The sequence below is a fragment of the Magnolia sinica genome, chromosome 2, assembly GCF_029962835.1.
Source record: "Magnolia sinica isolate HGM2019 chromosome 2, MsV1, whole genome shotgun sequence".
NCBI lineage: Eukaryota > Viridiplantae > Streptophyta > Magnoliopsida > Magnoliales > Magnoliaceae > Magnolia > Magnolia sinica.
In genome coordinates, this window is record NC_080574.1 from 55,180,879 (window position 1) to 55,252,967 (window position 72,089).

The 72,089-nt window shown below is 39.4% G+C and overlaps 1 protein-coding gene across 3 annotated transcripts; it reads left to right on the forward strand.

Annotated features, from left to right (window-relative positions):
- The first annotated feature begins 5,286 nt into the window (after window positions 1-5,286).
- On the forward strand, window positions 5,287-54,837 carry LOC131237121 (uncharacterized). 3 transcript variants are annotated; one of them, XM_058234780.1, is made up of 8 exons: window positions 5,287-5,357; window positions 8,762-8,953; window positions 9,624-9,798; window positions 44,162-44,345; window positions 49,124-49,204; window positions 51,844-51,951; window positions 52,432-52,701; window positions 54,416-54,837. In XM_058234780.1, exons 2-8 carry the CDS (start codon window positions 8,803-8,805, stop codon window positions 54,512-54,514), a joined length of 1,068 nt encoding a protein of 355 aa, XP_058090763.1. In that variant the 5' UTR covers window positions 5,287-5,357; window positions 8,762-8,802; the 3' UTR covers window positions 54,515-54,837. The 3 variants fall into 3 exon arrangements, with proteins under 3 accessions (XP_058090763.1, XP_058090761.1, XP_058090762.1); XM_058234778.1 differs by having other exon boundaries at window positions 5,288-5,357; window positions 8,762-9,124; XM_058234779.1 differs by lacking the exon at window positions 5,287-5,357 and adding an exon at window positions 6,494-7,420 and having other exon boundaries at window positions 8,762-9,124.
- The last annotated feature ends 17,252 nt before the right edge of the window (window positions 54,838-72,089 follow it).

A 72,089-nucleotide genomic window follows, 5' to 3' on the forward strand; every position in this document is an offset into this window, starting at 1 on the left:
TTTCTTATACAACGCATACCTCTCTTACACAAGCTACCCCCAAAATCAACATTTCTCTTACACAACTCATACCTCTCTTACACAACCATCTCTCTCATCCTATCCTTCTTACACATTACCCCTCTCATTTCACTCCATCCCATCTCATTCTCTACCATTTCCAACCAACTAAGGAGAGGAAGAACCCAAGATCAAGGCCCACTTCCTACCCCAAGATCCCTCATCCTACACCTTCAATCCTCATCATTTTTCATCAAAGAGAGAGCCAAGGAGTTTGGCATTCCATCAGACCAAGAAGATTAAATGGTGAGTGTTCTTATAGGTTTAGATTTTTATTTTTGATGATAGGCCAAGTGGGGCCTACCGATTGATGGTACGAATCTCACTTTGGACCCTAGGTGTGGCCGATGGCTCACCATGATTCATATATTCATCCCATGATGGGGCCATTCTCCATGGACCCCATCATGAGGTTTATTTTCCTAGTATGAAAAGGTCATCAAGACCTTACATTTTGGCGGAGAAGGGATCTCCATTGTTGATTTTGATTGGTGGGCCCACATGTAATGGGACCCACTTGATGTATGTTGTAATGCATGGAAGGGAGGGCCCCATAGTGCCGGGGTCCCTCCATCTCACCGTTCTCTCTCTCTCTCCCCCCTATTTGCAGCTCACCATGATGCATGAATTTTATCTACGCCATCCACCAAGCAGGTCCACCCTGCTGGCCATCTAGCAACAACACCTTGCTATTGTCCTTGAGCGGACCTTGGATGGAGGGAAAACACGAATATCAGCTTCATCCTAATGCAGGTGGGCCACACGTGTGGGACCCACTTGATATATATGTTATATCCATGCCACCATCCAGGGACATGGACCCCACAAGGATGCATGCATTGTATATCCCTACCGTCCATCTGTTTGGCTGACGAATGTCAGCAAGTTCCATGGGCCCAGCATGATATATGTGTTTTATTCACACCATCCTTCTCAGGACGTGGGACCCACCCACAAGTGCCACATGTGTGGGGTGGGCCCACCCTGATGTATGTAGTCTATATCCACACCGTTCACACCACAAGACGGTGGGACCCCACTGTAAATATATATGTTTCATCCCTGCTGTCCACGTGTGGACCCAGCAGTGATGTATTTGTTTTCATCCACGCTGTCCGTTCATGTGGGACCCATCCCATACGTGCTGCACGTGTGGAGGTGGGGCCCACCAGATGATGTGTTGTATATTCATCGGTCCATCTAGACGGTGATTTGGGTAGGAACCCACCTTGACGTATGCAGTTTGTATCCACACCGTCCATCTGGATGGTGCGGTGTTGTGGGACCCACCTTGATATATATTTTGTATCCATATTGTCCATCTGGACAGGGAGGTGAAGGCCACCGTGATGTATTTATTTTATCCCCACCATCCATCTATCCAGGACGGTGGGCTTGATCATGAGATATATGTTATATCAAAACCGTCCGTCCATCGGATGTGGACCCCACCATGGCAGCATGTGGGGCCCACCTTGACTTGATGTGTTATGATCCACACCGTCCACGCATGTGGGATCCACCTGATGTGTGGGTTTTATTCACACCAACCATCTAGCGTCTAGGGCCTGGACGCTGGAGTTCTTTCAAAATAAAAAATATATATTATAATATATATATATATATATATATATATATATATATATATATATATATATATATATTACATATAATGGTGGGCCCCACGCGGGACTGACCTAGATTGGAAGCAGATTGGCGCGTCTCACACCAGCTTTACAGCTGCTATAGTGACGTCACCAAATTCAGTGGGACCCATTTGGTGCGTGGATTCCATCCACATCATCCGTCCATTTGGATGGAGCCCACTGTGATGTATGTGATGGTCCACACCGTCCAGATGGCTGGATGGTAGGCCACGCCATGATGTATGTTTTATACCCATGCCGTCCATCTGTTTTATATCCAAACTGTCCGTTTGATAGACGGTGGGCTTGCACACCAGCTATATAGCTGCTGTATTTACGGCAACAAGTTTTGTGGGCCACGCCATAATGTATATGTTGTAGCCCACACCGTCCAGATGGCTGGATGGTGGGCCACACCATGATGTATATGTTATTTCCAGCCGTCTATCAGGTAGACCACACTCCAAAATCAGTGGAGATTGAACGTCCGCCATTGAGGCTGTTTGGGGTCATAGAAGTTCTAGATCAATATGAAACTATCTTCCCTCTTAATTCAGACCTTTGTGGCCTTATGAACAGACTGGATGGAAAATAAACGTTATGGTGGGCCTTGTGGATTGTTAACAGTGGAAGTCATTATCTCCACTGTTATTTGTGGTATGGTCCAGATGATCTTTCGATATGATTCATTTTTGGGAAATGCTCTAAAATAACCTCTTAAAATAGATGAATGGTGTAGATGGCGCGGCTCGTGGATGCGACCCACTTGATGTATATGAGGCCCATCGGTGCGGTCCATTGATGCGGCCCACTTGATGTATATGAGGCCCATTGGTGCGGCCCGTGGATGCGGCCCACTTGATACATATGAGGCCCATTGTGAAGTATTTGAGGCCCATGGGTTGAGGCCCAATGTGATGTATATAAGGACCATAAGCGAGGCCAATGAGATGTATGTAAGGCCTTTGTGTGGGGGCCGAATGTGATGTATATGAGGTCCATTGCGATGTGTGATTCCACCATGATGTATGTAATGATGTTTATGGTGGGCCATGCCTTAGGAGCAATGATGGTTTGACATACACATTGTAAAAGTAACGATGGTTAAATGTCCACATTATAACTCTCCCTAGGGCCCATTGTTAGGCACATACTTGTGTGTAGGTTGTCTAGGCCCATTTTCGTTATGAAGATAGTTCATCACCTTATAACATGCTTAGTATCTCCATGATTCATGCCCATATGCATCATATGTATACTTCATATGAGGAGTGACTGATCATAACATATGCCATTGGGCAGATTGTTTATGAGACTCACTGACAGGAGTTGCCCACATGAGCGTGTGGTACGTGCAGGATTGCCACATGACTGGATAGTGTGATTCATGCATCTCGCATCTGTGTGACATGATCACTGTACGCCCTAGCGACATCAAGGTCGTGACCTCCACTGGCACATCGTGGATGGCCAGATTGAATACCAGAAATCTTTTCTCTATATGGGGTGCTATAGATGCCCCTGATTGAAATTTTCTAAACCCTTATGGTACCAAGAGGTTGCTCCAATGTCTAGACTGAGTGGATGCATGAGTGCTAAGTGCTGATACCAGGAGGCCGCGCTTCCCACTATGTCATGGTTGGTTGGAAAGGGGTGCGACCTTACCTGCTCGAGAGGAGGGGGCAAAGTTAGGCTAAGTTTGACCAGCTCGAAGAATGGTTCCGCTATCGATGAACCGAGCCCAATATTGGCAAGCAGATAATGAGGTCTCTTCCACTCACCTTGTTGCGCACGATGTGACAACGATCTGGTTTAGAGTGTACTAGACCTCGGTGATTATCTAAAGAGAATTGCACTGATATATGATGCTCCATGGATGAGCTGGTTTGATATGTGGATTGGTATACTTGAGTTGTATCTTGCACATGACATTGGCTATATACGCCTTGCATTGCATCGCATGACCTTGGTATGGCCGACAGCATTCATGTCTTACATCACATAGCCTTGGTACGGCCGATAGTATTCATACTTATATTGTTACCTTGTGCATACACTTTCACCACCCTCTAAGCTTTCTATAAGCTTATGTATGATTGATGCGTGCAGGTGACGCTAGGTTATAGCTGATCAGGAGCAGGAGTGTGTCGCAGAGCTTCTGGAGTTTTTAGCATTATTATTTTGGTATTTCCCTTTATGCATATTGTACATAAACTTTTGATTATAGTAGATATGTAGTGATGTTTCTGGTTGTTGTTGTTTGTGGGTTATGCTTATCGTTATGCTTCTTGCGAGATAAATGTACGTAAAAAATCCTCCCTGTAGGATCCCAGCATCGGAATCTGGCGTATGGGCGCTGAGAGCTGAGAATGTGGTACTACGGAGGCTGTCGGTGCCGGATTTGGCGATCAAAAATTTTGTGAGCCCGATTTTCGAGTTTGGGGCGTGACATATTGCGCATACTTGTCCTGAAGGATACTCCCTGCGCCACTTCGTGTGGGGTTTTGTCCTGAGAGAACTCCCTGCGCTACTTTGTTTGGAGTTCTGTCCTGAAGCTAGGCTCTCTGCGCCACTTTGTATGGAGCATGGTCCTAATGCAAGGCTTTTACATGCACTTGTCTTAAGGAGAAGCCCTTCTGCGCCACTTCTCATGGAATATGTCTTAATGCCTTCCTCTTGCACCACTTTGTGTGGCTAATTGTCTTAAAGGATGCCTTATGCGCCCCTTTGCATGGGACATTGTCTTAATGCATGGCTCTTTCGCCATTATCCATGGATTCCTGTCCTAACGCACGGCTTTTGTTTTAATATAAGCCTTGCGCGATCCATATTCCTTGTCTAAGCCTGTACACTTTTACCTTCAAGCAGATGACCTCCACACCTATTGAGTCTATCCATGTGATTGGAAGAATGAATGAAAGGACGATCAATGCCTATTGCACGACCAAATCAAGGGTACTAAGGCTTCAGACCCGCACAACTCATCTCCTCTGGAGATATGATAAAAAAGCGTTGAAATGCTGCTAAAATTTCCATTAGACTTCTTTCTCTTATTCATTATATTCATGTATTGTACTTTGTTTTTAGAATCAAGGGAAATATAAGGATATAAAAGAACTCAGATTGAATAAAATATTCTGTGATATCTGTTCTCTCATACTTTCTTTGTTATCATTGAATGAATTCTCTTAGATCAAATGATTTTCGTTTCTGGTCGAAACAAATGTCTAACGTCTAATTTGCTGAACTGCATGTTATAGTCTACCTAAGGATGCCTTCTAACTTATAAAGGTCATGGAACATCTAAGCCGTTCAGTAAATTCAATACATCATAAGGATATGAATAATCATCCTATCCACTACTCAAATGGATGACACTTGAAATTCTCTTTATCAATTGGTACTAAAAAATTTCTATGGTGTGGCTCATTTGAAGAGTGGATATGTCTGATTTTTGCGTAAGATTATCCTCATGGTGGGGAAAATATATTAGGAGGATTGGATTTTACAATAAATTCACGGGATAAAATTTATCAACTGGTTGGACCGTAAACTGTGGTCCAACCAGTTGGACCTGGCATCTTCTCGATTCGTTTTTCCTTCTTCATTTGAACCCTCGTACGAGCTCTGTCTCTCTTTCCGATAAGCAGGGTGCGTATTCTCTTAACCTTCACCTCCTTTTAAGTTCCGTTGCAAACTCTCTTAATGTTATTTATTTCTCTCTTTTTTAAATTTCTTCATGCATCTGATCATCTGAAATTGTGAAATAATTCATTTGAGTTATTTATTTTTCTTGAATTCTGTTTGCTCGTAGAAATAACAAACTCCAAATGATAGTAATCCAGGCCGTTCAAAATTTAGAGCCCAGCTTAGAGCATGTTCTACAAATCACATGAAAAGGAGTTCTCATAAGAGGAAATTGAAATCTTCGGAATTGGATAAAATTCTGTTTTCCTTTTAGATTTTTTCCTCTTTCAATTCTCTTTCTCGATTCTTTAGATCTTTCGCCGAAATGGAGAGGATGATTGTAAAATCAAAATCCGATTTTGTGAAACCCAATGATCGTAAAATCAATAGACGGACCGACCTTTGGGGAATTTTACAACCCTATAGAAGGGCTTTCCGTTTTGACAAGTGGGCTCTTGTATGGCAATCCAGACCGTTGATCTGTTTGGCACTGATGTAGATTGACCTTGTCACAAAATCTCCATGTCGGAAACAACCAATAACTCGGACCTTTTTTGGGTTAAATGTGGACCGTTGCTGTATTCCTCTTCTTAGCCATCTATTTTTAGACCAAAAATTGAGATCTTAGGGGTCGTTTGGATGCCTGTAAAGTCATTAAGTTGTAATCCGATTACAGGTAATCTGATTACAGGTGTAAAGTGTTCACACATGATCCTGTTTGGCTTTAAGTTGTAATTTGATGATAGGGAAACAATTGCCTGTGTTTGGATAACTTGAAATCTATTTACAACCTGTGATTAGGTATTCACTCACAACAGAGCTTGGAGTGATAAATCCTTTAAAAATAATCAAACGACATATAAAGTTTTTATGTAAGATAGATAATTAGGATAAGCCTAACTCAATAAAGCCTGTGGCTAATTTTTACGGTAAACAACTCATTTGGTGGGCCACAAAAGTGGGCCCACTAATTCAAACACGGCACTAAGGTTTGATAACATCCCAATGTATGAGAAGTTTCAACCTTAGCAACAGTAACAAAGGGTTCCTTATTCATCTTCTTCTTTCGTTTTGGGTCCTTGTAGCCGTCGGAAGATGATCCGCAACTCTCCGTGCTTTGAATTTTTTCAAAAATTATATTTGCTGCCTGAAATCCCTTTACCTGTAATATGAAACATGACTTTTTCTCATGCTTCAAATTATAGCTAAAAGCTATAATCGGATTACAGCCTAAAATCTGATTACAGGCAGATATACCCATCCAAATACCCCCTGTAATCTGATTACCCGTAAACAGATTCCTACTTAAGGATTTTGCAGGCATCCAAACGACCCCTTAGGATTGTCTAATGGATGAGATTTTTTTCTTAGGCATGGTCTATCCATGGGGTAATGCAAAAAGGCAAGTGACCAGGAGTAACCGAACCATGGGCCCCACTTTTCTGAACTGAAAACTCAAATATACTGTAGGAAGACCTTTTTGATAATTAAAAGAGATGTTCATGAATTAACAAAGAAATTCAAGAATACCTAACTTTACAAATGTGGTATTTTTAATTCTTAATTTTTATTTTTGAGTGATAACTGATTTTTGTGCTTGTATTGGATGAACCCTTAGTGTGGGATTGGAAATCTCAACCATTATGTAATGATTACTTCCTAGGGCACTGCACAAATTTGGATTCCACTTTTAGGGATATTGTTTGGATAGCTAGTGAAAATCTGGTATTCCTCCCAACAATGTATCTTGTGCTTGAGAATTCAAACTGTGGAAAAGGCTAATGATTGCCTGGTGGAACCGACTATTTTCTTTGCTATCCAAACAACACAAAAGGTCAATGGAAAACCTTTTCCATTTCCATGGTTTTCCTCCTATCCAAACATGCCTTAAAGACCAAAGCTGCGACTCAAGGAAAAAGGCTGATGATGAGGTGTCCTCAAGACCCGAACATGGGGGCATCCTCCATCCAAATTTCCCTATTTGATCATGATTACACCCAACAATGACCTTTAATCCCAAGATCCAAGTAAGAACTTTCCTCTTGGCCTTTTGAAATACATTTGATCTCAGTTTGGATTTGTTATTGAACAACCTATTATTTCTTTCCCTCGTGGCATCACCCAAGATATTCCAAAAAGATCAATGCATCTCTACCAAACTTCCCCTGAAAATACAGTGCATAAATAAGTGCTACATCGATTCCTCAATTCAAGGGCATGATATATGCATGTTTGTTATAATCATCTTTCTGCTTCTCAAATGACTGATGGGAAGCACCTTACCCTTCCCAGCATGCCAGCTCCTGAGGAAGCACCGGGTAGTGAAATAGGAAAACTTTGCTGAAAAAAGTTCCTGCTCAACTAAACCTAGAAACCTGACTCACACTTGAATCTCAGCCATTCTTTTTTCTTTTTTAGCCATTCTGTTTAATTAGGAGGAAATGAAAAAATAAAAATAAAAAGTAAAATAATGATGATTACTAGTACTAGTACTGAGGAAGTGACCGTTGTATTCCAGCTGCTTTTCTTTCCAGTCCAACTTGAAACTGATATAGTTGAAATTTAGATCCAATCATCCAAAATCCTCAACTAAGGAATTCTCAATACAATTATCCACTTCAATAAACAGACAATTGCAATTCAAAGTGAGATGCATCCAAATGCACCTTAAGTACCGTCTGGTTTTATTTATTTTTTTGGGTTATCTCCTTGGATGATCAAATTGATTTTTTTAATTTTTTTAATTAATTAATTAATTCATTTTTTGGCGTTTTAAGAAACCAAAGTGTTTGTTTGACAAATGGTGATAGATTATCCTATATTCCTAATTTTCTTGCAAGATCTGTTGATATCTGTGAGACCCCTTTTCTACTATCCCCTTTAGGTTATGTTTGGATGCACCATTGAATTGAATTGCAATTATTAGTTCAGTATGTGGAAATTGCTATATTACAAATACAGATCACCTCCCTTTGTTTCCAAATTGCAATTATACTACTTTTGAGTTGGACTGGAAAGAAATGTAGCTGCAATTTGAGGGCTATGTCCTCATTGTGAATACTAAGGAAGGTAATTACGTTATTGTTGTTTCCTCTCTATTCTAATAATTGCAATTTGCTCATCTAGATGCAACCTTAATTTAACTAGTTCTAGCTGTGTTATCGTTGGTGACTGTGGTGAATAGCTTGCACTGATCAGTCAACTTGTAACCTTTTAATCTTCTTGTTAGTTTGATGTGCCAACTTGCTTATGCTTATGTGCCAAAATTAACAACTCTCTCTCTCTCTCTCTCTCTCTCTCAGCATTTATTCCTTTTCATTGCATGTTTAGAGCTGCTTTTTCTATTGATGTATTCAACCTCATGTCAGGTAGCAGATATTAAAGTCTTTTTAGCATCTGATATATCCTCATGGCATATATCCCTCCACACAAGAGGCATTCAAAGGACACGGAGAAGCCAACACCCACTCCCTCTTTGCTCATTCCTAAATTCCAGAAAAAATTAAATATAGGGCCAAAGTCTAATTTGCAAAGAAGGAAAGACCAGGATGCTTTGCAAGGTGGAAAGATCATTTATGGAAAGTACTCTATTTCTAGGTGGTGGGCAGTTGGTTTGATGGATGATGGTCATTTGCCCCCTTCGGTTCGGCTGGAGCCCATTTCTTGTGACCCTGTCGAGAAAAAATGGGGTGAAAAACCACTGGCTTTAGTGCGGGAACTTCCATCAAGAGGTTTCATCTTGACAGTTAATAAATTGTTTAGCAGGGAAAGGATCTGGTGCTAAATGCTATACATAATTTATCTATCAATAACTCCATGTACATGCCAAATGCATACACAAGATCTTGACCGTTCACTGACTTTGGATGCCATAAAAAATTCATAATGGTCGGATGATTGTAGGTGCCAGTTGGGAGGATTTTCGCTCATGTATTGTCAACATCAGCTGGAATCTTTTTTGAACCATCCTTTACCAAATCCCAATCATTAGAAGTAATCCAATGAGTGTCTAGGTCCTCTAGGATCATCCGACCATTTTGATTTTGGTGGCAGGCCCAATATATCTAAGTAGTCTAGATCCGAACCACAATGTACACATGAAATGTTTGATAACTAATTCAGATGTAAGTGATAGCATTGGATACTTATCCTTCTTAGTTTTTGGTTGATTTCTCTTCATTCCATTGAGAAGTATGTAATTAGGGGGTAATTATTGTCTTGGTTACCTAGATGTGAACAATATTGCACAAAGCTTTGAAAAGAGCCCTTGCGTGTATATTACTGAGAAGATACAATTAGACCTGCACAATTCTTTCCAAAACGTGAGGAACGAGATGGAATTCGAAAAGTCTGAAGAAGTGAAGCCTTCCTTTGTAGCGCGGTTTGGCAAAATTTTCTTTCATGGGTAAGAATGACATTTCTTTTGCATTAAATTTAGATGATATCATTCTTACAACTCTCATTTGGATAATTATGGAGTATGTAGGATTTTCTTGAAGACCTTGTTTGTTTGGTCGGTGGTCTTAAGTTCTCTGGATCTAAAATGTTGTGATTTTATAATACCTAGATTTCTTAACACCGGACTCAAGTACTAAGCATGTCCTCATATAAAAGTAAGGGATGGGTGTTAACTAGTCATGCCAGCTGTTGGCTCTTCTGGCCTGGCCTGTCGTGAGCCAGGCCCTAAACAGCCAATTGAGTCAGGTCAGATCCTAAAGTTCGAGCCCGGTTAGTAATTGGTCTAGGTGCGGGTTAAGGAAACAGTACAATGGGTCTAGTCTATGCTTTGGTCAAGGTCGCTAGTTTATTGCGTTTGGTTCAAGTCCGTTCCAGCCATATGTCAGATGTTACTAATAATGCATATTGGTCATGTTATATATACACATATATAGTATCTTTAACGCTTCCTGGTAGCAATTGGTCCCTAACTTGGGTAGTAGTGGAGGATTGATCCAATGTTGTTATAATCATTATCGTATCATAAATCGTAAATGGGTCTGAATTATATCGTAAATTATAAGATGATTTTTTTATTTTTTATTTATTTATTTTTTTTTTTTTTTCAGATTTTCATAAAATATCATAAAAAACATGAAAATTGTAAATAAATTAGAAAAACTAAAAAACACATCAATCATCCATTTTATCATGAATATGCACAAAAAAAAAAAAAAAAAAAAACCCATGATGACCTTAATCTAAAATTGCGATCAATTGCATACTATGTATAAATGATCATTGTGAATGTGTTGTATCATGTCATAATCAAATTTAAAAAAAAAAAACCCTTTGCCCATCCCATGTACATGTAAGTTTCTATATGATTCAAAAAATAACCTTTTCCCCATCCCCATTTACATGTGTAATGTATTCACTGATCACTTGTTTCTATAAATCAAAAAGGAAACAAAAAGTCCAAACAAATCTGTTTTTCATCGACCGCAGCGGCGCCATCCTCCTCCTCATTATCAATGATATCAACATTATCAACATCATCTTCATCTTCAGAATTTGATGTCAAAATAAACTCCTCTTCCTCCTTTTCTACCACCTTCACTTTCCCTTTTGCTTTACTTCTAATTGTAAGTTTTCTAGTATTTACAAAATAGTTTATGCATAATGCATTATGCTTATTAGTTTAGCATAAGTGCATAACTAAATGAAAGTAAAACTATTAGTTAATAATTATAAGACTACAAAACTAGACAACAAGTATACAACATGCAGCCATACCAAGTTGCCCATTTGGTTGTGTGAGGTAGATCTGCCCACACCTTGCACATCTTCCAATTCCTCAGCAAAGCATTCACTTATGTCCATCCAGGTCTTATCTGTAGGAAATGCAGTATCCTCCTTCTTGATGATCCATTCATCGTCGGATTCCATATTTGATAAATATATAGGATCAATCCCTTGGTCCTCTCTCTTTGCACAACAGACTTTGAGCTGGAGATTGTATTTTACGAAGACGAGCGCATTAAATCTCTTCTGCTTGAGTCTATTCCTCTTTTTCAAATGCATCTACAATGAATGTAATATTCCATGGGGACCAATAGCACTACATGGTGAATTCATAAGATTAGTAATGAATTCAATAATGTCTCACTTGCTCAAAAGTGCTCAGTTGCGCTCACATCCAGTAGCACTACATGTCAAACTCAAAATACGGATAGCCATCTTTTGCAATTCTGGATACTCGCCTTCGTAACATTTTCCACTATAAACCTATAAATCAATCATATATAATTATATAAATAAACAAAATAACCTAAAAAGTAAAAACATTCATGATCATGCATGATATATCATATATTTATGATTTTACTACTTAAAGAAGTCAAACTCAAAGAAGCAAAAAATTTGCAAAATTACCCAGTTGCTTTGTCGTTCTAGTTCATTTTGCAACCTCTCTTCCAAATAAACCATGGGCCCTTTTGAACTTATCCATATGTTCATTAATGATGACCTATTGCCTTGCATCTGGGATAATTCTTTTCATATAGGCTGATTATGATCTCTAAATCCGATGGAAACTCTCATCATACTGAAATCTAGGATTTAAAACATAATCCACCGCATGTAAGGGCCTATGTTAGTGAAGGTTCCACTGTTGGTCAATGATTTCCTATATGGCCAAATATGGCTTCTTCAGCTATCCCAGGTTCTTTGCAATCGCCTTTTTGGCATGATCCATTGCTTCATAAATATATCCCATGGCTGGTCTCGCGTCTGAATCAACTAGCCATAAAACCTTAAGCAATGGGCAAGTGGTCTTCAAGCAAATGGCCAAAAATCTACATCGGCCAAAACTATATCTTGAACATGCTTTCCCTTTGCTGTCTTGGAGAAACTGCCATCTATTTTCGTGGATGCTTTTCAAAGTCAAGCAACACGTAGCAAATCATGTTATGGTTGGTCAATGATTTCCTATATGGCCAAATATGGCTTCTTCGCCTCTCCCAGGTTCTTTGCAATTGCCTTTTTTGCATGATCCATTGCTTCATAAATATATCCCATGGCCGGCCTCCCATCTGAATCAACTAGCCGTAAAACTTTAAGCAATGGGAAAGTGGTCTTCCAGCAAATGGCCAAAAATCTACATTGGCCAAAACTATATCTTGAACATGCTTTCCCTTTGCTGTCTTGGAGAAACTGCTATCTATTTTTGTGGATGCTTTTCGAAGTCAAGTAACAAGTAGCAAATCGTGTTATGGTTGGTCTTGTCAACTCCCCCTTTGTGTTCTTCTTTATTAAATTCAAGACCCAACAATGTTTGTAAATATAGATTATTATAGCCCTTCCCTACACCACAGTCTCTGAATGAATTCGCAACGTTCTAATGTCTGCAAGTATAAGGTGCAGTGGGCTACACATGAAGACCAAAACAACGCCTTTCTCTTCTCCATTAACATTTGACCCGCTTTGACATAAGCGGATGCACTGTTCATAACGATCTATACTACATTCTCTTTGCCCACCTCATCAATAATCGACTCAGGTAAACCCAATAAATTGTCTGTATTCTTTGAAATATTGGACATATCAACAGATGAAAAAAGATAGTACCGTTCGGACTATTAACCAAAAAAAATTGTAATAGACCGATTCACTCTATCAGTCCACCCATCCAACATTATTGTGCATCCAGTCTTTGCCCATTTCTTCTTATAAACCTCAACCTCCATCTTCAAATATTTATTCTTTCATAATATGATGAAATTTTTAACTTCGGCCTAAATGCAGGAACTGCTTTCATCATAGGTGCGAAGAAGGGGCACTCTACAGGATTAAACGGCAAAGCGTTCGCATATAGGAATTGAGAAATGAAAAGGCACACGTTGTTTCTATTTCCCTTATTCCAAATTTCGTTTACAGTGGCTTGTTGTTTTTCTTTCGGCCCATTATTTTTTCTCATAAATTCATCCATAGTTATTTTCTCCACCCATTTCTTCTACATCATCAATAATGTGAACTCTTCCAACATCGTTCGCCATTTCTTCCTGTTGCTTCTTCTCATTCACATTACCATCCAACAACTTTCTGAATTATTCCATGACATCATCACCCTCTTAGGAATATGTTGCTACATTTTTCCCGGTTCGGGCAAGGTGATGTTTCATTCGAAACACACTTCCCCAACATGCCTTACTACAAAAATTACATTTTAGATGGAGATTATTGTTCTCATCCATCTTCGAACAATATTCCCACATATTGATTTTTTTTTTTCCCATCTCCAAGGTTTCAATAAGAATTCATACACAAGCTTACACATTAAGGAAAAATAACTATGTAGGCTAACACAAAGATAAAAGATTATAAATAATTAAGAAAATGATAAAACTTTTGAAATAAATGAAAACAAATGGAAAAGACAAAAAATACATATTTTACCCAAAATATAGAACAAATGAAATAGAAAAGATTAAATAACTATTTTGTACTTTCTCATACTTATTTTGATGTAGAAATCAAATGAAACAAGCGGCGTTAAATTCCATTAACTGACGAAAAATATATGACAATTTCTTTCTCTAAGTTTTTTGTGGGCCACAAACTCCAAGTCTCTCCACTCTCTCGCAAAAGAAGGAAAACATGTGATATTCTAAAGTGGGTGGGTTCTGGATGAGTTTTAAAAACAAAAGCTCGAAAAAAATTCACAAAAATCAACGAAAAGAATATATGATTTTTTTTTTTCCTCCAAAAAATGCTTATTTTAACCCTATAAATGAAAGAAATGAAATAGAAAATATTAAAGGATTATTTTATATGTATTCATACCTATTTTGATGTAGAAATCGAATGAAACAAGCAGTGTTCGATTCCGTTGAGCGACAAAAAAGATATGTCAACTTCTTTCTCTAAGTTTTCTATGGTCTACAATCTCCAAAAGTCTCCAAACTCTCTCAAAAGAAGCAAAGGAAGTGATATTCTAATGTGTGTGGGCCCTAAATAGCTTCTACAAACAAAAGCCCTAACAAAATTGGAAAAAAACTGAAAAATTATATTTAAAAAAAATGATTTTTTACTGGAAATTTTCGGTTTTTCTGCACGGAAATTGAATCACACAATTCGATCTGAATCGTATGATTCACGATTAATCGTATGATTCATCCCAATATATGATTCAATCGCACGACCATATGATATGATTCAAATCATACGCTTTGAATCGTATATTGTATGATCATAACAACATTGGATTGATCTTATGTAGGGAGTTGTATATCGAGATTTTATCAACCAGTCATGAAAATTCTTGTTTCAAATTTAGTGATTGACAAAAGTTGATCGATAAAGCCAGCCAAAATAAGATGGTCATTGAGCTTTTCTCAAGTAATCATGAAAATTGTTGTTTTGAATTTTTTGATTAGTTAGCGTACACCGACTTGTGAGTGAGTGTGAGAGTGCACATGTGAGATTGCATAGTCTCTTCATGCTCTGTAATGCACTATATATTAGTGTAAATCTTTTAAGATTGGTAGCATCTTTGATTGTTAACATCTTTTAAGATTTGGCGGTGTAGAATTATGTAGAAGTGAAAAGAAATAGGAAAGAGAACAAAAAAGAGACGGAGAAAGAGAATGGACAGAGAATGAATTAGGGCTACATGTTGATGTAGTACCAAAAATGCAATAAAGAGAATGAAAGAAAAAGAACTCGTTACTCATCACTCATAAAGGCATGTGGTTACTTTAATGGATATTAGTATCTAACAAGTGCTTTTAAGAATGTCATTAAAGTAACCAACTCAAATTTTCCATGTGTTTGGGTAAAATACTATGAGCAATAAGAGCATAGGCATTGTTACTTTCTTTATGTCTCTTCAAAATGTCTTAGAGACCAAAAATTGGCATGCTCTTCCTTACAGACACCAGAGGAATTTCTTTCAAAGGGGTCAATACATATTTTGTACCATTATGGAAAAGTGAATAAACATTCTTTCTTCCATCATGGTGAACTTTTTAGTCATATTGCCATGGTTGTCCAAGCAATATGTGGCATGCATCTCTAGGCAACACTTCCAACCCAAGCTATCACAATATTTGCCGATGGAAAATTTTACTAAACACTTTCCATTGATATGGACTTTTCCTCCCTTCTTGAACCGAGAGATCTTATAAGGGCTATGATGCTTTTCACATTTTAATTTTAATTTATCAACCATTTCTTTATCCATCATATTTTCATAACTACACGAATCAATAAAAAAAAAGACAATTTTGAAAATAGTTAGTGTGAAAAGTATGAAAAATATTACCACATATCCAATGGTTTCTTGGCTTTTAGGTGTGGTAAAAACTCATCTTATGACAAGGCTTTCTACACCACTATCAGGGTTATATAGTTCTTGGGGAGCTTCATCATCGTCCTCGGTATCATAGACAACATCCTTGCCATCATTTTCTTCTATCAAATTTAGTCGATTATCGCTCTTTTTTAGGACACCTGTAGGCCAAATGCTCTCTTTCCCCACATCAAAACATGTATTATCCTCGATTCTTTCACGTGGGATGGTTTTATGCTTCCTAACCTCTTTCCCAATATGTGGGTTTAGGTGTTTGGTGGTCCGCGTAACAACCTTCTTGTCTTTGGAGGTTTCAACATTTGAACCCTTCTCAAAGCTCTTAAAAGAAATTCTTTTTAACTTTTATTTTGCTTTCAAAGCCATTTTATATGCCTTTTCAAGATTACTTAGGTGATGTAAAACTTTCTCATCATAGATTGATCATTTTAAACCACTCAAGTACCTTGCTACTAATTAATTATCGATTTCTTACAAATTTACCTAGCTTAAATATTTATAATTCTTCGGTCTAATCAACCACATCTTGGTCATTATTTTGTCAAAGATGATGAAATTTTCCATACCAAGTTTGAGAATAATATAGAGGGAGGAATTTATCATCTATCTTTAATTTCATTTTACCTATGTATTAATTTGTTGACTTTCTCTCCGTTCACGACGTGCTATTGTTGCCACCAAATTAAGGCATGACCTTTGAGTTTTATAGCAACGTATTTGGCTTTCCTCTCTTTCGATAATTCTTTCCCTCGAAGAAAGTTTTCAAAAAGGCAATCCAATCACAATAAGTTTTGGGATCGAGTTTACCATCAAAGTTGGGTATATCTACTTGGATGCTTTTATTGGCATTTTCAAGATCTTGTGCAAGGCACTCCATCCCCATGTTGGTTGTGGCGGAGGTTGTTGTGATGGAGCTCTAGTAGAACTTGAAAAGTTGGAGTGATTTTCTTCGCCGAACACGTGGAACGTTGCATGTTGCTCCATATATGTAGGACTTGTTGGAATACCAGTGGAGGCTTGTGAGGGAAGTCTTCGCAAAACCCCCTCCATCATGTGTTGTAGATTATTATTGGCTTGCCTCAATTCTTCAACTTATTAGCATAGGTGGATATCCTGAGTTGAAGCCATCTGTTCGGCTCGGTTTCCTCTTCCTCTTGCCATAAGAAATCAAGTATGATCTAAGAACCAAACTTGCTTTGATACCAAATGATGTAGTACCAAAAAATGCAATAAAGAGAAAGAAAGAAAAAGAACTTTGTTGCAACAACTTGGATCAAGAGTATGAAGGCCACATGAGAAGAAGAGAAGAACAAGATAAGAGCTTGGGTATTCACTCACCCAAGGGGTTGGGGGAATCACTCATCCAACAATAGAGGAATCACTCAACTCTTAACAGAGATGCCAAGGCTCTCACAAATACAACTCTAGAATGCCCCTTATAGATTGACTTCTCTCTCTCTCTCTCTCTCTCTCTCTCTCTCTCTATATATATATATATATATATATATATATATATATATATATATAGTAATGGTCTCCTGCGAACCATACCGGACGAGATCTTTTGCGCACCTTTTCCCCACCGGTCATGCAACTTTGATAAGTGTGTTTGAGATGGGCCTCACCGTAATGTGTCTATGAAATCCACTCCGTCTATTATGTCCGGGATAGTAATTAAGCCGTAGGGAAAAAAATATGATGGTTTGTGATTTAGGTGCGCCCCACTAAGTGAAACAGTTTGGATAGTGGGAGTCCTTTGCACTATTTTTACTCATGTGGCCTAACATAATTATGGATGGGGCTGATGTTTAATTCATATGCCTAAATTAACGTCATACCCCTCATGGTTGGAGTGAATTTTACAAAAACATCAAGGTGGGCCCACCTCCCGTGGTCCTTGTATTGGTGGGGTTGCTAGCGGATTACATGCTGAAACGGTCAGTAGCCACCTTGCTTCTAGTCAGGTGCTTGCGGACCCAATAATTAAGTATTTATTTAATCTAAGTTGTTCATCCATTTTTCTAACTCAATTTATGGCATGAGCTAAAAAATAAGCCAGATCCAAATCTCAGGTGGACCACACCGTAAGAAAATAGTGGATTGAACTCCCACCATTAAAAACTTCCTAAGGTCCACTGTAATGTTTATTTGCCATCCTACCTATTGGTTAGGTCATATAGGGCTGGATTAAGGGAAAACAACCATATCAACTTCTTCCAAAACTTTGGTGGCCCCAAAGAAAGTTTTAATGGTGGGGCGTCCCTATACTGTTTCGTGTGCCATGGTTCACTTAAGATTTGAATCTGGCTCATTCCTGGGATCATGCTATATAATGAGCTTGTGAAATGGAACAGATGGCTTAGATTAAATAAATACATCATTGTTGGGCCACGAGCACTGACCAACAACTAGGTGGCTACCGGCAGTCTCAACATGCAACGAGAACATCCCAACCAATACATGGTGGGCCCACCTTGACGTGCATGTAAAATCTACTCCGATCGTAAAGGTAACGAAGATAATTTAGACATATGAATCCAACATAGCCACATCCATAATTCTGGTGGGCCACATGAGCAGAAATAGTGCCGGGATGCCCACCATCCAAACTTTTTCACTTGGTGTGGCCGACTTACAATACATGTGCCTAATGATTGTTCTTTGTAAATTAATTTCCACAAGGCAGCCAATGGTTGGAGTTGATTTTACATAAACATCATGGTGGGCCCTGTAAAAATTCAAAGGTAGGTGCCCTCCTCTCCCACTGTTTCCCTTTTTGTGGCTCACCCAACTCACAAATCTACTAAAATTTTGTGACTTGTGGCTTAATTTCTATCACAAACTTAATGAACGATGTGGATTTTAAGGATGTGTCATGGTAAGGCTCACCTCAAACACACTTATACAAGTTGCGAGATCGGTGGGAAAAGGTGCGTAAAAGGTTTCCTGCGGTACAGTACACAGGAGACCATTACTTTATATATATATATATGCTTGCTCTCCTGTCCATGTGATGTGACACCCCATGAAGTCCCCCATGCCCAACTTTTACCTCGATCCAAAACTCTGGTGGGCCATAGCAAAGAGAGGCAACTCAAGGGGTGAAACTGTTTTTTATTTGCCATGGCCCACCAGAGTTTTGGTTCAGGTTGAAATTTGTGCCTGGGGGGGGGGGGGGGTCACATGGACTATTCAAATTTTGTGCTCAAAACACTTGTGTGAAGGTGCGCAAGTGAGCATCTCTGTGTGTGTGTGTGTGTCTATATATATATAAAACAACAGAAATAGACTCATAGCTGTTGGAGCCTTAGAGGAGGGAATATAGCCATGCCTTCTCCCTTGTGACTATTGGTGTGAGCTTTTTTCTTTTCTTTTTCTCCATTATGAGATTTTTTGATCCTCTTTGAGAGAGTGAGTCTTCTCTTAGTTGGGTGAGTGAATCCCCAAGGCATTTACTGTGTTGCTACCATCATTTTCAATCAAGCAATTATTATTATTATTTTTTCTCCTTTCTTTACTACTTGCTTGAGGACTTTCTTCTTTCTTGCTTATCGGATTAGCATTATTTGATATCAGACCGAGTCGATCTTTATGGTGCGAAGATGAGGCCTACGCCACCGTACGACTCCACTCGAAGATGTTCATATATGTTCCATAGTGGAGGAATGGAAATAAGCCGCCACCTTCGATGTATAATGGAGGAGGTTTTGTGTAGACTCCCCACTCAAAGCTCCGTGAATAAACTAATGGAACCTCTTACATGTATAGATTAACAATTTAATGTTCCCGATATGTTTGATGAAGAAGCGTACTCCGATTCTTCAAGTTTTATTAGAGCTTCATCATGACAAGCACCACCACAACCAACTTGGATAATGGGGTGACATGTACATGCTATAGAAAATGCCGACAAGAGCATCTAGGTGGACGTCCCCGACTTTGATGGTAAACACATTCCTGATTCTTTATTGTGATTGCATTGCTTCTTTAGCAACTTTCTTGATGTGGATATCATGCGCACGCCCCCCAACCTACGCACATACGTAAAGAGGAGGAGGGCTCCACTATCGATCTGGATCGACGACGACCTCTATGGAGGACCTGTTAGTTAGGGGGCTGTGCTATGGAGCATTGGAGTGGACTCGATCATCATAGGGATTCCACCATTGGATTTCATGATCGTGGCCCGCTACCCTAGATGATCTAGGATTTTGAGTTTTGGTTATTATCATTATTAGGAACATCAGAACGGTTTTGATTGCGTTGATTAGTTGTTATTTTTGTTACTTCGTCTCTAAGTAATAGTGTGCGCATGTGGCGCGACTTTTGGGGTTTAGGGTTTTTCTTATAAATGGGCAACCCCATATAGTTTTTTTTTTCCATTGAAGCTTATGAATAAAATTCTGCGTTTTTCTTCTCTCTTTGAGTTGAAGAAGCTAATTGGGTGCGAAACCCTCCCTTCCTCGAAGGGCTAATTACCGTGGTGCGAAGCCACAACTATCCTAAATCATCCCTATCTCTTCCACCCCACATCCACCATCTTTCATAGCCATCCCTTCTTCCGATTTATCTTCTTTTTTTTTTTGTGCCCAAGTTCTCGACTACAGCAGATTTTCAGATTTTGGCCCTCTAGAGAGGCTGAAACTTCGGCGGAGCACCACACATACACCGGAAGGCAGATCGTCGTAAAACTTGGTGTAAGAGTGGGCCTCTCCTGGCCTACCACACCCAAGGAGTCCTTTTTCAGTTTCGTGGGCCCCATACATGTGTGGCCAGATAGCCACGCATGTGCGTCTAAGTGGACCTGCTGTCCACACATAGGATCCTTCTCAGGTTTTCTCTCCTCTATTCCTTTCCTCTCTCGCCTTAAATCCTAAACCCTAACCCTAGAAAATCCCAGATCCTAAGTATTTTCAACTTTTGCAAACCCTAGGTTTTTCCCTATTTGAAACATGGTGAATCTCTTGAATTGGGGAATAGTCCTTTGCAGGATTGAATGAATCTACACTCTATTGGGTATTGTTTGGTTTATCTTTTTTTTTTTTTTTTTTTTTTTGGTGCCCAAGTTCTCCACTACAATAGATTTTCAGATTTTTGCTCTCTAGAGAGGCTGAAACTTCGGCGGAGCACCATGCACACACCGAAAGGCGGATCGTCGCAAAACTTGGTGTTAGAGTGGGCCTCCCCTGGCCTACCACACCCAAGGAATCCTTTTTCAGTTTCGTGGGCCCCACACATGTACGGCCAGATAGCCACGCATGTGCGTCTAAGTGGACCTGCTGTCCACACATAGGATCCTTCTCAGGTTCTTCTCTCTCCTCTATTCCTCTCCTCTCTTGCCTTAAATCCCAAACCCTAACCCTAGAAAATCCCAGATCCTAAGTATTTCCAACTTTTGCAAACCCTAGGTTTTCTCCTATTTGAAACATGGTGAATCTCTTGAATTAGGGAATAGTCCTTTGCAGGATTGGATGCATCTACACTCAATTGGGTATTGTTTGGTTTATAATTCTACTTGATCCAGCCCTAAACATGTGTAGGCTTGACCCCCATAGATTCCCCTTGTTGAATATTTGAACGTATGTGGGATGTGACTTTTGTTGTGATTATTTAGAAATTGGTATGATCTAAAGGTTGAAATCCTGCACCTCATATTTAATTTCATGTCCTGCATCAAATTTGGTATCAGAGCTTAGGGTTTTCATAGGGGAATGTATTGCATGTTTAGGGTTTAGTTTATTCACGTCTATTTTGCATCAAGTCTCATCATATAGGGCTGTTTAGGACCCATCATTCACAACATGGATTGCTGAATTTTCTGTTGTCAGAAAATCCCCAATTTTCATGGCTGAATTTTCTGTTAACAAACTATTTGGACAGTTATGTTGCTGGAATTTTAGTATGGTCGTGTAGTTTCTCTCATATAGAGTCTTATAGGATCACTTAGTCCCATTTAGACGTATATAGTTGTGTTAGAGGGTCTTTGAGTTGAGTGAGTAGTTGTATGCTCACACGTACTGGTCGTGGTTTTGGCTTGCACCCTACACTAAACATGAAGCAATTGCAAGAGTCAATGAACAATATAACCCCACAGTTTGAGTCTTTGGGTAGGCGCTTGGAACAACGTATTGACCAACGCTTTGAACAACTTAATGTGTGCGTTACCCAACTAGAGACTCCGCCCGGGAAACCCCACCATTGGGGAAGATGCCCAGTCTTAGTCAGTTGGTTAGGAGGATAGACAAAGGAATGAGGGTGGCCAAGAAATGGGTCATGGGCATGCACCCGTGCACCCACACTGCGAGTGGTATTATGATCATTATGACCCAGATGCGCAACTCCTCAAGGGAGTTAGAGTAGAGGCCCCTACGTTTGATGGCCACTTGGACCCTAAAGCTTTTCTAGATTGGTTGGCGGATATGGACCACTATTTTGAGTGGTATGACATGTCGGATGCTCGTTGAGTCCGATTCCCAAGATGAAGCTTGTGGGCCAAGCAAAGAGGTTTTGGGCTACTGTGGAGCGAAAGAAAGAAAGGTCGAGGGAGCCCCCAATGGTCCATTGGGGAGAAATGAAAGAAACTCTTAAGGAAAAGTACTTCCCTTTCTCCTATCACTTGAGGTTGGTTGAAGAATGGCAATCTCTTCGACAAGGTTCCATGAGTGTGGCTGAATACATTGAGAAGTTTGAAGAGTACTTGACCCGGTGTGAAGTTGATGAGGATCCTGTACTCACTCTTACTCGATTTAAGATGGGCCTCCGTTTCGACATTAGGAGAGAGTTGCTCGCCAAGGACATAGACACTCTTGAACAGATGTATCAAGTAGTGTTGGAGGTTGAGCAATACCTCTAAGCATTTGTAGGAAGGCGGTTTGAGTTTCATGATTTTGGCGCTAAGGCTAACCCTTCTGGGGCTAAGCCTAGCACTGGATATCAATACAAGCCGTCCAGTAGTTCTCAATCTAGGCCCAAGGATGATAAGGGTAAAGGAGTTGTTGAGTCTAGCTCGCGCAAAAGTGATGCGATTAGGTGTTTTAGATGTCAAGGGTTTAGTCACTTTTCCCATCAGTGTGGTACGAAAGAGGGCACCAAGGTGTTCCTTATTGATGGGCAAGTAGAAGTGCCCCCAGAGAGTGACGGTGAGGAAGAAGAATATGAGCTAGCAGAAACTCCTAGTGATGAGGAAGAGGGAGTGGAAGAGTCTGCGACCCTCGCAGTTGTGCGTTGTGCCTCTGCACAAGCCAAGAATACTGACGATTGGCGTCGCAACACGATCTTTTATACTTATGCAAAATGTGGTTGTAAGAGTTGCAAGATGATCGTGGATAGTGGTAGTTGTGCCAATGTGGCATCAACTAGTACCGTAAGCCGTTTGAGCTTGAAGCTTAAAGCCCATCCTCAACCCTATAGAGAGTGTCTTGGGTTGATGAAACTTCCATTGCAGTCTCGCACCGTTGTCTTGTTCCTATTCAGTTTGGATCATATAAAGACACTCTTTGGTGTGATGTTGTTCCCACGGACATTGGCCATATCATTCTAGGTAGGCCTTGGCTCTATGATAGGGATGCCATCATATTTGCTAGTTCAAATGTGTGCACATTCTGGTTTGAGGACAAGAAAGTTAAGCTAAATTGACTTCCACCTAAGAACACGATTGGAAAGGAGTCCACTACACAGAGTAGTATGAGCGTCTCAAAAGAATCGAAGGAATCAAAGTCTAAGTTTAAACCTCTTCATATTCTAAATGCCAAGGACTTTGAGCGAGAGACTGAGTCGGACTCGATAGTGTACGCCCTTCTGGCTAGGGAGAGTGCATCAGAGGCTAGTGTAGAGTTACACACTGAGGCTATTTCGGTAGTGGATGAGTTCCGTGATGTCTTTCCTGCGGATATACCGAATGAGCTTCGCCCTATGGGGGATATACAACATGTCATTGATTTAGTCTCTGGAGTGACTCTACCAAACCTCCCTCATTACAGAATGAACCCAAAGGAGCATGCAAAGTTGAAAAGACTGATGAGCTCCTAGAATAGGGTTTCATTCGAGAGAGCATTAGCCCGTGTGTTGTGCCCGCCCTTCTTACACCTAAAAAGGATGGCATATGGAGGATGGTGTTGATAGTAGGGCCATCAATAAAATCACAATCAAGTATTGGTTTCCTATACCGCATCTTGATGACATGTTGGTTATGATGGCCAACACTACTATTTTCTCGAAAATTGACCTCAAAAGTGGTTATCACCAAATCCGTGTATGCCCTGGTGACGAGTGGAAGACGACCTTCAAGACGAAGGATGGGCTATACAAGTGGCTAGTCATGCCTTTTGGGCTGACTAATGCCCCAGGTACTTTCATGTGTGTAGTGACCTAAGTGTTGAGGCCCTTCATGGGGAAGTTCCTGGTCGTCTACTTTGATGATATCTTGATTTATAGCATGACCAAGGAGCAACACCTCAACCATTTGAGGAAAGTTTGTGGGATTCTTAGAGCCGAGAAATTATATGCCAACCTAAAGAAGTGTGTGTTTATGTCTAGTAGTGTTATCTTCTTAGGTTTTGTTGTGTCAGCTGAGGGTGTTTCGGCGGATCCTGAGAAGGTCAAAGCCATTGTCAATTGGCTTGAACCTCGCAATATTCACGAGGTGCGCGGCTTTCACGGCTTGGCCACCTTTTATAAACGGTTCATTCGAGGCTTCAGTTTCATTATGGCTCCCATCACGGATTGCATAAAAAAAGGAGAGTTTCAATGGATGAAGGCAGCCTCGAAGGCCTTCAAGGAGATAAAGGTCAGGATGACCGAAGCTCCAGTCACGCGACTTCCGGATTTTTTGAAAGTTTTTTAAGTCGCATGCGTCGCGTCAGGAGTTGGCATAGGAGGAGTACTTAGTCAGGGAGGGCACCCTGTCGCCTTTTTAAGTGAGAAACTGAATGAGGCAAAGCAAAAATACTCCACCTATGACAAAGAATTCTATGCGGTAGTACAATCACTATGCCACTGACATCGTTATCCATTGCTGCAACAATTCGTCTTGTTCATAGATCACGAGGCCTTGAGATATCTGAACTCTCAGAAGAAATTAAACCATAGGCACACCAAGTGGGTCCAATTCCTTTAAGAGTACACTTTTGTGCTTAAGCACAAGGCTGGTGTAGATAATAAGCCTGTCGGCGCGTTGAGTTGTCGACTCGCATTACTCAATTCCATGAGTGTTGAAGTCACGGGCCTCGAGCGTGTTAAAAAGAATTATTCTGAGTGCCCAGATTTTGGACTTGTATACGTATCGTTGTTAGGGAGTCTGTCAGGAGCTAGCAATGAGTACTTAATTTTGGACTGATATTTGTTTAGGAGTGACCACTTGTGCATACCTTGCACATTCCTCCGCGATTTTCTTGTCTGGGAGTTACATTCAGGAGGGGTCGCGAGTAATTTTAGTCGATACAAGACCATTGCCCTAATGGAGGATAGATTCTATTGGCCAAGCCTCAAACGAGACGTGGCCAAAATTATAGGGAAGTGCCGTACTTGTCAGCTGACAAAGTAGAAAAAGCAGAACACGAGGCTATACACACCTTTGCCAATTCCATTCACCCCTTGGCAGGACATCAGTATGGACTTCGTGCATTTCTCTAAATGGCCCACTTCATTCCTTGTTCAAAGACCTCTGACGCATCTCATGTTGCCAAGTTGTTTTTTAGTGAGGTCGTCAAACTACATTGGTTACTCAAAACCTTAGTGTTTGACCATGACGTGCAATTCATGAGTTATTTTTGGAAGACACTATGGCATATGATGAATACTAGGCTCCAATTTTCTTCTGCCTACCACCCTCAGACCGATGGTCAGACCAAGGTGGTCAATAGGAGCCTAGGAAATTTGCTCAGGTGTTTAGTGGAGGAACACACCAGGACGTGGGACACTACACTACCTATCACCGAGTTTACATTTAATAGTTCTACCAATAGATCCATAGGTTTAAGTCCTTTTAAAGTTATTATTGGTTATAAACCTAGGAAGCCTATTGATCTTGTCCCTATATCCCTGTCCCGTAGGCCATTAGAGTTTGCAGAGTCATTTGCACATCACATTAATTCAGTGCATCAATAAATCAGGCGAAAGATCAATACTAGTACTGAACATTACAAAACTTCTGTAGACCAACATAAACGATTCAAGGAATTCAATGTAGGGGACTCTATGATGGTCTGCATCAGGCCAAAGCGGTACCCTCAGGGAGCCGTTCGTAAATTACACGTGCATAGTGCTGGAACATTCAAAATTATAAAACGAAATGGTCTTAATGCTTATGTGGTAGATCTTCCACCTTCCATGGGAATTAGTTCCACATTCAATGTGGAGGATCTAGTTGCATTTCAGGGGACCATAAATACCTTGTCCAGCCTTTCACTGAACCATCCTGATTCCCCAGCCTTTCCCTTGATCCATGGCTCATTCCCGACCCATCTTCCCAGCTTCTACCTCCCATACCTACCCTTCCCACCAAGGTGTTCGGTATCGGTATCGGTGGGCGTAACGATGCCCACTGTTACCTATACGGATACGGCCTATATCGGGCGATATAGGGGCGTAACAGCCCGTAACGGTGCAATTTTATTTTATTTTTGCCAAAAAAATATGGATTAAATCCGGAATATTCTAAGTATTCCAAATATGCATTCATTTATAATTTGGAACATATTTATGGTGGTGTAACGGTCCACTCTTTGGTGAGAATGCTATATCTAGCTGTCTGATGGATTTATGAACCTGACAAAACTGCAAACCTTTTATATTTAGTTTTCTAACTATATAATATGTATATAAATTTACTATAATGAATGTAATACCAAAACAACTTTTATTTTCAAGTTTTCCTTTTATTTATAATGCTAGTGCATTGTATACTTCATGACTCACATACATTACATTTCAATATATAGAGTTTAGGGACTTGTGTATCCTATTATGTAATTCAGATACCTAACAATTTGATATCATTTTCCTCTATAGATCTTTAAAAAAATTAAAATTAAATTGAGGTAAATAGTGTTGTCGATTCGGGGCTGATTTGGGGACCATTTGATGCCCCAAACTAGCCTCAAATTAATGCAATCTATTGGCACTTATCCCACTAATGGATTGGTGGACATTTATTGGACAGTGAAAAATGAAAAATATCAAATGGTCCTATTTCAAAAAACAAGTGTCTGCATACTAACGGTGAAAATTGTAGGTGTTATTTAATTTAGGGATTGTGACTTAACAACAATGGTCCCAAAATTTAATTAGTTAATTTTGAGTTGATATATACCTCATGTATAAATTTTTAGGGCTATGTACTGGGGTCCACTCAATTATGTATTATATATCCATGTTATCCATCTGTTTTGGCAATCATTTAAGGGCATTGGAAAAAAATAAGGTATATCCAGATCTCAGGTGGACCACTAATGGGCTAGGCAGGCCACCTCGATGTATATGTATATCCATGCTATCAATCTGTTTTGCCAACTCATTTTAAGGAATGGTTCAAAAATTCAGGTAAATCTAAATCTTCGGTGGACCACTAATGAGTATCCCTTTAAAAGTGGGGCCCACCTCAATGCATTTGTTGTATATCCATATGGTCCATCCTTTTTGCCAACTTATTTTAGGGCATGGTCCAAAAAAGAGGCTGATCCAAATCTTAGGTGGACCACAAAATAAGGATTTAATTCCCACCATTACAAATTTCATAGGACTTTTTTTTTTTTTTGGGGGATCAAGCTGTTATTTGTATTCTCCCTTCATCAAGATCTGACCTTATCAATAGGTTCGATGGAAAATAAACATTATAGTGGGCCTTAGGAAGATTTTAATAGTGGGCATTCAATCCCAACCGTGTGGTCCAATTGAGATTTGGATCCCTTTACTTGAAGGATCTGCCCTAAAAATAAACTTGAAAAATCGATGGATGGCATGGATATACTACACATAAATCAAGGTGGGCCCCACGTAACAAAACAGTGCTGTGTGCACCGCATAACATTTAAAGTGCACACAGTCCATTTGTTTTTCCAACGCACGCAGTCCATTTGTTTTTCTAAGATAGAAATTGAAAAGGAGAGAGAGGGAAACTGAAAAAAGGAAAGAAGAGAGGGAACTAGAGAGAGAGAGAGAGAGAAGGGCTGCTACCTAGCGCCGCAGCAGCCCAGCAGTAAGAAGAAGAAAAGAAAAAAAAAAGGTACATTTTTTTTTCATTTTTTTTTTTCATTTTTTACTATTTTCTTTATGGTTATGGCCCGTAACAGTTGTTACGGTACCGTAACGGCCGTTACGGCCCCATAATGGCCATTATAAACCCACAAAATGGAGGTGCCCCGTTTCGGGGCTGTATCGCGTAACGGTATCAACCGTTACCGGTACATATCAGCCGTTACGGCCGATACATAATTGATTTTGAATACCTTGCTTCCCACACCCAGAGAGGAGATAGAGGATATCATAGACCATCAGATAGTATCGACGTCGGACGGCGAATTTCAAAAGTTCCTAGTGAAGTGGAAGTCACGCTCAACTTTAGATTGTACGTGGCTCACTGAGGAGGAGCTTCAGAGACTTGATTTTGACATCGTGGAGCGGTCTAGGAGTTTTGTTTCACCAGTGGCGAAACCTTCGCAGCTAGGAAGAGTTGATAGGGACATCACGCGCACGCGCACGCCCCCACCCTACTCACATACGCAAGGAGGAGGAAGGCCCCACTATCGATCTGGATCAACGACGACCTTTATGGAGGACTTCTTAGTTAGGGGGCTGCACTATGGAGCATTGGAGTGGACCCGATCATCATAGGGATCCACCATTGGATCTTATGATCATGGCCCGCTACCCTAGATGATCTAGGATTTTGAGTTTTGGTTATTATCGTTATTAGGAACATCATGAATGGTTTTGATTACGTTGATTCGTTGTTATTTTTGTTACTTTGTCTCTAAGTAATAGTGTGCGCACATGGCGCGGCTTGTGGGGTTTAGGGTTTTTCTTATAAATAAGCTACCCCATGTAAGTTTTTTCCATTGAAGCTTATGAAAAAATTTTGCGTTTTTTCTTCTCTATCTCTCTGAGTTTAAGAAACTAATTGGGTGCGAAAGCCTACCTTCCTCGAAGAGCTAACTACCGTGGTGCGAAGCCACAACTATCCAAAATCATCCCCATCTCTTCCGCCCCACATCCACCATCTTCCACAGCAATCCCTTCTTCCGATTTATCTTTTTTTTGCTTATGTTCTCCACTATAGCAGATTTCCAGATTTTGGCCCTCTAGAGGGACTGAAACTTCGGCGGAGTACCGTGCACACACCGGAAAGCGGATCGTCGCAAAACTTGGTGTGAGAGTGGGCCTCTCCTGGCCGACCACACCCATGGAGTCCTTTTTCAGTTTCGTGGGCCCCACACACGTACGGCCAAATAGCCACGCACACGCGTCTAGGTGGACTTGCTGTCCACATGCAGGATCCTTCTCAGGTTCTTCTCTCTCCTGTATTCCTCTCCTTTCTCGCCTTAAATCCCAAACCTAACCCCAGAAAATCCCAGATCCTAAGTATTTCCAACTTTTGCAAACCCTAGGTTTTCCCCTATTTGAAACACGGTGAATCTCTTGAATTGGGGAATAGTCCTTTGCAGGATTGGATGAATCTACACTCCATTGGGTATTGTTTGGTTTATAATTCTACTTGATCCAGCCCTAAACGTGTGTAAGCTTGGACCCCCGTAGATTCCCCTTGTTGAATGTTTGAACGTATGTGGGATGTGACTTTTTTGTGATTGTTTAGAAATTGGTATGATCTAAAGCTTGAAATCTTGCACCTCATATTTAATTTCATGTCCTGCATCATTTCTTTAAGTGGAAAGAATTATCAGAAGAGAGGAAATGTAAATTCGTTGTAAGTTGCAACGAAACTCAAAGGTCACGTCGTAGTTTGGTGATAATAATACCAAGTCGTGAGGAGAGAGGGAATCGGCGAATTAACAATTAGGCCGAAACGAAGGTCAAATGGGATGATAAATTCCTCTATCTAGATTATTCTTAAACTCTATATAGAAGGTTTCTCCATCTTTGGCAAAACAGCGACCAATGTGGCCAATTACACTGAAGAATTTTATAAATATTTAAGCTAGGTGGATTTGCAAGAAATCGATGATCAGTTGGTAGCTTTGTATGCAAGTGGATTAAAATTATCTTTCTAGATTGGATTAATTTACACCATTTAAGTAATTTTGAAGAAGCTTGCTCAATGGCTTCTAAGGTAGAAAGCAAATTAAAAAGGTCTTCTTTTAAGTGATTTGAGAAAACTTCTAATGTTGAAACTTCTAAAGATACAAAGGTTGTTACAAAGTCTAATGAATGCCCCACTTTATGGGATATGGTAGGAACTAAGGAACTTGTGGGTACCTCACAAGAAAGACACTGCAATGGAGCCCAACCAAACAGTTTTTTTTTTTTTTTTTGTGGAGAGGGAACATGTAGCTTATGAGGGCCCTCAAAAGAATCTAATCAATGAAAATGATGATGGGGTTGTTTATGATTTTGAAGATGATAATGAGACCTACAAAGACGTATGTGACTCTGATAGTAGTTCCGAAAGTCTTGTAGTATGACGAGTCCTAACCACCCCCAAAAGCCAAGAAAATGACCATTGGCTATGAGACTATTTTTCACACTTTTTGTGCCACTTATGGTCGAAACTGTTTGGTGTTGATTCATTTGAAAAGTTGTAAAAATATGGTTGCCAGGAAATGGTTGATAAGTTAAAATGTGAAAGGTGTCCCAACCCATACAAAATTTCTTGGTTAAAAAAGGGAGGTGAAGTTTCAATTGGTGAAAGGTGCTTTGTAAAATTCTCCATTGGTATGTATTGTGATGAACTTGGTCGAAAGCCTTACCTATGGATTCTTGCCTCATATTACTTAGACGGCCATGGCAATATAACCGAGAAAAAATGTTTACTCTCTTTCTTTTGATAGGGTAAAGTATGTATTGACTCCTTTAAAGGAAATCCCTTATCGTGTCCCTAAAGAATAATATGTTTGTTTTTTGTCCCTAAAACCTTTTGAAGAGACTTGTAGGGAAATGACCATCTATGTCTTTGTGGCCCAAGAAATCCCTAAAGAAGAAACGAGAGAAATAGCCAAATGCATATTGGAACTCTTGGAAGAGTTTTTAGATATTACACCCGAAGAGTTTCTTGATGGGTTACCACCCATGCGTGATATTCAACTTGAATCAATTTGGTATCAGGTGCCGCGTTATCGCACTTACCCCACTATCACATGAGTCCTATGGAGCATGCTGAACTCCAATTGCAGGTGGAAGAGTTGTTAAAGAAATGCCTTATCTAAGACAGCCTAAGTCCATGTGAGGCACCCACCCTTCTGACCCCTAAGAAAGGTGAGACATGGAGGATGTGTGTTGATAGCTGGCCAATCAATTAAATAACCATATAATAATGCTTCCTAATTCCTTGACTTGATGATATGTTGGACATATTACATAGTGTAAAGGTTTTTACAAAAATTGACCTTAGAAGTGCATACCACCAACTTCATTATCCAAATAGGTGACGAATGGAAAACCGCTTTTGATACTGGAGATGGCTTTTATGAATGACTTGTCATGCCATTTGGATTGTCAAATGCACCAAGTACCTTCTCGTGACTTATGAATCAAGCTTTGAGGCATTTTATTAGAAAATTTATGGTTATTTATTTTGATGATATTCTTATATTTAGTCCTTCTAATCATGAGCATACTAATCATGTTCATAAAGTCTTACAAGTCTTGAAAAGGGAAGAGTTTTGTGTACATCTCAAGAAGTGTGCATTCATGACTGACAATATAGTCTTTTTAGGTTATGTTGTCTCATCTCAAGGAGTCAAGGTTTATGAGGACAAAATCAAAGTAATTATCCAGTGACCAATCTTGAAATTAGTCATGGAAGCGAGAAGCTTCCATGGCTTAGCAACATTTTACTGGTGGTTTGTTAAGAACTTTAGTAGCATTATCGCCCTCGTGACCAACTGCTTACATGCTAAAGACTTTGCTTGGACTTGAGAAGTCCAAAAAAGTTTCAACTCAATTAACGAAATACTAACTAGAGCACTTGTGCTTGCCTTACGAAATTTTGATGCAGTGTTTGAGGTAGAATGTAATGCATTTCAAATAGGTATTAGCGTCGTCTTATGCCAAAGGGGACACCCAATAGCATTTTTAGTGAGAAATTCAAGGATGCTAAGAGATGCTCCTCCAAATATGATGTTGAGTTTTACACCATAATTCGAGTCCTTTGACTTTGGCATCACTACTTGATACATAAGGAGCTTGTGTTGTATTTTGATCATGAGGCCCTACTCTTTGTTAATGCCCAAAAGAAGCTTAATGTGAGGCATGCTAAGTGGGTATCATACCTCCTAAGTACACCTTTTTGATTCACTATAAATTTGGTGCTATGATTAAAGTGGCGAATGCACTTAGTTGAAAATCCTGTCTCCTTAAGACTGTTTTTTGAGGTGATCGGATTTGATTTATTACTGGAAGATTATAAGGCTGACCCATATTTTAAAAAATTTGGGAACATTGTAAAAATGGAGAAATGACAATTTTAACATTGTGGAAGGTTATCTCTTTAAAGGGAGCCAACTCTGTTTTCCTGAAGGATTCTCATCACTCCAAGTCATTATTGAGCTACATGGTGGCAGCTTAGGGGAGCTATTTTAATTGAGATAAAACTATTCTTATGGTTCGTAACAGTTACTATTGGCGTCGATTGAATTGTGATGCGGAGTGGTTTGTTCATAAATGCATGGCATGTTAAAGAGCTATGCATAGGCAGTAAAATTGTGGCCTATACTAATCCTTGTCTATACCAACTTATTCATGGGAAAACATTAGTTTGGATTTTGTGCTCAAGTTGCCAATAACACAATGAGGCTATGATTCTATCTTCGTGTCAATTGACATCTTCTCTAAAATATCACATTTTATCCCATGTAGGAATGCTACCGATGTCTCTTACATTGCTCATGTCTTCTTTAAAAAGATTGTTCGGCTCTATGGTGTTTGAAGGACCATAACTTCTGATTGGGATGCATGGTTTGTGAACCACTTTTTGTGAACTTTGTGTAAACACATGGGTATTGAACTCCAGTTTTCATATGCCTATCATCTACAAATCGAAGTTGTCAACCAATCTCTTGGTGATCTACTCTGATGTTTGACAAGTTACTACCCCACGACAATGGGATCTTGTCTTGTCTCAAGTTGAATTCGCGTACAACAATTCTATGTGTTGATCTACTTGAAAGACTATTTGAAGTGGTTTTTCTAATAAACCTGAACCATATCTTGGACCACACACCCATTCCTAACCGGGAAAGAGTATCATGGAAGTCGAGTAACTTGTTTGCCACATCCTAGCATGGTGTGCCGTAAAGGTCATTATGGGGCCGTAAAGGCCGTTACGTAAAGGTAACAGTGGCAACTATTACACGTTACGCGGTTGTAATGGCCATAACAATCGTTATGGAAAAAAAATGACCCGTAATTGCCGTTAATAGCACATTATGTCCCCTATAAAGGCCATAATAGCCCCGTAATGGTCTATTACGGTACAAACACATGTTTTTCATACTTTTTGATCAACACTACGGGGCAAATACAGGTTTTTCGGGGGTTTTTCAAATTTTTTTTTAATTTTAAAGAGAGACCATAACGGCCATTACGGGGCAGAAACAGCCGTTATGCCCCGTATTGTAAAGGTAACGGTGGTGGCCGTTATGGCCACCGTTACTATTACGGAACACCTTGCATCCTAGAGCTTTAAGAATATATTCAAGCTAACCTAAAATGCTAATACTTGGTATAAAGAAGCCGTCGATGTTTATTGTTATCACTAGGAGTTCAAAGAAGGTAATTTGGTTATGACAAACTTGTAGAAATAGCAATTTCCAACAGATACTTATCGTAAATTGAAGAACAAGAAGATTGATCCATCCTATATCTTTTAGAAGATCGGGCCAAATGCATATCAGCTTGAACTACCCATAGGAATGGGGATTAGTCTCATTTTCAACATTGCCGATCTATATCCATATCATAGCAATCCAAATTAATCTTAACTGAGCCTTGAAGATTTGGGCATGCATTCTCCAATTAGCTCTTTTGAAATGATTGATATCATCGATGTACGATCCATGAGTATAAGACAAGGTACCTAATGCCGATCCAACACAGAAGAATGCGAAAAAAATGGATGCGAGCAAGAAGTAGAGACAGAAAAAGGAAGATTTATTGCTTTGATTGAAAATGGAGGCGACAATACACCATAGATGGCTTGGGGATTCACTCACCTAAATGCAAGAGGACTCACTCTCAACGATCAAAAGATCTCACAAAAAAAAGAGGAAATACACTAATACTTTTTCCCTCATACGAAGCTCTATTTATAAGGAGGGGGGATTTATCATTAGAGGAGAGAGAGAGAGAGAGAGAGAGAGAGAGAGAGAGAGAGAGAGAGAGAGAGACGTTGGGGTGGGGGGATTTAAATGGGGTGAGGCCCAAGGCAACTATTGCATTAGTCTCCCCATCATCAAAAGAACACGTCCTCGAGTTCGACTTGGAGATCCTCTTCCACATCTCTTTGTTTAAATTTTGTAATTCCTCTTCGTTGATCCAAGTATCTTCAGATTGGGGCTTGTCCTTCCAACAAACAAGATATTGAGTGTAGGCACATTGCCTAGTACTCGTGGATTGTACATTAATGATATCAATCATTTTTTATTAATAATTTTTTATGAGCTAATCGGACAATGCATATCCAAATCATTAAGGCTTGACAGAGATTGATTTGGATCGCCATGATAGGAATAAAGGTCAGCAATGTTGAAAATGGGACTAATTCTCATTCCTTCAGGTAGTTCAAGTTGATATGCATTTAGACTGATTTTCTTAACAATACGACATGGTACAATCTTCTTGTTCTTCAATTTATGTAAGTACTTGCTGGAAATTGCTCTTTTTACAAGTATGTTATAACCAAAGCACATTCCTTGAACTCTAAGTGGCGGCAAAGAACATCAATGGCTTCTTTGTACCAATCATTAGCACTTTTGATGTTGGCTCAAACTTGTTCTTCAACTTCTTGGATGTGGTTAACAAGTTCTTCAGCTTCCACACTACTCTTTTCTAGGTTAGGAATTGGTGCCCGGCTTAAGATATGGTTCGGGTTTCTTTTGTAAACCACTTCAAATGGTGTCTTTTGAGTAGATTGACACTTAGAGTTGTTGTAAGTGAATTTAGCTTGAAGCAAGACAAGATCCCATTGTCGTGAGTGGTCACTTGCCAAACATTGAAGCAGATCACCAAGGGATTGGTTGACAACTTCGGTTTCGCTATCGGTTTGTAGATGATAGGCACTTGAAAATTAGGGTTGAGTGCCCATATGTTTCCACAAAGTTAACCATAAGTGGCTCACAAATCATGGGTCTTGATCAGAGGTGATGGTTTTTGGAACACCATGAAGCCGGACGATCTCTTTAAAGATGTGAGCAATGCAAGATGTATCGGTAGCATTCCTGCATGGGATAAAATATGGCATTTTAGAAAAGCGATATACTACCATAAAGATAGAATCGTAGCCTTGTTGTATTCTTGGCAACTCGAGCACAAAATCCATACTAATGTCTTTCCACAGTTGAGATGGTATAGGCAAGGGGTGGTATAATCCACATTTTTGTTGCTTAACCTTAGTTCTTTGACATGTCACGTGTTTACAAACAAAGTATTCTATATCTTGGTTCACCTTAGGCCAAAAGTAATGCTTGCGGACCATATCAATTGCTTTATTCCAACCAAAATAACCTCCCAAGGAACCACTATGTAGCTTTGACCATGACTTGGTGTTGTAAGGGCCCTTCGGGAAGGCACAATTGGTTAGCTTTAAAAAGGTACCCATCCATAATGGCATAGTTTTGATTTTGCCTATTTTTACACTTTTCCCAATCCTTTCCAAAGTATGAGTCAGTTTTGTAATTTTACAGTAGTAAATAAAATCCAATCACCTCAAAAGACAAAGTCTTTAGGAAACAAGATTTCCAACTAAGTGTATCTATAGCTTTGTTCATAGTACCGACCTTGTGATGAATCACGAAGGTATACTCTTGTAAATAGGAGACCCACTTAGCATGCCTGGAATTAGGTTTCTTTTGGGCATTGCGAGAACGAAGAGCCTCATGATCTTAGTATAATACAAACTCCTTGTGTATTAAGTAGTGGCGCCAAAACCGCAAGACATGCACAATGGCATAAAACTCATCATTATAGGTAGAGTAATGCTTCTTAGCATCGTTGAGTTTCTCATTGAAGTAGGCAATTGGGTGTCCCTTTTGACTTAAGACGGCCCCAATACTTAACCCCAATACTCATGTGGGATACATCACATTCTACCTTAAACACTTCATTAAAATTTGGCAAGGCAAGCATGGGTGCTTCGGTTAGCTTTTCCTTGAAGTTAAAACTGATTTGGGCTTCTCGAATCCAAGTATTTGGCCCTTATACAATTGGTCATGGGGGTAATAATACTACTAAAGTTTTTAATAAACCACTGATAGAATGTGGCTAGGCCATAAAAGCTTCGCACATTGGTAATCAATTTTGGAGTTGGCCACTCCACAATTGCTTTAATCCTCTCCTCATTTACTTTTATGCCTTCGGAGGAGATAACATCGCCGAACAAGACTACATTGTCGACCATGAATGAGTACTTCTTGAGGTTGACATATAACTTTTCTTCACGCAAAACTTGCAACACTTGAGTGTGCTCACAAAGAGAAGAACTAAAGATCAACATATCATCAAAGTAAACCACAAATTTTCCAATAAAATGCCGTAGTACTTTATTCATGAGTTTCATAAAAGTACTAAGCAGTGTTTTAAATATCAATGATATTAGTCGATATATCCCACGATATATCTTGTATCCCACCTTACATCTTGTATCCCACTTGTGCGATACAAAACGCACAGGTAGTGCCGATATATCCCACCCATTCGATCCAGTGAGCGCTTTCAATTTTTGATCCATGTTTTTGTTGTAAATCATGTTAAACTAGTGTCAAATGGTTACAAATCTATGATTCTTCATGTTTTCTATGAAAAATCATGGATTCGGAGCTTTGATTTCGAGATTTGTGGGAGATGGGTTAAATTGCGGAAAATTGAGAAAAATCAAAATTTCTCAATTTCTCACAAATAAGTTGCAATCTTTGTATCCAAACACAAAATTAAACATGTATGTAACTTGATCTAGTGATTCTTCTTTTGTTTTTTAATGTATTGCTTGTGTTTCCATACATGTCTTCTTACATTTATAAATTATATGAATAGACTTTGAATATACTTGCATCAGTTCAGTTGGAAAGCACATATATTAGGAACCCATGCAAAGGAAACCCCTATTATGTGTACTTTTTTTTTTGGTAACGTTTTGATTTTTAAGTGTGTATTAATGTCTTTTTCAATAATCCCTAAAGTTTCATTGAAAAATTCGACTAATTTCCCAATGTTCCGATGTTTCCCAACAACGACAATACATTACGCGATACTATCGATATATCCCATGCGATAACCAATATATATTCGTATCCCAAGGGTGCGATACTTTACGCGATAACGATATTTAAAATATCAGTACTAAGTGCATTTGACAATCCAAATGGCATGACTAGCCATTTATAAAGGCCCTCTTGAGTTTTAAAAGCGGTCTATCATTCATCACCCAGTTGGATACGAATTTGATGGTATCCACTTCTAAGGTCAATTTTTTAAAACACTTGAGCACCAGTAACATGTCCAACATGTCATCGAGTTTAGGAATTGGAAAATGGTATTTTGTTGTTATCTTGTTGACAACTCGACTATCAACACATATTTTCCATGTTCCATCTTTCTTTGGAGTGATAAGAGTGGGTACCGCACATGGACTTAGGCTCTCTTGGATAAGCCCTTTCTTCAATAGCCCTTCCACTTGCCTTTGGAGCTCGGCATGCTCTGTAGGGCTCATGCAGTCATGTGGCAAATTTGGCAATGTGGCACTCGACACTAAATCTATTCAGTATTGGATGTCACGCATCAGTGGTAACCCTATCCAGAAGCTCTTCGGGTATAACATCAAAAAACTCTTCCAAGAGTTCCACCATTTATTTGGGTATTTCTCTTATTTCTTCCTTAGGGATGTCTTGGGCCACAAGGGTATAGACACGAGCCATTTTCCTACTAGTCTCTTCAAAATGTTTTATAGACAAAAGATTAACTTGCTGCTCCTTCCTTCAAAGGAGTCAATACATATTTATCTAGAGAGAGAGAATAAACACTTTTCTCCCATCATGATGAACATCCCGGTCATATTGCCATGGCCGTCCAAGTAAAATGTGGCAGCATCCATAGGTAATACATCCAACCGAAGTTCATCTCAATACTTACCAATGGAGAATTTCACCAAACACCTTTAATTAATGGGGACTTCACCTCCCTTTTTGAATCTAGAAATTTTGTAGGGATCAGAATGCCTTTCACATTTTAATTTTAACTTATCAACCATTTCCTTGGCAATCATATTTTCACAACTACCCGAATCAATCAAAACTAAACATTTCTGGCCATAGGCGGTGCAAAAAATATGAAGATATTACTATGTAGCTAATGGTCATTTTCTTGACTTTTAGGGGCAGCTAGGACTTGTCCTAACACAAGAATTTCGGCACCACTCTTGGGGTTATATACCTCTTGGTAGGCCTGATTGTCATATTCAGAATCGTAAATAATCGCATCATCATTTTCATCAATTAGATTTATTTGGTTGCTAACTTTCTTTTGAGGACACTCATAAGCCAAATGTCCTTTTTCTCGACATCAAAAACATGTATTATCTCAAGTTCTCTCACGAGAAGTGGTTGTACACTCCTTAGTCTCTTTCCCATCATGTCGATTTGGGCATTCGGTAGACCGCGTAACAATTTTCTTGTCTTTGGAGGTTCCAACATTTGAACCCTCCTCAAAGCGCCTAAAAGAAATTATTTTTAATTTATCTTCCACTTTCAAATCCTTTCGAAATGCATCTCCAAGATTACTTAGGTGATGTGAACTTAACTTCATGAATAGATGATTTCAAACCACTCAAGTATTGTGCTAGTTGCTACCAATTGATCATTGGTTTCTTGTAAATTTACCTGGCTAAAATATTTATAAAATTCTTTTGGTATAATTAGCCACATATTGATCATTCTTTTGTCAAAGATGATGAAACTTTCAATATAAAGTTTGAGAATAGTCGAGAGGGAGGAATTTATCATCTAACTTTAATTTCATTTTGGCCCATGTATTAATTTGCCGAGTTCTCCGTTCATGACTTGGTATTGTTGCCACCAAACTAAGGCATGACTTTTAAGTTTTGGAGCAACAAATTTGACTTTCCTCTCTTCCGACAATTCTTTCCACTTAAAGAAAGTTTCCAAAGAAGCAACCCAATCACAATAATATTTGGGATCGAGCTTACCATAAAGTCGGGAATGTCCACCCGGATGCTCCTATCGACATTTTCTAGAGCACGTGTAAGTCATTCCATCTCCTAAGTTGATTGTGGTGGAGCTTGTTGTGACGAAGCTTGAATGGTTGAAGAGTTGGAACACTTCTTCATCGAACATATTAGGAACATTGAATGGCGGGGTTTGATCGAGGAGCCTACACAAAACCTCCATCATACGTTGAAGGTGGTTGTTAGCTTATTTCAATTACTCTACTTTAGCATATACATGGACATCTTCGAGTGGAGCCGTACAGTGGCGTTGGCCTTGTCCTCGCACCATGAAGATTGACTTGCTCTGATTCCAAATGATGTCGATCCAACACACAAGAAAAGAAAAAAAAAGAGAAAGAAAAAAAAAAAAACAGACACAAGCAGGAAGTAGAGAAAGAAAAAGAAAGATTGATTGCTTTGATTGAAAATGTTAGTGACAATACATTATAGATAGCTTGTGGATTCACTCACCCAAGGTTGGGGATTCACTCACTCAAAGACGAGGACTCACTCACTCTTAATGATCAAGAGATCTCACAAAAAAAGAAGAAGAAGAGAAAATACACTTATACCTTTTCTCCCATACAAAACTCTATTTATACAGAAGGAAGGGGGACCAAGGCACCCACTGGGCCCCAATACCAAGGTAACTGCTACATATGTACCTGCCCTCAATATCTTGTCTAGTGAAGAAGAAGCCTTGATATGAAGATACTCAGATCAACGAAGAGGAGTTGCGAATTCTTGACAAAGAATTGTGGAAGAGAGCCAACTCAAGGACAAGTTCTTTTGATGAGGGGAAAAATGATGTAGCCTTGAGAGTGGGGCCATTAGTCACCTTAGGCCCCACCCCCTTTCAAATTCCCTCCCTCTTTCTTTCTCAGGCCCCTCCCCCATTCAATAATCTCTCTCTCTCTCTCTCTCTCTCTCTCTCTCTCTCTCTCTCTCCCCTAATGTCAAATCCCCCCTCTATAATTTGAGTTTTGTAAGAGAAGAAGAATATAATGTATTTCCTTCTTCTTCTTCTTTTTTTTTTTTTTCCTATGAGATCTTTGGATCCTCTTTGAGACAATGAATCTTGTGAGATCTTTGGATCCTCTCCTGTAGTTGGGGACTAAAGACTAGGTGGTCCGTACCACTCTGCGGCCCCTTATTTCATTCATCTAGGTACAACCCACATACACAGTCATTGACAAGTGGTATCTTTGCTTGAGTATATGAATTGTAACAAATGGTCCATGAATAAGAGCTAGTAGAGGGAGAGAGATGAAGAAAATGTTCTTGTCTTCTTTCTTTTCTTACTTTCCACGTCTTCCACAATGTAGTCTCTTGAGTTTAACATGGTATTAGAGCCATGATACCTTATTTATTTCATCCATTCTTATTTCCAATCTCTATTATTTTCTCTTCTGCATTATTCCTTACAACCTTGTCATGAAGCTGTAAAAGGTTGTCCTTCATTGGTAGATCTAATGGCCTCTTTAGATCCGCCTAGGAATAAAATGGGCCCTATTGTGTGTCGACCAAGGTATTCAATAACTGTAATGGTGGTCATAATGGTCACCGTAATTACTATTATGATACCGGCTGTAATGCCATCACAACAATTTTTTATTTTTATTTTTTAATTGTATCGGCCCCTTAACAGGTCACTTTTTCCACAACAACCATTATGGCCCCACAATGCCTAATGTTTTCCATCATTGCCATTATGTAATGGCTTCTACATAACCTTTTTTGAATACCTTGGTGTCAACAGTGATGTAGGACAGCCTAATCCAACCTTAAATGAATTACTATTTGAAAGGGGCAGATTTATGCAATCTTTAACGACAAATAAAATATTTAGCCTTATACATCATAAACACAAAAAGGAAATAAGGTTAATGTAGCAATGTTCATGACCATCCATCACAAACACGAAATATTGAATTTTAAAATCTGAATTTAGTCGGATCCGGCGAAAGATAGAACTTTCGTCTTGCAATAGGTCCGTCTAACGATCCAAGTGGATTTTCTAATCCAGAAAATTCCTTTTCTGGATTAGAAAATCTGAAAAATTCAAAAAAAAAAATAAAAATAAATTGGTGGTTCTTCAAATTTAAGGTTTTAGGTGATGGAATTTGAAGAAGGTCAAAATATGTAAATGTGGGGATAAAAAACTATCAAGATCTAATGATTTAGATAAAAAGAAACAGGATCAGCTTCTAGATCTAAAGGTTTTAGGAGAAAATGAAGAAAATAGATTTGAAGAAAAGAGTACCTTGAGAAAAGAAAAAAGGAGAGAGAAGTAGAGGATGTGAAATCACTTCCTTGGGCCTCACACCCTTCTCACGCCCTCTTCCAATCACTAGAAGTCGAAGACGAAATTGTCAGAAGCAAAAGCTTTTTTTCTTTTCATTAACATAAGATAGTATGCTTTAGGTTTAGGGTAAACCACCCTTATCAATTCGTAATTACATGAAATTACCAAAATATCCTACTAAAAAAAGTTTCAAAAAAAAAAAAGAAATTCGCACAAAAATTGTGCGCACACTGTCTCAAAAGTCAAATAAATCAAATGTTCATAAACTAAATTCAAATTTAAGATGCCCGATGGGCCCCGATGATAGCGCCGTGAAGGTGGCGCAATGAAGGAGGGCTGTGATGATCCAATGGTCCGATCACACTATCCTCGCGATCCAACGATCCAAATGTCTCCTTCGAGCAACTTACACATGTCACAAACACATGTGTAAGATCTTCAACCTCTAAAGACCCGACCCGTACCTGCCATCTAACCACATTGACACGGGTAACGCACGCTTCTTGCGTTGATATACTTTGAATGGCCTGGTGTCCACATCAGATAGCCATTAGAATTGCTTTCAATTCAAATCCTAGCCACGATAGTCATCAAAAGTGCAATGAGCTTCTCCCCTAGTCTCTGGAATCATTGGCAAGCTTGCCGCATATGATATACATGCTCTAGCTTGAGGGGGAGTGTGAGAGTACATAGACTTGTGAGTACGTGTGAGAGTGCACATGTGAGAGTACACAGTGTCTTCATGCTCTGTAATGCACCGCATACTGGTGTATATCTTTTAAGATTTGGCATTATCTTTTATTGTTAGTATCTTTTAAGATTGGTAGTATCTTTGATTGGTCTTATCAATTGAACAAATTGTCTATAAAAAGAGCAAGTAGAGGAATAGAAATATGAATAAGGTACTCTTCTCTCCTTTCCTCTACCTCTCTATGTCTTCCACAATGTATTCTCTTGTGTTTAACAAGATTGACAAAATAGGATTCATTAAGCTAACCAAAAATAGGTGGGAGTGGGACAAGGCTATGATTATGATGATATATGTTTTAAAAATCATTAATATAGTGCAGAAATCTAATACCGGGCGCGGCTTGAGGTGGTCAAAGTTATAAATGGGTCATGCCAAATATGTGCTTCATGTAGAAGAGATGATGAGTCTGTGAACCATCTCTTCCTTCATTGTGGGACTAATTGAGAGCTTTGGGCTCAATTTCATCAGCTATTTAGAGTCAGTTGGGACCTTTAGAGTTAGTTGGGTCATGGGTGATAGTCACTCTAGTTTAGAGGTGAGTATTGGGGGGCTGGGCCTTTCTTGAGGCATGGAAAAATGATATGGATGTCCCATGCGCTATTTTGTGAGTCTTATGGAAAGAGAGGAATGCCAGGATTTTCGATGGTAAAGCCGTCATTCTCTCCTCCCTCAAATGTGGTATTAGTCTCATAGTTCTTGATTGGGCTATGTTGTTGCTAAAATTCCCAGGGTTGTCCTTTGAGGCGATGAGAAGGGATCGAGATTCTATTGTATCTAGCTAGCTGCTCTTGTTTTTGGGCATGCTTTTCCCTTAGTCTGTTTTTCGTTTTTTTTTTTCTCCTTCGCAGCCTGTCTTTGTGCTCGTGCAGGGTAGGGTGATGAGAAGGTCACCTCTGCATTTTGGGCTTAGCTTGGGCTTGGGCTTGGGCTTGGGCTCTGGCTGACCATTTTGTGTGCTAGATCACATTACAGCCTACTTTTCATTGCCCTCTATGTTTATGAAAATATTGCGTTCCTGAAACCCAAGGGGGGGGGGGGGGGGGGGGTGTTGAATGTACCCATTTTTTTTATATAAAGAATTTCCACATTTTTAAAGGTCTTTCAATATTTTGAATTGACGAATTTAGGATCTTGGTGCTTTAGGAAATGGATAGTGAGCTGACATGAGTAGCCGATGCAAGTGGGGCCCAATTTCAGGTGATCTGGTTGTTGAACTTATAGGACCCACTTTGGATGTGACCCCAAAAAAATGCCCAGTTTAGAACATCCCATTTCCCAGCCATCTAGTTGTAGTAGTTAGTCTTTCATTTATTTATTTATTTTCCTCTACCACTATTGTAGTTTTTCTTAACTTTCAGTTTGAAGGTCATCATCATCATCATCCCAAGCCTTATCCCATTTAATTAGCATTGGCTACATGAATCCCAATTTCCTTTACTTTCTTAACTTTCTGTTTAAAGGTGAATAATTAAAAGGGCTACAATTGCCCAACACGGAGTTCTGTTGAATCTCTTGCCCATGGTGGGTTCCATAGGGTGGATGGTTTGGATCCCTGAAATCGGATTTCAACTGCATGAAATGTTGCATTTAGACACTATTCATATACTGAGGCACTAGGACCCAATAATTCCTTCACTTGAAGTTGTTGACACCCTAAGTTTTCTTGTGAGAAGGAAACAATTGTTTGAGATTTGGAACTTTCATAACAATGAACTACATCTATTTTAAAAAAGATTGGCAATCTATTATCTCTTACACTTCTACTTTAACCGTTAAACTTACACTGGCAATCTATGTGACACAGGAGCCCTTCTATCAGCCTAGATACCATTTTGAAGAGTTCAGCTGCTGAAACCACTTCCAGGAATCAAGTCAAGAAATCATTTTACACAAATGTTCCTAGTGCATATATGGAAGCTGTTCAATGTTTGGTTGTCCCAAAGATAGGAGTTGATTTTGAATCAGAAAAAGAACATTACCATGTGAAGGTATTTCTTTAGCTTGCTACCTCTACGATACATTCTCCATGTTACCTGTCATCATTATCTGGAGGAAGCCATTTTGCCTTGCTCTATTGAATTGAAAGCAGTAATTAATTCAATAAAGGCCTGTTTGTATAGAAAATGCAAACTGGGGAATGCAAACAGTTGGCAGGTTTCCCTTTGTGGGAGCACAATCCAAACAATTGCAAATGCAAAGGAAAAGCATTATCAAGGACTTCCCTAGCGAAACAAATAGGTGCAAAGGGTTTTCTTCCTCTACTGCTGATGTCAGTTTACTCTCGCTTATGTCACTTCCAACCCCCCCTGGGATTCCCCTAGGTTAGTTTCAATCCAAAGGCCCTAAAAAAGAAATGACCAAATTGTAATTACCTTTTCTTGAGTGGCAATGCACAGATTTTATTAGTACTAGTAAAAAAATACAAAAAGGCATGAAAGGAAAAGGATGATGAGGAACCCTTAAGGGGGAAGCCCTCTTACAAACCCCATATCTCTTCAGATTACAACCCCTGAGTTGGGGAACCCTTAAAGGCCATACAATCACCTTCCCTCTCGCACTGTTTAAAATCACCTAATTGTTTTCTGACTTCCATAGGGACCAGAGACTGGATAAGAGAGACAATAACCATAATATTTTCTCTCTCTTCAAAGAGGGCCCTCATTTCCATGCTATAAAGAAGGCTTCAATCAATCCTGGCATGACCCACTGCAAGTCTAAGAATGCCAGGAATCTCCCCTTAGGAAGGTTGCCGTGGTACAATGGATGAACAGATTTGCTGATTCTGCATCATTTAGGCAAAGGGAGCAAAAATCAGTAATGATCATGTTCCTCTTTCTGTGGTCAATAACCAGGATCTTATCATTTGTGGGTGGCCATCCAAACACTAACACACTTATGGGCCAGGTAGTACCACATGTGAGCTAAAAGGGCATTTTGGCATACACTCCCACAAGTTTTGAGCAGGAAATAAAAGGATTTGATTGGGAATAAGCCTGATTTTTCTCTCCTCCACATCCACCTATCTGAATTTCCTGTAGAGAACACCATTCCCACAACTCCCACTGTACTAAAACACCAGTATATAAAATGTCCTTGATTAAATGATATCTATAGTGTCTTGCGAATTCAACTTGAAGCGGGCTATCACCATGACAAGTATCTTGGTAAACAACTCTCATAAAATCTTGGGAATGCCTTCCAAATGGTTGATGCTTTGCACAACGATGAGCTAGAGGTAGGCCAACCACCTACTTGGGTGTTGCATTTAGATGAAATTATCTGCTTCCAAAGGTAATTGTCCTTGTAACAAAATGTCCATAGCCATTTACCAAGTAAAGCCTGTTCATCATTGTAAGATCTTTAATGCCTGTACCCCCAATGACTTGTAAAGATCAAAACACATTCCATGCAACTGAATGAAATTTATTTTTGTGTCCATACCTCTCCATAAGAAATATTTTTGAATTTTTTCGATATGGAGGGTCACACACATGGGGCACTAAAATAGAGACATGAAGCACACTGGCATATATTCGACTAGGGGGCTTTAATGAGGTTGATGTGGCAGGTAAGGAAATATTTATCAAGCTGATAATATTTCCTTTCGATTCTCTTAATCACCAAGTCCTATAGCCGCTTGGTAGTGTTGCCTACAGAAAGAGGCAAGTTAGATCCAAATGCATCAGCCATCTTCTCCATCCCCTCCTGGAGATGACTTCCGAACTCTTTGGTACTGTGTATTAATTTTTGGCTTGAAATGATTTCTAAATTTCTAATCACTTTATGAAGATACACTTTGCAAAAAATCTAATCACTTTCCAAAACATCTAATCTGTCATCTGCTTATTGAATGTGAGATGCTCGGAAGGTGTCTTCTGCTAATAAAAAACCACTAATCAGTCCTTTCTCTATTATTTTGTCTATCTTCCTGCTAAGGGCTTTAGCAATCACAACAAACAAAATAGGGAATATGGTCTTTCTATGATCCCTTTGGTCACTTTGAAAGAAATGCTAAGGGAACCATTAATAGCTGACCAAATAGTGTGCTGATGAAATACAGGCAGAAATCCATTGCCTCCATTTTACTCTAAAATATAGTTGCTCAAAGTGCGAAGCAAAGAGGCAACAAATTTGTGCATGAGAGTGGTGAATCATCTATTTCAAAATGTTTTCAAGTATAAATAGGTAGGAAGTGGGAGCACTAGTCTGAAGTGCGATTTGAAGCGGAAGCTGCACTTGGTGAAAAGGATTGTGCTACTAAGCTCCAAAATGCAACATCTAGAGCATGCACTACAAAAGTTTTCAATCCTCATAATCATAAGCTTTCTCCATATCTAGTTTGCAATCCACACCCGGATTACCTCTCTAAATCTTCAGTTGATGCATTCATGGGCTATCAATGGCCTGCCAATAATTTCCCTTCCAAAAAGAAACACCCCTTGCCGAGTACATTCTGGAGTTTAGTTGCAAGAATCTTCGCAAAATTTTTTATAAGGTCTTCTAATAAGATTTTATAGGTTTGAAATCTTTCAAACACAAAGCACCATCCTTCTTGGGGATGAGGGATGCACCCAAACTTTAGATTGTTTCCTCTATTATGAAACTCCGAGATGAACTCTATTCAGAGAAGTCTTCAGAGAAAGCTATCGGATAGTCATCAGGATTGGGGTCTTATCACCTCCTAGGCTATTCACAGCCTCTTTAACCTTCATTAATTGGGCGTTTCAACCAAGTTGTCTCTTCCTTATTTGATTCTCTTAAGGCCCTCCAGCCATCCCTGTGCCAAGAGGAGATTCGAGTAGTAATTAGCAATTGTGTTACATATTTCTTGCTTATCTTCCACCTTTCTACCATTGACATCTAGGCTGTAAATTCTACCTTGTCTCTTCCTAACATTTAGTGATGAAGTATTTGGTTTTCTCATCTCCCATCTTAAGCCAGGTAGTCTGCTAGCATTGCTTCGCCTTCCACATAATTTTCTCGTTTAGCAATTTCCTCTTAGACTTAGTTTCTAACACACCATTTTTAGCCTTTTCCTCTCCCGATAATTCGAGAGACTCTTCTTTGGAATTTAGTGCATTAATCTCCGACAATATATCAAAATTTGCCTTTTCCACAAACCCAAAAGTGATCGTGCCCCCAAACTTTAATGGACTCTTTTGGGTTTTTAGGTTTCATTTAAGTCTAAAACCAGCCCACCCTTACGTTGTAGTAGTATTTCACCATCATGAACTTTTATGGAAAATCCTCTTCTTTTAGCCATGCCCAATGTTTTAAATATCGACGAAAACGGTTGATATATCCCACGATATATCTTGTATCCCACCTGTGCAATATGAAACACACAAGTAGTGCTGATATATTCCACATATTTGATCTGGTGAGCATTTTTAATTTCCGATCATTTTTTGTTGTAATTATGTTAAATCAGTGTCAAATGGTTACAAATCCATTGGTTCTTCATGTTTTGCATGAAAGATCATGTAGTGGAGCTTTGATTTCGATATCCATTGGTTCTTCATGTTCTCTATGTTTTTTTTTTTTTTTCAAAAATTTCTTTCTACCAATTGTCAATTGAGACTAATTTCGAAGTATTTAGGAATATTTGATGAAATGATCATCACATATACTCTAATTTTGAAATTTGAGTGTAGGAGGTCTAATTTGGGGAAAATTCAAAAATTCCCCAATTTCTCCCAAATTGCTTACAATGTTGCACTCCAAACATGAAATCAAGCATTTATGAGGGTTGATCTACTGATTTGTTGAGTCCTTGTCAATTTCAAAAATAAAAATCATTTTTAAATTAAAAATTAATAAAAAAATTACTTATTTATTTATTTATTTAGAAATTTCCCTTTAAGCAGCTATCAATTAAGACTAATTTCGAAGTATTTAGGAGTGTTTGATGAAATGATCATCACATACACTGAATGTTATTCATTCAATTTGAATATAGTTGCATTAGTTTAGTTAGACAACGCATAGCTTAGGACCCTATACGTAGGAAACCTGTTACGTGCACTTCTTTTTTGAGATGTTATGATTTAAAAGTGTGTATTAAGGCCTGTTTTTAACAATCCCTGAAGTTTCATTGAAAAATTTAACCATTACCCCCATGTTTCCCAAAAAGTGTGATAAATTATCCGATACAAACGATATATCCCATGTGATAACCGATATGTTTTTGCATCCCAAGGATGCAATATGTAACGCGATGTCGATATTTCGAACACTCGCCATGCCAGTCAATTTGAATGGTATAGGGCCCCAGGATTCTTCATTCAAATCTAGGATGATTGGACAATGATCGGATGTTGGCTGCAGAATCCAATACTACGAGACCCCTCAGACTTTGTTCTTCCCATTCCCCATATATAAAAAATCTCTCCAACCTAGACATGGAAAGAGACTCTTGGTTATTAGACATGTATATTGGCATCCACCCCTAGGAAGATCAATGACCTCATGACTATCAGCCCAATCTGAGTGATTCTATTGCCTCTTCACCTTTCTTACAACAAGTGGATGACATGGAAGTCCTGGCACACAACGCCATGATGTTACTATGGATGACATTGCAATTACCTTATTATTCATATTGAGGGAGTAGAGCCAAATTGCGATGTTGTTACATTAGTTGTTCATGCTCATCCTGAATACTAAGGTAATTGCAATTAATCATTTGCTTTTGGTTCATTCGTTTATCACAAACAACCTAACTCAGTTGGCTAAGCACTTCTTAAACCTTTGATATTCCGTGCAGGTGTATGACAAATCCCTACCAGATGCAACTATTTCATGCAAATGTTCTATTGGAAAACATGGAAAACTTGAATGTCACAAGGTCAGTACTGTAGCTCTCTCTAACAAATATTTGTGCTTAGATTTATTTACTTTCATGCTTATGTTCCTAGAATTGAACATTTCTTCTATTGAAAGCTACAATCTTTCCTTATTTGGCAGACATGAAACATGTTACTCATGGCTTTTGGGATAATTCTATTTCTGGATTTGTTTCCCATTTTTTTTTTAATGGATTTAGCAAGATGCATGCCAAGTCCTAGCCAAGGAATCAAATACCAGATTTGATTTGTCTTCAATGAGTTGACTCGGTTCTCTCCATCTCTGCTTGTTGCGGTTAGTTTCAACCCATTTGGTCGACAATGGGCTCTACTTCGGTCCATAAAGAATTGCAGATTGAAACTAAGATCTAAATGCATGGTGCTTTGGTTTTGTTCAGGGCCAAGTTGGCCGTGGAAACCAAGTCTTCAATCCTTCCACCAATAATGCACTTCCAAAACTAGTGGTGTATTTTGGATAGGGGAAATGCCTTCTTGTTGAGATTGAATATTGATCATTTTGATAAGTATAAGCATTTAATTATTTATAGAGCTCATTGCACTATTTACTAATGGAAATGATTGTAATCCGTTGAGATGTGATTAACCTAGCCCACAAGACAAGTCTAATTATAGAAGTAAAATGATTTTTGTTCTATGCATGTAAAATGTACAGCACCCTCATACATGTATGTATGTCGCTGGTGCATTCTCACGAACTCATGTGTTGTATTTATCCCAAGCACATTTACTAACCTGTAAATATTTCCACAACCAATTAACTTTCATACCACAGTAATGTAAAGGAAATGTGCAATGGTTACAAATTACTTTAACTGTCTCTTGACAACACCTGCTGCATTTGACTGCTGATTCCCGTGTTTGGTTTGGTGGTGATAAAATCATAATGATTACTTTTCCTATACATTACTGGGGTAACTGATGAAACAAATAGGCCCTTAGTGTAAGGATTGTCTTTGTGCATAGATATGTACGTTCGTATGACCATGCAAGTGTGTATGCTGGTGTTTTATTTGGTTTTTAATGTTTAAGGGTTGTTAGACTGTAACTGCTCCTATCTCTCATGCATTTGCCGTCTTTCTCTCCTCTTTTTTTCTTCTTCATTCTTTTGAATGTATGCAACCATTCAGACGAATGCACATGCACACTCAACTCACCCTCAATCATCTTTTCTGGGATCCTTACTCTTTCTGACCAATAAATAAAAGGGGGAGTTATTCGATACTCTGGCAGAGTTTGACACTTGATACACAGGCACTCAGAAATCATACACGTCACATACTATGACAAATTAAACTAACTTGTGGAAGCACTGCCACCAAGTCAGTCCACCAAATCAACTTGGTTGAACAATCCTAACTTCTGATTGGTGCACAGTTGTTTGTTGAAATTGCACCATTGGATGTTTTTCATTTTTAACTGTCTAGTTATGTCCACGAATCTGATGGTTAGATAATCAAATAAAGCATAATTTTTGGTTCATGATACTTCAAAACTGGGACCCATGACAGTTTAACTTGACTTGAATGCAACATTTGCAATTTCGAAGTCCCTGTATATCATCTACCACAATCTGCCAGTGCGTCAAAGTTTTTCTTGCGATAAAGACGTGGGGGACTGGGGCCTACACTGAGCAAAAGGCAAGTTCAAAATGCCCTTGATGTCAAAACGTGACCCAAACAATGTTTGGTTTTCTCTATTTTCTTTATTGGCATCAATATACAATCCCATGCATGCATCCTGTTGGTACCATGGATTTAAGTAGCAGTTTTGTAGTGCGACTCGCCAAGGGAACAAAATTGGTAAAACTCAGTCTGACTCAGTCATGTATCAGTGTGGCAACTCGTTTTGTTTTGGACCGAAACCAATATGACTCGGATGATAGTGAGCCATATTGTACGATTTTCCTGACCATGGTTGGGTAACAAATTTTGCTATCCATTTCTGATATTTGTAGCTGGACAGGTTGCATGTAAAATGGACCATAACCAGTTCTAGATGTTTTAGCTCTAGAGGACTACATTCACTTTTTACTGTTTCATTAATGGTGGTGGCTCATTCACCATACACTTAGCATACATATCAAGGTGTTCCAAAACAGTAACAGCGGCTGTAACGGCCACCACCGTTACCATTATGATATGGGCCGTTACGGCCCTTTTTTTATTTTTTGAAAAAACTGCTATAGGACCGTTATGGCCTGTTTTTTCTGTAACGGCGTAACGGTTATGACTGTTACCATTACTTAATGGCCATTACATAACCGATTTTAAATACCTTGGTACATATACATCCATGGAGATCATTCAGATTGCAGGGACTGCTGACCATATTCTTCAAATGCATCCATCTGATGCCTACTAATTGGATGATTAGGGACTTAGGATTGTCCAATGAGTTTGATATTTGTTCTGTTGCTCAATTCACGTTTTGTGCTTATGATTTGGATGGCCTGGATTGACATGCAGGTATGCCACATATACGGTGGATGCATCACCACTATTTAAGAAATTGTGGAAATGCACATCTATTCTAGTCTGATGGTGGAAAATCTACTAGCTGCTGAAAAGAAAGTCTAAACTTCGTAGAAGCTTACATTGAAATATTCTGTTATGTTTTACAGGCTGAATTAAACCAAGTACGGCACTTGGTAGCTGACATATCTTGCCTTGACAAGGATCTTGACTTGAGGTTGATGCTGTCCACCAAGAGGATTTTAACAGCACTGACCGTGAGTTCTCTCTTTGCTACCATACATGGAAAGGAGTGCGTGATTGAATTTTTAACTGACTTTTAGACAAGACCACAAATTTGCATCCATCACTGCTTATAAATTGGTAGTGACTCATCCCCCCCACACACGGCGTGCATGTAAATCAATCCAAACCATCCACCTTGTGGGTTCCTGAAAGCTACGCTGATTGCATGATCCTGACCTTCCATTTAGTGGCCATCAATTCAGTCAGCAGTCCTAATACAACAATAAATCAGATGGTTATGATTGTCTGATCAGCGTGATCTTTGAGCTTGCTTCATCCACAATGGGGCCCAGGATTTGGGCAGTATGGATTATGTTCTTGCTTGCCAAGTGTACAGTGGATGAGTCCCTCCTGCCATTTAGAAAATGGCTGTGAATGCAGACAGTAGTCTATAGCCACTGATTTTAACATATGAATATCTTTTGTGGGCCAACCATGTGCATTGTTTTCAGGATGAGGATGAAGAAAGCATAAGAGAACTAATAAAGTCTGCAATTGTAGATCCAGATGTGAAGGGAGGGCTGAGATGGCCTTTGGGGAAGGAGTCCTTTGGAGATCGGTTCTGTGTTGTTGGTGTTTGGCACACCAAATATAAAGCTTTTAGAAGTCCAATGTTGAGGCTGAAGCTAAGAGATGCAGATCGATTTGATTTCCGGACGTCAGCAGGGGAAGTTGGGAAAGAAGTGACTCTCAAGATGACAGGAATAGTCAAGCAGTTGATGGTGCGTTTCTTTTTCTTTCTATGTCATCTGTAGAATGACAGGATCTTCCAAATTATGCAGGTGATCTCCCTCAAATAATTGAACATTTGCCATGATGGCCCATGATCTAGACTGCTCATTCAGAGGGCCCAACAATGACCAGCTGTGGTAGAAATATCTTGGTGATCTGATGAACTTAACCATCTGATCAGTGACAAACATACAAATGGATGGCAGAAAACAATACTGGTAATGGGGAAAATTGAACAGGAAATGGTCCACCAATCAGATGGATAGGATCATTCGGTTCCTGCAATTTGTGGACAGTGGTCCATCCGTCAATGGGTCCAAGTCTGTTGAATTCTCTAGATCCTGGACTATTGTATCATGTGTCCAATTTGAGTTCAGTGTGCCAGTTAAAGAAAATTACTGGGCCACATTTAGTCAGATTCTCCCTCTTTGGAGAATCTAATAAGTGTTTCTGTATACTTTTGAAACTCCGGGTGTCTTTGGCATTCTGTGTTGGGATGTTGTTTGCTGTTCTTCCCAAGGTACAATGGTGGAACTGTCATTGGTGTCCATCAAAATAAACAATTAAAAAGAAAATGTCAGTTCTCTAACTTCAATAGTCAAAATCAAATGGTTAAGGTTATCTAATCAGTATGATTTTTCCTCTACGCCCCATCCAGAATGAGACCCAGTCAGGCAGCATACGGTGTCCCGAGCATCGTGACGTCAATGTTGTCATTTTGTTTCTAATCCATGCAAGTGGGTCCCATGGTTCTTTGGCCTGGACCTTGATCTCATCATCATCATCTAAGCCTATCCCAACTAATTGGGGCCAGCTGCACGAATCCTGTTCAGCTTTTGTCAGGATTCATGATGAAAGTCGTGGCCAATGTTTCACCCTGGCTTCCGGGACCTTGATCTGATGGTCTCAGTTGTGGATGGGAGATGCCCAAGAAGTGTCCCGAGTTACAAGTTCCTATCACTTTGATCAGTTGCCTACAAATAGATGATCAGGAAAAAAAAAAACCAACAGCTTGTAAGTAGTCTAGATATTGGATGGCTGGAACCTTTCCAGTCTGGAAAAAAAATCCCATCCAAGGTTGTCCCCACCAGTTCAATGGTCTCGATTTGCAAACCATGGACCTCATTTGCATTGAGTTGGTGCATCAGGACACTACTCACTTTCTTATACGTCGGGATATATTATTCTCAGAACAATATACGCATCATGCTTGTGGGTGGCCACTTTGGCTGTGGTTGGAAAATGCACGTGCATTGAGGTTTCTTTTGTACTATAACAGCATTGCTTGGCAGCCGGGGCATGACATTGCCTGATAGTTCCTGCAGGTGCAGGACTCTGGTGCAAGTGGCATGGATGGTTTGGTGATCCAGACTGTCGATCACTCGTCCTTAACAGTGGTGGAGGATGCCTCAAAGATCTGAAGCTTTCCACTGCTTGCCTTATTATGGAATACATTGCTCAGAAAAGAAAAAAAAAGGACATCAAAGGACCACTTTCAACGTAAATTAGTACAGAGATGAAGGTTTTGGGATACCAATCTGGGAGATTTTCAGGGTCCCCCAGTCCACTGTGGGGCCCATATAAATGGTCTGGATCACCAGACCATATACGAGTCATGGGCCTCAGTCAAGCATGGTTTGTTGCTGACACTCTGGAGCTCTCAAATTCTGGGTGGTTTTGCTAACCTTCTGTTGTAATTTTCAGGATGGGATGGTGGAGACTGGGTTCCTCAATGAGTCACTCCATGAAACGTTGAAAATGATTTGGGACAACTTCTTAGACTGTGACTATTCAGTTGCCTGAATCCCACACTGTAAGTCTTACCCTTCTCTTTTCATTGTGGATAATATGTAATGGAACTTTGTGATGTCCTTAGCCATTGTTTGGGTTTATCCTCATCTCGACATTTTACTTCGTTCTGAACTAGCTGAGCATTGGGGTGGCACACAAAATGAAACACGAGTGAGCGTGTTATGACCGTTCGACTCTTCAGCTCCCCAAACTGCAATTTCGTTCACTTCCAAATACTAGTTAGAACGAACAGAAGACCAATCTGGAGGCATGCTTCCTTTTGTAGCCTGAAGTAGTGTTCATAATATGAGAATTATTTGCATACTTGTGTATAATCAATCATTCCCCACTTTGAATTTGTACATGTTCGTACTCAGTTTACACCAATAGGAAAGAGACAAGGAAAATGTTACTCTTTTTCATTTAGGAAAAAGATTGTGTGCACCCGGTGTGCACCAGGAGTCAGTGCTTCCCACATCTTCCATCATCACGTAATGGTGGGAAGGAATCTGGACATGCATTTCAAAATGAGCATTTGAAAGTTTGCATTTTGGAAAAAGAAAATATGCTTGTGAGATTGTCACCATTCATCTTTTAGTGGCTGAAGATAAATTAGCGCATGGAATTTTGGTTCTCGCTCTACTCAATGAAGCCATGCTCTTATGCCTATGCTGGTTCTCCATCATGGGGCGCACATGTATGCAAATGTGGACTTTTGGAATTGTGGGTCCTGCTGTGGATGTGGCATAGGTGAAATCACACTTATTAGATGATCTTACATATATGATTTTATCCATTGAATTGGACTGCAGAACAGATTTATCTTTTTACCGTCCTTGATATCCAATTGGACAGCTAGGATCATTTCATCAGTATGGTTTTTTGGGCAGATTATTCTTTTACCGTCCTTGATATCGATTAATTGGAAGTCCAGGATCATTCATTCAGTGTGATTGTTGGCCTCTAGCCAATGCACAATGAGCCCCGTGATTGGGATGTCCTGGATTGACATGCTTGTATGCCATTGGAGCCATGGATTAGTTGCCACCATTTGTAAAGTAGTGTTACTATCATTCACAAGTTTGTTTTGCCTTTTGACTTAGGTTGGGGCCCACCATAGTTCAAAAACTTGAAAACTCCACCTGAGTCAATTTTGTTGGGTGCGGAAGCGACGTTAGATCGAACCAAACAGCAATAGAAAATGAAAAATCTAAGCAAACACAGAGAACACATGAAATTTTACATGGAAAATCCTTGTAGGAAATAACCATGGCACAAAGCCACGATCCATCCACTATAATTAGAAGAAGGTTATAAGAGATAGAACAACTTACAGTTGAAACCGTAGCTTTCCCACGAAAACCCTTGAGAATTCTTGCTAGGCTCCAAAACTATCAAAACTTCATTATGCTCTTAACCCTAATCGCAAGTAAGAGAATACTTACATACTCCAATACAAGATTAGGAAATACAACCCGTACTTATGCATTTTGTTGGTCAAATCTCGGATCGAAATGAATCGAATCACAAACATCCGATCGAACAGAAAATGTGCAAAAGTGAACAACGTGCTCTCTGAGAATCCACCCCTAATTCGATGAACCAAAAGTGACACTGGTCGAAATGAGACAAGGCTTCTCTGTTCTAGATTAAAGGTACTCGATTAACAATCTCGAACATGGCCTTAATCCTCCAGTTCCACTGCTCCAAGCTGCTATCAATATCTTTAATCATCTTCAAAGTAATACATTCATCGCTTCTCGTGCATACTTCGTCTTCATTTCTTCTTTGTCAAGTCCAGAGAAGTCAACCAAAACTTGAACTTCTTTGTAAGAACAACCTTCGTAAGCATGTCTGTCGGATTCTCTCTAGTGTGAATATTCTCAGAAGTGACATCTCCTTCCTTTAGCATCTATCGAATAAAATGATAACGAACGTCAATGTGTTTAGTCTAGGAGTGGTACACCGAGTTTTTTGTCAAATTGATTGCGTTCTCGCTGTCACAATGCACAGGCATGACTTCTTACTGAAGCACCAACTCATTTATCGTCCCTTTCAACCAAACAGCTTCCTTGAATTCTTCTATCACTACCATGTATTCAACTTCAATTATGGAAAGTGCAACCACAAACTGAAGCTTTAACATCCAACTGATAGCTCCACCAACTAACACAAACGAATAACCAGAAGCCAACCTTCTATTATCTACATTTCCTGCATAATCTGCATCCACATAACCTACAAGTTTTTCCTTAGAATTTTTGAAAATTAAGACGTAGTCCATTGTACCTCGTATGTAATGAAGTAACCATTTCACTGCTTCCCAATGTTGCTTGTTGGGGTTTGACATTTATCTGCTCACAACACCAATCACAGGTGAAATGTCCGGTCTAGTACAGACAATGACATATATAAGACTGCCAACCGTGCTCGAATAGGGAACACGAGACGTATATCATTTTTCTTCTTCTGACGTAGGATATAATTCTAAAGAAAGTAAAAAATGAGCAACATGGAGGAGTGTTAACCGGTTTTGCCTTTTCCAGTTTAAACTTGACTAAGACATTCTAAAGATATACCTCCTAAGACAACCATAGCCTACTCATTTCCGTTTATGTGTATATCGATGTCGAAAATCTTCTTTGCTGTCCCCAGATCTTTTATATCAAATGCTCTGAATAACTGAGCATTCAATATGTTGATTTTAGGCATGCTATGGTTGATGATAAGCATATCATCAATATACAATATCAGAATCACGAATTTCCCGTCATTCAGTGATATAAAATAGACACAATGATCGTATTCACTTCTGATAAATCATTGACTCAACACGAATGAATTAAATTTCTTGTACCACTGCCTAGACGACTATTTCAAGCGGTACAACGACCTTTTTAACTTGTAAACTGAATTATCTTTTTCCTGCACCTCGAACCCTTAAGGTTACTTCATATAGATTTGCACTTCTAATTCTCAATGTAAAAATGTAGTCTTCACATCTAAATATTTCAAATTATATTAGGCAACCAAAGCCAATACAAATCCGATAAATATTTGCTTTACCACTAGCACGGATATCTCACCGAATTCGATACCCTCTTTTTAAGCATAACCATTTGCTATCAATTTAGCTTTGTACCTATCAAGTTTCTTTCGATAAATCCACTTGTAACCGATCGCTTTCTGCCCAATGGACAGCTCCACCAGCTCACATGTTTCATTTTTGTAGAGAGAGTCAATCTCATCATGCAATGTTGTCATCCACTTTTCTGCATCTCGGTGTTCTATAGATTTTTGAAATGTAGACGGATACCCCTCATTTATAATGAGAGCAAATGCAACGTTTGAGTCATTATTATATCTCAACGATATCCTGTGATCCCTTGGTGGATTTCTCCCTACAGGTGGCTGCTCCACCTCTTCTTATACCTCTACATATGGCTTATGTTCTTCAAATGTTTCACCATTGTTTATTTCAATATTAATCGCTGATTTTTTCGTTTTCTTGTGCTCATCATTTCGAAACAAGGAACCTTCATCAAACTTGACGTTTCTGCTAAATATGATTTTCCATGAAACCCGGTTATACAATCTGTAACCTTTCACCCCACCACGATAGCGACAAAAGTATACTTCTTGGCCCTTTGGTCTAGCTTATCTCTCTCAACTGATGGTACATGAGAGTAAGTATTACAAACAAATATCTGCAACCCCAAGTAATCAATTACTACCCCACTCCATACTTCTTCTGAAATTTTACAATCAATAGTTGTACATGGAAATCGATTTACTAAATAGCAAATTAACTGTAGAGACGACTTCAGCTTATAGCTTCTTGCCTGACTCGGAATTACTCAACATACTCTAGGCCATTTTCAAAATATTCTGATTCATATGTTTAGCCACACTATTCTTCTTTAGTGTATGCCTCCCTACCCCCTCATTCTTATAGTATCGGTTAAATTCCCTATAATAAATTCTCCGCCGTTATGTCCTTAAAATTTTTACTTTCCACCTTGTCTGTTTTTCAACCATCGGTTTACATTTCTTAAATGCACATAATTTAGCTGACCTTTACTAACATGCTTCCCGGTTTTAAAAATTAGCTATGATTGTTTCTCATATATGCAATGCTTTCATATATTTAAATCAAAGGTTTTAAAATATAGGAATTAAACAATGATTGAGAAGTACCTTCATACCTCGCTTGCTCATGTAGCCTAGGTACGCATGCCACAAACGTGTCGACGGGGATTTCGCTATAGACATTGCAGCTCCACCCGATCTAATATTCTCGATTAACTTGTAAAGATTTCTATTCCTCTGTGCTTTCATAACTATGAGCGCCCATTTTGAAACCTTCAAGATACATTTATAATTGACGAACTTACAACCAAGTGCATATAGAGCTTCCAGAAAGATCAAATTCTTCCTCAAATCTGAACGTGCTTCACATTGAGAGTATGTTCCACCCCATCAAACATCCTGATGTGAACCGAACCAATTCTGACCATCTTACAGGTATGATCATTGCCTATAAGAACTGGGTCTCCATCATACTCGCTATATGTGGTGAACCAACTTCAATGAGGACACATGGTATGATACCCTTATATCCAAAATTCACTCATGATAGAGGCGATCAATCTTGGACATTGACAACACGTCACAGCTATCCGATCATTCATCAGATTTTGTTAAATTCGCTTCCTTCGATGAATTATTTGATTTCTTCTCCTTCTGGGTTTTGAGATATTGACAGTCATTCATATGTCACACCCTTTCATAATTCAAACACTTTAACTTGCCTTTGCCTTTCAACTTGTTTTTAGATTATGACTTCCCCATCTCTCACTCAGATGGTCTTCTCCGAACAAACAATACATCCATAGAAGTACTCTCGATTTTGCTCTTTCTTTTCAATTACTTTGACTAAAAGGATGAGATAATGGTCTCGACGTCCAATGTATCCTACCATAGTAAAGAGTATTAATCAGATACTCATAGAACTCTGGGAGAGGTGTTAACAAAATTAGGTCTTTGTATTCTTCATCGATCTTTACATTTATGCTTATCAACTTACAAACCAGCTTGTTGAAGACGTTACTGTATTCAGAGAGATTCGACCCTTTTGCCATCTTTAGAGCATACGATTGTCTCTTCAAATGTAGATGATTGGTGAATGATTTCATCATGTAGAGACTCTCAAACTTCGACTATAAGCCCGCAATAGTCGTCTCATCAATGATATTATAAAGGACTTCATCAACAAAGCACAATTGGATTGTGCTAATTGCCCTTTGATCAAGTTCATCCAATCATCTTCCTTTATTGATTTCAGATGATACGCTCTCCCAACGAGCATGCTGAGGCTCTTGCGAAACTAGGAGAGCTTTCATCTTCAACCTCTATAGTTTAAAATTGTTTTTACTTGTGAACTTTTTTGTCTCGAATTTCACATTCGATCCTCTTGATGTCATGTTTCCATATTCAAACTAATACCCCAACCTTAAGCTTTGTTAGGCATGGAAGTAAGCTCAGATTGAATCAAACAAGCAATAGAGAATGAAAAATCCAACCAAATATAGAGAACACACGAGATTTTATGTGGAAAACCCTTGCAGAAAAAAACCACGGCACAAAGCAACTATCAATCCACTATAATCAGAAAAATGTTACAAGATATGGAATAACTTAAAATAAAAACCCTAGCTTTCCCACGAAAATCCTTTAGAATGCATACAAGGCTCCAAAACCCTCAAAACTTTATTCTATTCTTAACCCTAATCGCAATTAGGAAAATACTTATACACGCCCATACAAAATTAGGAAATAAAACATGTTTTTTGTTGGTTGAACTAATTAGACCTTTGCTTGGACTGAAACGAACAGACTCACAAACATTCGGTTGAACCGAAAGTGACGTTCCAAAAGGGACATTGGTCGAACTGACATAGGACTTCTTTGCCCTAGATTAAAAGCACATAGACCAACAAATGTGTAGCCGGTCGGTCTTCAATGGTCTGACTCAATATTTGAATGATCAAATTTGAAGTGTGTAAATAGGGGAGAATATCCTCAATATATATGAATATATAAGTAGTGAAACATTAGAAAATCCAAAAGAAACCTTAGTTGCTGTTTATGACGGCGGTGATAGCGACCGCTGTCATTTGTGGACTACAGTTCGAAATGATTGTCATTTTTTAAATGGGGAAGAATATCTTCAATTTATTAGTAGTGAAGCATTAAAATATCCAAAAGAAACCCAAGTTGCTGTTTATGACGGTGGTGATAGCTACCCTCTCATTTGTGGGTGCAGATTACAGTTGGAAACGAATGCCCTTCTTTAAAAAAAAATGTTTGGTTTTCGAAAGACTTTGCTGCGACCCTGTCATTCTTCGGTGCAGATTACAGTTCAAAATGCATGTCATTTTTGTTATGGTTAGTTTCCAAGAGAGGGCGCTCAAAGAGTTGTCGAGCTATGTGGCCCACATGATGAGATGGTCCATTGATTTTCAACTGTTCAAATTCTCTCTATAACAAAAGAAGAAGAAGAAGAAGAAGAAGAAGAAGCTGAATCTATGAATTTTAGAGCTGAATGGGAACGTTTGAAAATTTTATTTTCATTGTCGTAAATTCATCTAGAGAGGGTGATGTTCCCAGTCATCAGTTCAGCATAATTTTCTTACAGTGGCCTGTATGGTCCCACAACGTGGACATTTCTGATAATCAAACGATTCAGCTTGGGCAACCCTGCAACCACTTGCTTGTATTCCCCCATACTGTATGGGGCCCACTGTGATGTGTGTCTTATATCCACCCCATCCATCCATTTTACTGGCTCATTTTAGGACAGCATGAGAGAGATCCATAATCAAAGTGGGCTGAAACTCCCACCATTGGGATCTTCCTGGGGCCTGTGGTGACGTTTATATGCCATCCAAGCCGTTCATAAGGTGATTGCCTATTGGATGAAGGGAAATAACCAAATATCAGCCTGATATAAAAAATAAAAATAAAAAACTTTTGTGCCCCAAGAAGGTTTTTCTTCTAACGTGAATGCGTTTTTCCTACATGCGCTTGTGATGCTACCTATTTCCTCACAAACGCCCATTCGCAAGCATATCCATGTGTGCATATGCACAAATGTGCATGGATGCATTGTGAGAAATATAATGCTGAAATTTTGACCACCTCAATATTTTCAACAAAAATTTCAAAATTTGTATAGTTTTTAATTATTATTATTATTTTTTTGTGGATTTTAATAGAAAATCTGTTTAGAAATTAAAATAAACCTGCTTATACTTGAAATAAGTTTTTGAATATTTTGTTTTAAAAGAGATTTTTTGAGAAAAAAAAAAATGTCAAAATCTGAAAATCTCTAAAAAGAAATTGCTTTTCAGCATGCATTTCTGCTATGATTGTGCATGGCTTTTGGGATGAAATTCTTTTGTTGTATCGGAGCCAATAATGTATTGTAAAGTAAAAGAAATTGTTAATTAAATCCAATGTTTTCAAGAGACATAAAAAAGGAATTTATAATTAGGTAGGCATTTTCGCTTACCCCGAATTTAAATACAAGACCTTCCGTTGTGATACCGTGTCAAACAAGCAGTTATATATATATATATAAACTCAAGCCGTCGGGAGATGGTGTATCAATGTATGTATATTTAAGGGTTTTAACAAACTTTACTCCATGCGTGATCCTGCTTATAAGTGACTCCATTTTAATGTGTCAAAGTCCTATGGCCCCTACTAAGATGTATTTGTTATATCCACACTGTCCATCCAAATTTTCAGATCTTCATAGGGCATGACCTGAAAAATGAGGCAGATCTAAAAGTCAAGTGGGCCACACCACAGAAAGCAGTGGGGATAACAATGTCTACCATTGAAACCTTCCTAGGGCCTACCGTGATTTTTTTTTTTTTTCCATCGAACTTGTTTACAATGTCACACAGGTCTAGATGAATGGAAAACACAAATATCATGATCCAAAACTCCCATGGCCCTCAGGAAGTTTTCAATTGTAACTTGTAAGCGTTCAATTTCCATTGGTTTATGTGGTGTGGTCCACTTGAGCTTTGGTTTACTTCATTTTTGGGCTCATGAACGGAAATAGTATGACAAAATGTATGAATGGTGGATCTAACATATACAGCATGGCGGGTCACATCACCAAGGACCCACCATCACCAAGTTACCTGCCCACAAGACTTGCCTCTTATGCTTAGAAATCCCATTTGCCCTTCCTCTTTGGATGGTGGGTTTACTGTGATGTTTGTGATAAATCCAGCCCATCCATCCGTTTTTTCATATCATTTTAAGACATGAGACAAAAATAAGACATATCGAAAACTCTAAGTGCGCCACACAACAAGAACAATGGGTAGGGAAATGCCTACCGTTGAAACCACCTTGGTCCCTTGCGATGTTTATATGCTATGCATACCATTCATAAAGTCATTTTCACCAGATGAGCTGAAAACACAAAATTATTAGCCTTATCAAAACTTCTATAACCTTATAAATGTTTCAATGGTGGACGGTCAATCCTCGAAGCCCACTTTCGTTTTGGATGTATTTGGTTTTGTTTTCTTGTCCTAAAAGGATCTAGAAAAACGTATAAATGGAGTGGATTTTTCACAAACATTACGGTAGGCACCACCCAACCAAGCTTGTTGGAAAAGGCTTTCCCACCGAATCCGCGTCCTTCTTAGTGAGTGGGACGGGAATTGCCTACTCATAGCTACTATGCCATGTGGGCCCACCACGAAGTATTTGTTTTATCCACGCTGTTCAGTTATTTTTATTTTTTCAAATAATTTTAAGGCATGAAGTCAAAAATAAACAGATTTAAATCTCATGTGTACCACACCACAGGAAACAATAGTGATTATGCCCAGCATTAAAAACCTCTTAGGTGCCACAAAAGTTTTGGATGAAGCTGCTAGTTGTGTTTTTCCTTTGGTCTGTAACCTAATCAACAGGTTAGATGTAAAATAAACATTATAGTGGACCTTAGGAAGTTTTTAATGGAAGCCATTCAATCACTATTGTTTTCTTGTGGTGTGGTCCACTTGAAATTTTGAACCGTTTAATTTTTCAGCTCATGCCATAAAATGATCTTTAAAAATAGATGTACAACGTGGAAAATACACATAAAATATAGTAGGCCCACGGAGCACTATCCAGTGACCACCTTGCCATGTAGCAGGCAATCCACATCCAAGCGGGACCGGATTAGGTGTTACCCGGGTTACACGTTGGTGAGTGTTGACGTGATTGTGGGGCCATATTGATAAATATATTTTATATCCATACCGTCCATCAGTTTTTCTAGCTCATCTTAGGGCATGGTTCAAAAATAAAATAGATGCAAATCTCAAGTGAACCACACAACAGGAAACAATGGTCATTGAACGCCCACCATTAAAAACATCCTAGAGCCCACTGTAATGTTTATTTTCCATCTAACCTGTTTATAAGCTCACAGACACGAGGATTAAGGGCAAAAATGAATATCAGCTTGATCCAAAACTTTTGCGGCCCACAGTTTTTTTTTTTTCGTGGTGGGCATTCAATCATGTTGTTTGGTCCCCTCTAGATTTGGATCTGCTTCATTTTCGAGACCATGCCATAAAATGAGCTGTAAAAACTGGTGGACGGTGTGGATGTACAACACATATCAAGGTGGACCCTACAATCAGGACAATACCCACCAGTAGCCCTTGTTTCCAAGATAACCTCGTTTCAACAACACAGAGGTCTTGGTATCCATTCCCAAGTCGGGTGTGTACTAACGTGCTGACCAATAAAAAGAGAAAAAAAAGAGAGAGAGAGACAGAGAGGGAGACAAAACAAAAAGACCATATACATTTTAATTGTAATAAATGAATATATTACAATCTATCTAACATTAAACTATCAAAAAATGAGACAATTTGGGGATTTGTATGCATCCAAAAATACTGTATATATGTCTGGCAACATATAAATAATTAACTGGATAACTGATTATCTATCCATCTTCACCATATCATTTTATAGAATTACGGGATGTAATACTTATATAGACGACTATACTTACTTAACTGTCTAAATTAATCACTCATTCATAGTTAGATAGATTGTAATGATTTCATTTTTTAATTTAAATGTCGTGTCAAAATTCTAGTAGCATCTTCCCTTATCTCTCTAGATATATTCATCCTATATTTGATTCACATGTTAAGCATTTGCACAAAGTGTGGACATTTGACGATGGAAAAAAATGCATGAAACATATCTAAAGAGAAAAAGGGGAGACGAACCAGAACATGCATATTCATTTAAATTGGAATAAATGAAGATATTACAAATTATATAATTCTAAACTGTCCAAAAAATGGACAATTTGAGGATTTCTATGCAACTAAGAACACACCGTATTTATGTCTGGCAATATAAAAATCTTTAAACGGATAACTGATTATTTATTCTTATAATTTATTTTTTAAAAAATCTAACAAATTAAAAACAATCTCACAATCCAACAGTAATAGATAGAAAACAACTTAACAAGTTAACAAATTAAAAATAAGATAGAAATTTAATAATCTAACAAATTAATAAATTAACAATCTAACAAATTAAAAACAATCTAATAAATTAAATGCATGTAACAAACTAACAGATACATCCATCCAACCATCCATCCACTGAACCATCCCATTAATCCATCCTGATATAAACATCCACCATGTATCCATTCAACCATCCATCAATATTATATAATAATATTAATGTATAATATATTTTAAAATTATTTAGTGATTTATGTGTTTATAATATTATAATAAATAAATATATTCTATATATACACTATAAATATATATTATATATAAATCTATAATATATATTATATATCTTTGATATAATATATACTGTACACATGGTCAGTGGTCAACCAGGCCGCCATTATCATCCATTGATAGTGGTTGGCTGCTCAGCTCGACAAGGAGAGGGGCTAAATAGAGAGAGAGAGAGAGAGAGAGAGAGAGAGAGAGAGAGAGAGAGAGAGAGAGAGGGTAGGGGGAGGAGAGTATGTTGAGATTTGTGCTGTGGAATCACACAGATCTATATCTAGGATAACAATCTAAGAGCGCCAAGCAAACCTAAAAGAACACAGAGATTTAACGTGGAAAACCATTGCGGGAAAAAACCATAGCACAAAAGTGACAAACCACGACACAAAAGCGACAAGAAGTTTCACTATAAAAACACAAATTACAAAGATAGAGGACTTACCCGGCTTGAGAAACCCTCAAACCTCTTCTTTTTTCCACCCCGTGAAACCCTAAAACCCTTTTAGAAATACTTAGAGCCCCTTAAAATACCCTGGAATACCTCCCAATCCCGTATACATCCCTTCATATAGGTTTAGAAAGAAGTAGAATCAGAATAGAAAACAAAAATTGCAGAATCCGCATTTCCGCAAACGAATCTGCGTAAACCTTCGATGACATCGGAGAATAACCAAAACTATCCAACGACCAGGAGTGAAAAATTTCGAAAATACTCAAGGGCACGACCGGCTTCGATGTCATCGAACATCGAAGATGGTTTAATGTCATTGAACCATGTTAATTGACATATTTAAGACATCTGTCTACAACAATCTCCACCATGTCTTCAATCTTCAAACATATTTCATTGACTTCGTATCTTATCTCTGCCTCACATTATAGCTTCGTCAACACTTCTTGTGCACACTTCGTCCTCCTTTTATGTCATTGCCTAGCCTAGAGAAGTTGCACATAACTTGAACTTCTCCAAAGGAACGATCTTGGTGAGCATGTCTGCTATATCTGAATCCACATGCCCAACCACCTTTGCTCCTGTCTTCCTAAAATTAAGATGTAGTATTCTGTATCTCGAATGTATCGAAGTAGCCATCTCACCGCCATCCAATGTTGCTTGCCGGGGTATTTGCTCACAATACTGATTGCTTGTGAAATAATCGGTCTAATACAAACCATGGCATATACTGCCAACCGCATTCGAATAAGGCTCATGAGACATTACCCACTTTTCCTCATTTGTTTTGGGACTTGACCTGAGGAAAACTTGAAAAGAGACACGTAGGGAACGCTCGCCGGCTTTGCCTGGTCCATCACATACTTGATTAATACCCACTCAAGGTATTCTGTCTGAGATAGCGAAAGCCTAGACTTCTTCTAGTCTCTATGAATATCAATGCTAAGAACCCTCTTTGCAGCCCCCCCGATCCTTCATCTTAAACGTCCCACTTAACCGAGTCTTTTGTACGTTGATTTCAGACATGTCATGATTGACGATTTATATGTCATCAACATACAATTCCTGACTCACCATGAAGGAATCAAATTTTATACCACTGCTTAGGCGACAGGTAGTACAACGACCTTCTGCAAACTTTTTTCTCAGCCCTTTTAACTTCGAACAACTCTAGTTGCTTCATGTAGATCTACTCTTCCAATTTCCTGTACAGAATTGCAGACACTACATCCATCTTTCCAACTCAAGATCGCATTGGCTAACCAGCGCCAATTATGGATCTAATAGACACCTGCTATACTGTTGGCGCGGATATCTCCAAGAAGCCGATCCCTTCTCTCTGAACATAGCCCTTTGCTAATAACCTCGTTTTGTATCAATGTTGTATTCTCTTGAAGATCCACATGCATCCAACCACTATCTGGTCCACTGGAAGCTCCACCAGCTCCCATGTGTCGATCTCGTACAACAAGTTCATAACATCGCCCATAGTCACCTTCCACTTCTTCGCACCAGGCTCACCTAGAGCTATCTGAATAGAAGACGGATCCCCAGGGAAATTGGAGTCGTCCATGTACCTTGTCGATCACCTGCGATTATATGATGCGATTCTGTTCACAGCTGGCTGCTCCACCTGCTCTGTATCTCTGATAGCGCGTCACATCCTTCCTGCCCTGCTTGCCTATGTGGCCATGCCCAGCATGCCACACACGTGCAGAGGTGGAATCTCTTACAGCCATTGCAGATCCACCTTTTGAAGTGCTCTCAATCAACCTGTAAACATTATTGAGTCGTTACACTTTCATGATCACCCGTGCCCCTTTAGATACTTTAAGGACACCATCAATACTTGTGAACCTACACTCTATAGCCTCGATTGCACCGAGAGAAATCATGTTCTTCTTCATGTCAGGAACGTGACTCACCCAATCAGGGTACGCTCTTCCCATCGAACATCTTGACACGCATCGTACCAATAGCCACAACATTATAGGCACTGTTATTGCCCATAAATGCCTATCCACCATCGCACTCTTCGTAACTGATGAACCAACTTCGATGAGGAGTCATATGAAAGAATACCCCTGTGTCTAGAATATATTTATCCCTACGATCATTGTATGGGCGTCTGATCGTAGACATAGACAAGACATCACCATCACATCTGTCACGCCCTAAACTCAGAAAACGGGCTCACAAAATTTTCGATCGCCGAATCTGGCGCCGACAGCCTCCGTAGTACCCCATTCTCGAATCCCTGCACTCACGTGCCCAATTCTGATCCTGGGATCCTACAAGAAGGATTTTCAGTCTGAATTTTTTTTTTTTTGTAATGGAGCATAACCATAAGCATAACCAAGTGACAAAACAACATTACCGCATATCCACCATATCAAGAACTTTAAGTACAATGCGGAAAGGAAAATACAGAGTGATCAAAAACTCTAAAATGATCTGATGTGCGCTCCTGCCTCAGCGCTGTTGCGATCCATGGCCACCTGCATGCAACAGTCGTGCATGAGCTTACAAAAGCTTAGAGGGTGGTATAAGTGTGTGCGCAATGCAAGCGCCAAGTGTACAATATCAGAGTAATGCGGAAATATGCGGTAAGTCCATGAATGCTATCAGCTGTACTAAAGCTATGTGATGCAAGGCATGAATGCTATCGACCATACTAAGGCCATGCGATGCGAGGCCTATGTAGCCAAATGTCATATGCGAGATGTAAAGTAAGCATGCCAGTACTCATCAAGTACACATATCAGTACAGTTCCTCTCTAGGATATCACCGAGGTCTAGTACACTCCACACTGACTACCGCCTCCCTAGCTACATAGCCCATCGAGCGGAATAGATCTCACTATCTGCCTGACTAGTAGTCTACCAATACTTACCTTGCTTGTCAATAGTGGACTCATTTGCAAGCTGGTCAAACTCGGCATAGCTTATAGCCCCCTCATTCGGGCGGATAAGGCCACACCCCCTTCCAACTGACCACGACACAGTGGGAGACGCGGCCTACCGGTATTCGACACTCAGATGCTCGTGTATCCATTCGGTCTATACGTTGGAGCAACTCTTGGTACCAAAAAGGTTTTGAGATATTGACCCAAGGACATCCTAAGTGTCCACAGTGCTAGAACCAAGTGTTTCTAGTATTCGATACGGCCATTCACGATGTATCTATGGAGCCACCACCCTGATGTCGCTAGGGCGTATAATGATCAAGTCACACATATGCGAAATGCATGAGTCACATCGTCAAATAATGCAGCAATCCGGAGCGTACCAGTGATCATGTGGGGCACTCCGTCTCATAAGGAGTCCCGTAAATGTCTCAGCCCAATGGCTTATGCTATTATTAAACATTCCTCATATCAAGCATATATATGATGTGTATGGGCATGAATCATGGAATTGTACTAAGCATGTTATAAAGTAATGAACTATCCTTACAACGCAAATGGGCCTAAACGGCCTATACACAATAAGAATGAGCCTATCAATGGGCCCTAGGGAGAGTTATAATGCGGACATTTAACCAACACTATTCTTACAATGTGGATGTCAAATCAACAATGGTCCCAAGGCATGGCCCGCCATAAATATCATTACACAAACCATGGTGGAATCGCAAATTACAATGGACCTTAAGTACATCCCATTGGGCCTCGACCCATGGGCCTTAAATACATCAAATGGGCCGCATCACATGGGCCTTATATTCATCAAGTGGGCCGCACCAATGGGCCTTATGTACATTGCAATGGGCTATAACCCATGGGCCTTGAATGCATCACAATGAGCCCTCGTATGGCAAGTGGGCCACATCACATGGGCCATATACATATCAAATGGGCTACACCAATGGGCCCCATGTATATCAAATGGGCCACACCCAATTATAAGTGGTGATAATGATTTTCCACCATTAAAATTCCCAAGGCCCACGATAACATTTATTTCCCATCCAATCTGATCATGAGGTCACACTGACCTAAAAGGGGTTTTAATGGTGGACGTTCAAACCCACTGTTTTCTATAGTGTGGTCCACCTAATCATAGATCTATTTTAATTTTGAACTCGAGCCTTAAAATTACCTGACCAAATGGTTGGATGGTTAGAATGCAACACATGCGTCATGGTGGGGTCCACACACATGGCCCACCAATTAAATGGACGGCTTGGATATAACACAGACATCAAGGGTGGGGCCTACTGGCCATCCAGCAAATGCCTGGATGGCATTGATAAAACACATACATGGTGGGTTCCACCGTCCACGGATAAAACACATACATCTCCAATGTGGGCCCACCTTAATGTTTATTTGCCATCCAACCCGTTGATAAGGTCACGTTGACCTAGATAAAAGGAAAAAGAAATTTCATATTGATTTAAAACTTCTGTGACCTAGAAAAGGGTTTCAATGGCAGCCGTTCAATCATACTACTTCCTGCCGTGTGGGCCACCTGAGTTCCGGATAGGGCTGATTTTTAGATGGGGCCCACTTCAAGAAGGGGCCCACCAAATGAACGGTGTGGATGATAAAAAACACATCATGGTGGGGCCCATGGCTGGGACCGTGGGTCCTGCTGTCCGTCCGCCTACACGTCGCAGGCGCTGCCTGTGCGCCTCTGGCAACAGCAGCGTCTACTGCATATGTTTTTTTTTACAGTTTTTCATGCGTGGGGCCCTCACCGGAAGAATCTGCTCTAGCCATTGCACTCTACGGCTCAAGACAGATCAAATGAGCCCCATATTCGACATGTTTCGGCGTGTAGAAAAATTAAAGTGAATTTAGATGGTGAAATTCACTATTTTCAAAGGTATGGCCCGCCAAAAAATTGGATCAACTTCATTTTTCGACTCAATGCCTAAAATGGACTAGAGAATGGAATGAACGGCGTGGATTAAATCCATACATCGAGGTGGGACCTACACAAGTGGCCCACCTAAATAGCTTGTGGAACCAAGCTAATATTTGTGTTTTTCAAATAATGTCCAGCATCTAGGGACGCTGGACGGTTTGGGCTTTCCAAGTGTAAAAGGTGGGCCTGCTCAGGTGGGCCACCAAATGATGGATGGTGTGGATACAACACATATAAAGTGGGGCCCCACTTATAGATAACTTGGATAAAATACATGCCTCATGGTGGGGTCCATCCAGGTGGGCCACATGGCCACATCATCACATAAAGAGAGAGAGAGAGAGAGAGAGAGAGAGAGAGAGAGAGAGAGAGAGAGACACGTGTGATGGTGGGACCCGGACACTATGGGCCCTCCCTTACATTCAATCATACATCAAGTGGGTCCCAATACATGTGGGCCCACCAAATCAAAGATCAACGGTGGAGATTCCTTCTCCACCCAAAATAGATGGTCTAGATGACCTCTTTAGATCTTAGGAAAGTAAACATCATGATGGGGTCCATGGAGAATGGACCCATCATGGAATGATAATGAAAATCAAGGTGGGCCATCGGCCACATCAAGGGTCCAAAGTGAGATCCATACTATCAATTGGTAGGCCTCACTTGGCCCATCATAAAAACATAAAAATCTAGCCTATAGAAGCACCCACTGTTCGATCTTCTTGGTCCGATGGAAAGCCGATCTCCTTGTGTCTCACTTTGATAGTGGAAGATGAGAAATGAATGGCTAGGATGAAGGTTTTAGGAGAGGAAGTGGGCCACACACAACTCTTTCTCTCCTTAGAAATGCATGGATGTGTACTCCTTTTGGTTACTTGGAATTTTGTGTTGAGAAAGAGAGAGAGAGGAGTTGTAAGGGAGAGAGAGTGATGGGTGATGGATGTGAGGTGAGTGATGGGTGAGGTGAGAGACTTGTTGACTTTTGGGGTTTGCTTGATTTGTGGAGAAAGAAAGCATGGGTTGCTTTTGTACTTGACATGAGGTGATTGATTGATTGATTTAAGTGATTGATTGATGGGACATGATGTAGAGATTCTCTTAGGATTGCAAATGCGCGGTGTTTTCTCGAAATAAACGCCAGCCCATATCTCCCTACCACGGTATCAGATCGGTATGCAAGACGCGGTGTTAGAACCGCAGTAACGGTGCAGTCGCAATGGTACATGTCTCGAATTAAGCCGACTCAAATATACAGGATACGACTTAGGGTCGCGCGCAAACTAGATCATTGGTCGTAGGTTGCCGAAATTCATCGAGAAGGATTGTGGGAGTCGACAGAATAGTACGGATTAAGATACGGGTCTTACAGCTCTCCCCACCTAATAAAAATTTCATCCTCGAA

What these genes read in the sequence shown, in the direction of transcription:
- LOC131237121 (XM_058234778.1), top strand. Translation starts at nt 8,803, where the DNA reads ATGGCATATATCCCTCCACACAAGAGGCATTCAAAGGACACGGAGAAG. An exon ending in GCGGGAACTTCCATCAAGAG is followed by an intron (nt 9,125 to 9,623) that starts GTTTCATCTTGA and finishes TTGGTTACCTAG; the next exon opens with ATGTGAACAATATTGCACAA. An exon ending in GAAAACTTGAATGTCACAAG is followed by an intron (nt 49,205 to 51,843) that starts GTCAGTACTGTA and finishes TATGTTTTACAG; the next exon opens with GCTGAATTAAACCAAGTACG.